At 41.3% G+C, this 72,089-nt stretch overlaps 1 protein-coding gene across 1 annotated transcript; it reads right to left on the bottom strand.

Annotated features, from left to right (window-relative positions):
- Window positions 1-43,710: 43,710 nt before the first annotated feature.
- Window positions 43,711-46,782, bottom strand: FAM110B (family with sequence similarity 110 member B; the record flags this gene model as incomplete). Its single annotated transcript, NM_001133233.1, is given in 1 exon segment — window positions 43,711-46,782. A coding segment is annotated over 1 exon segment (1,113 nt). The 3' UTR covers window positions 43,711-45,150.
- Window positions 46,783-72,089: the final 25,307 nt, after the last annotated feature.

Genomic DNA, 72,089 nt, shown 5'->3' with positions numbered 1-72,089 from the left:
CGGAGTATTCAGCTGAAAACTGTCTTCATCCTGGGTAGGTGGCCATAGGGTTTGGGGCATGGAACCAAAATTTTAAAATGGTGGGGAGGGGGCACCCATCTTTGCTTAGATACTTGTATTGTACGTTGAACATTCATTCAGTGGACATAGAAAGAAGAGGTTGACAAACCCTGTCTTCCTAGATCCCATAGGGAATGGGCAAAGAGTAAAGGAAGAGAAATGGTGTTAGTTATAAATCTTTAAAGAAACGTATCTGTATTAGTCCATTCTCCCACTACTAGAAAGAACTACCTGAGACTGGGTAATTTATACAGAAAAAAAGTTTAATTGACTGAAGTTCAACAGGTTGTACAGGAAGCATGACTGGGAGGCCTCAGGAAACTTACAATCATGGTGGAAGGTGAAGGAGAAGCAAACATGTCTTACCTGGAGGGAGCAGGAGGAAGAAGAGAGCAAAGGGGGAAGTGCTACACATTTTCAAACAACCAGATCTCTTGAGAACTCACTGACTATCATGAGAACAGCAATGGGGAAATCCGCCGCCATGATCCAATCATCTCCCACCAGGTTCTTCCCCCAACATTCAGGATAATGATTCAACATGAGATTTGAGTGGGGACACACAGCCAATCCATATCAGTGGTATCTATCTATCTATTTATCTATCTATCTATCTATCTATCTATCTATCTATCTATCTATCTAATATATCATCTATCTTTCTAGTTATCTATTAAAGTGATTATAAACTCACAGGATTCACATATTACTGAAATGAGTTTGGAGAATGCACTATCTAGAAAAAAAATTTCCGCTCGAGGCTTGCACTTCTTAAATTTATAACTATGCAATTAGTTAGATAATGGTTTTGTTGCTTAAAGTATAACACTTTTTAGGTTAAATAATTTTTTGGAAGAGCAGGTAAAGATTCAATTGTTCTCTATGTCTAAATTGTTATCCTATTTTTCCTGTGCTTTTGTACACCTTTGCTATGTCCTCTGACTCAAAACCCTGTCAAAAGTCTGTGGAGGGATAGGAGGAGCTTCAAAGTTTGCCCTATCTGCTGTGACTGCCGCAGCCAGAAGCCATAACAAGAGCTTCAGTTAAATGGTACATTAAGATCTAGAATCTTATATGTGGATCTCTTTACATGGATAGCCTCTTGAAAGTGCCCACATAATAATAAGATGGCTTGGAAGAGCCATTAGAGTTACATCTTCCTATTAGATTCCATTGATCTAGGGTAGGTATGGAGCCTGCCAACTCCAGTAATGGCTATATTTAATAACATATAAAATTGTATCTTTTTCTTAAATTATCCTAGATCAGAGATGAGTCATCACCTATAAATCATTTTCCTTTTGATGTTCTGAATATATTGAAACCAATTTTAGGGTTTATTGATTAAAATGCATTTGTTATGCATTCAAGTCTCCTGTATGCATCTTAATACAGGTGGAAAGAAGAGAAAATTAAATCAATTGTGTTCAAGTGTTGCTAGGTTTTCCAGTCTGATAAAGGGTCTAAATGAAATCTATACTAACACATAAAATTGACAGATATAAAGAGCTACTATAAACTTACAACCTAAATTAGTTAATTAGCATTTCTTTGGGATTCCTTGTGAAGGAATGCAGAAGATCTTGGCTTTGCTCTCCTGGGGCAATGATATTGGGGCTTCTGCTATTCAAATCTGGTCCACATTCATTGGTTAAAAAAATAATAAGTTCATTTAGCTCTGGCATATTAATATAGCCAGGCAAAACGACTGTGGTTTGAAATAAATTAATTTGGATTTCCTAAGTAAGTTTTCTCTTTTAGTATATTTTTATCAGGAAAAAGAATCACCAAAGTGATAAGATGGTAAACACAAGTGCAAAAATAATACTCAGAATGTTGAAAGAGCCAAGTAAGTCTGCTGAGCAGACAATTAATTTAGGAAAAGCCAGTTCTCAGAAAATTGAAATTTCATTGCCTGTGATCCAGGAATATAGAATAAAATACATTTTCTAATCCGAAACAGCATCCATTCTGGGTTTTGTTGTCTGAATACATAATTACTAAAGTGAAATTTTCCCAGAGAAATACTGGTTTAAAAAATGCTTTTATTTAAGGAAATGATCAGGCAATTCCTCAACAGTTGTTTATTGGACTGAATACTAATGTGGTGCTTTCACTCTTGAGAGTTTATTTTTAAAAGGAAGTCCTATAGAAGCATTTAACAATCTGTCTGTTATAATATTATTATATTATTGTAAAATATACAGATGAAATGATAGATACTATCTATCTAAGTAAATGTTTAATAGCCAGATTTGGGGTTTGGGGAGGGGCTGTCCTGATTTGTAGTGTTTGCCTGTATCTTTGGTATAAATATACCCACCATGGCTGATTTCAAACTACCAACCCGGCATCAGAGTGTAGAACTGGAAAGAAGTGCAAGTAACCACAATTTTATAATAATTCTACCATATGAATACTACTATAGCAGAGAGTACAATAAAATGTAATAAAGCTATTAGAAAATGTTGAGTTCTAAATGTTTATACCTTTTTACATAATATAATAATGTAATGTAACATTGCATAATATTATATTATGTAATTTTTTTTTTTTGAGACAGAGTTTCACTCTTTTCATCCAGGCTGGAGTGCAATGGTGCGATCTTGGCTCACTGCAACCTCCACCTCCCAGGTTCAAGCGATTCTCCTGCCTCAGCCTCCAGAGTAGCTGGGATTACAGGCGCCCACCACCACACCCAGCTAATTTTTTTGTATTTTCCGTAGAGACAGGGTTTCACCATGTTGGCCATGCTAGTCTCGAACTCCTGACTTCAGGTGATTCGCCCCCTTTGGCCTCCCAAAATGCTGGGATTACAGGCGTGAGCCACTGTGCTTGGCCATAATATGTAATTTTTAATAATGGCTATGTTTAGCAACAAGCTTGAAAATTCTAAAAATTTAACAATCGATTCTTGCAAACTGTTAAGATCCAGCTCAAGCATATTATGGTAAGATTTTATGACTAATTAGCATTATTCCTGAGGGAAAAAAATTCATTTTTAATGGATGAAAATTTAAAGGGCCTTCAGTTAGTGTCCACGGTTGTATCTAAATTAGGCTTTCTAGACATATATTCATTCAGCACTTCCTTCACAGTTATTAACATACTTTCTAACACATATCTTTGGCAAATAGAATACTATGAGTAAATGAATGGCTCCTGTGAATAAGAACATCATTACTGACCCTTAATGGTTCATTATTACATCCCCTCCTCTGCAGGCCTTATCTTTGTATGGAAAGCATACCTAGTCACCGTGCTTTTCCATCTGGCCCGTCACATCCATCCTACACCCACAGTGTTGCTTCAAGGGCCCAGGCCAGGGCTGCACCTACCTCCAGCCTAGTACTTGATATAAAAAAGAAAAATTTAACAATTTAAAGAGTTACTATACTTACCTATATATCTCTTCTTCTCCTCTATTTTTTTTTGTGGCAAAATAATAACTACAAAATAGATTGCTAAAGAGTAAATGGGACATTTAACCCTAGATTTCTCAAAGCTTCTTATCCATCTGTGGTAAGCTTCACAGAATACAGCCCAATGCAAGGTGTCCCAAGTCACAATCTAATGAGTTATTTCATAAGGTGGCTGTGATCATTCATCCTCTGTTCCTCTCCTTCCACATCCTCCCTTAACAATGTTATGTTATCGCAACAAAGTCAGTTACCATATGATGTGGGTGATTATAACCTCCTTCCTTCCACCATCAATAGTGGGTTTCCTGAGAGTGCTCCCATTTATGTTGTTGTCCTGGTGTAGTTATTAATAGTGCTCTGTTTCATCTCCAAGGGGTCCTAGTTTGGATGATGAATTATATGGTCACCCTTCTCCGGCACTTCCTGCTTCAACTCCAGACTGTCTTAGATATCTCATAAGACCTCTGAACTCAGTTCATATCAGTCTTAATCCACATTGTTCTTCAAAAGCCTCTATTTGCTGGACAGCTGTTTGTGTTATGGTATCTCTAATTTACCAAATTATTGAGGTCTTTCTTTTTAAACTTCCCTTAACTCTTTCATGTAAAATGATTTGTCAATTTCTGTCCATTTTCCATGGGTTTTTATCTCCAGCCAGGCCCAGCTGCTCTATTCCCATTCCCATTCCCACTGCCACGAACTCAGCATAGATTTTTCTCTTCTGTAATGCAGAAAATATCTCTTAGCTACCCTGATTATCTTGCTTTTCCAATTAATTCTATATGGTCTCACTAGACTTAGAGAAAGAACGATACAAAGGCCTCACTGTGTGACCAGCATTTAGACTGCATCTGGTACATTGTACAAGCTCAACAAATATTTATTGAATAACAGAATAAACATGTATTAGAGTAATCTTCCTAGAGCAGTCGCTCTTTATGCTAAAGACCTATTTAAATATATGTTCTTTCAATAGACCCCCAAAGCAAAGTCCCTCTTACTCTGCATCCAAGAACCTCTGTGCTCTGGCACCCTCCTCCATCCATCACATCACATCTGCCCACCTGGGTGCCTGTGCCACCAGGTCCTGCCATGCCAAAATGCAGATCCTTCCTGATGTATGTCCAGTGTTTCTTGCCTTCATGCTCTTGGTCCTGCCATTATCTTGACACAAACCATCTTTTTCCTCCTTAACTTTTTCCACCCGATCTTCTAAGGGTATGATAAACAAATAAAGAGAGTGACTACTGCTGCAAGGAAAAAATCCTTTATAGCATTTAATGCCGATGCAAATCACAGTGTTCACTCCTAAGGTTCGCTGAAAGCATGTTTTCTGTTGTTTCCATAGGTGATCAACTATGCCTCTGGGGGGAAAACAGTAGTTTTACAAATAATAAACTTCATCTTTCTAAAATAAAACTAGATTAAAAACATGATACCCATAGCAAGACCAAATCTCTACAAAAAAATAAAAAACTAGCCGGGCATAGTGGCACATGCCTGTAGTCCCAGCTACTTGGGAGGCTGAGGCAAGAGGATCACTTTACCCCAGGAGGTCGGGGCTGCAGTGAGCTGTGTTCGCACCACTGCACTACAGCCTGGGTGACAGAGCAAGACTCTGTCTCAAAAAAACAAAACAAAACAAAACAAAACAAAAAAACAAAAAATGATACCCAAAGAGATGATTTGTTGCTTCAGAATACCCACTTGGGAGTAATTTTTAGTCTTAAGATTAATATAAACTACTCCACATGATGTATTTTATGTATCTTTATATGGTTCCATCACTATATTTTCTTCTCTCGTAGCATTATAATAGACACTATAAAAGAAAAAGTCATCACCAAAACATAAAGCTAAATATTCAAAGATAAGCCTCATAATATTAGAAGATAAAACAAAATTCAAGAAACCCTTTCTGCCTGACTTCTGTTGAATCAGGAGCCTGGATAATAAAGAAATTGCACCAAATATGAATTATTTTTTAAACAAATGAAATACTAGCAAATATGGAATTGCTTTACTTGTATATTTAACTCACATCTTTCTACAGTTATTTAAGAAAAATTAAATCAATTATTTTAGTTCCACTTATAATTACTTAGTAGGACAGATTTTATTCCCAATGATTTTTTTTCTATGACTTCCTTTATAAAAACAGGAATTTTAATAATTCCAAGAGTAAACATAAATCTGAACTTTGAAGGGGTCAATTGTAGTTCAGGATTTGGAAGATAAAATGTTTAAATGAGCTTGGAGCTTAGTGTAACACATGTGCTTCTTCTATCCTTCTTTGCAATAATACCTCAGAGCAAATAAAACCAGCTGTGTAAATGAAAAATTCAAATGAGATACCAAGGAATCCAGTCACAAATCCATTATATTCCTTCTGTTCGTGAACACAAACAAACTGTCACTAAAACTTCATGAGTACCTAAAGTCAGTACCTAAAGGACAAAAATTTGTATGACCCGAAAGTTAATTATTCCCTAAAAGAGCATAACTATACCAGAAAACAAATGAGATGATTGATATTTAATACGTAGATAGATAGGTAGATAGTTAGATAGGTACATAGATAGATAGATGATAGATGCATATGAATAGTGGGTTATGCATCTAATAACAGGCATATAAATTTTTAACCTGAGAAATATAGTAAACTACCAAGAATAAAACACCCACACATACACACACACAGATGCTCCATATATACCAATATGTGTATGCATAGTATATTAACAGTTCATTAAAAACTGGCCTGAGAATTCTAGTGATTGTTTACTAGCTAAGTTACAAGTTTCTTTTCATTAATTCAAGCTAAATAATCTGGCTATAACAAAGACATAGTAATTTAAAATTAGTACTGCATTATAGAATGCTATTTTCCTCTGAAGCATACAGTTTTTGAGAGATTAGTCTGTATACCTGTCATTGAGTAAGTTTATATACAAACTCACTCCCTATAAGTGGATGGCCTGTCTTGATAGAGGTAGGTTACATGGAAGTTGTCATTTGTCAAAATTGGCTCAAGTGTGGCCACAGTCCACTTTCAGCTCACACAAATACGTTGAGCTATCCAGGAGGAGCCCCAGGTTTCTCCTCCCCTCCCCATATCCCTGAGGCCACAGATAGAGCTAGGGAAGGAACCCACTTATTTGCCTTCCTTGTGCTCTCTGGCCCCACTCTGGCAAGATCCTCCGGCACCATTTCCACAGCACAAGGAATTGCTCTTGGCCTGCTCTGGCTTGTGACAAGTCTCAGCCCATGCTGGGCAGACTGGGCCACTGTCACTTGATGTCCCATTGCCAAATGCTCAATCTCTCCTAGGGCCCAGGAGCACACAAAAGCTGCTCTTCAAACCGTTCTCTGCTGTAGCAGGCAGGGCCTCTAGGCTCTGGGCTGAACTCTTGAATTGGGAACTGCCACACGATGCATCCTCTAGCACTATTGGGTGGCCTGGGCCATTCAGCCTGAGTGGCAGGCCATAGACCAGAGCAGAGGTCTCCCGCTCAAAACAGGCAGATTTCTAAGTCATCTGCAGAATGGATTGGAGCAGTAGTCCCAAGCGTGGTGCAATTTGTCTCCACATTCACGTGGCAGGTATTAAGATATACCCCAACAGACAGACAAAATGAACTCCCTGCACCCAAAATGAGACACACCAAAAATAAACCCGAATCTCATGGCTAGCAGGATGAAGGATTAGTCATGTATCCTTCATTGCTGTAAGTTTTCTTTCCTATAATTACACGGAAGCCAGGTCCTGAAAAGCATTGCCAAAACAACTACAGCTGGAAAATTTCCTGCCTGACCCTGATAAACCACCAGATGCCAGCAAGCCGACACAACCCCCTTTCCCCACCTTGCCATTCCTGCCACAACTCGGACTGGACAAAGGGCTGGCCTTAGAGACATTCTTTATTAATGAATAGCTGCAGATCTCAAGCCAGTTTCAGCCAGCTTATGGAGGCTGCACACAAACTGTCTTTGTGTTCTACAGTTCACCTTTTGTTGTAAAGAGTTGAATTCCACCTAATTTTAATGCTAAAACTCCCAAAGTGAACATAAAATGTGTTACATATATGATTACCCACTGTGCCCATGACTGATTTCCCTCACCAATATTCATGGATTTTCCCTCATCCTGCTCCATATGTATGTGAGGCTGACTCTCCTCACTCTCTTCTGTGGAACATACACTTTTGATTTTCTCCAGAAGCTATGTTCCCTATCTATAGGTTGCTTCTCCTTCTGAAAATAAAGCCTTCTCCTTTCCTTCCTCTGTGGATCTCACAGTCCTTTGTTAACACCAGGGTACAAGATGCGATATCTTGACCTTTATCATAGGAGGGATAATCTGGCTTGTCCAGACCATTAAACCCCTTAAAACTTTACAATGCAGCAGGCCACTCCTGCTTTGCAAGGTTTATCTGCTACTCTCTGACTCCCTGTGTGTCACTAGGGCACCCAGATTACTTGCCACTTCTTGTTTACCAGGTTCAATCAACACAGTGTTATCAATATATGGAACAGTGAAGAAAATCAAGGTCCCTGGAAGCTCCATTTGAAAAGCATTACATGGGTCAAACAAAAAACAACTTTTGACATTTGCTTCTTATAATTGTATGTCTTTCTTTTTCGCCGGCATTATTTCGTAAGTATTTTCTCCTATCATTAAACATTCCTTTAAAAATATTTTTAAATGGTTCTATAATATTCCATCATATTATTATATTTATTAAATTATTCTCTGCTTATTTGGATATTTGGATTTTTAAATGTTTGCTATTATAAATAATTTTGTGATAAGTGTGCATACAACTGTTTTCATCTTTGTTTCCTGAAAATACATTCCTGGACATGAAATTATATAACTAGAGTATAAAGATGTTTAAGGTTTTGGATTCATACTGACAAATTGTTCTTAAGAAATGGAGTACTGATTTATATCCAACCAACTGTGTTTTAGAGAGCTCATTCCCCACACTCTGGCCAGCACTGATATTGGTATATTTTTAACTTTTGCCAATTTTAATGTTAAAATTTCTCCTTATTATTATTCTAATATCTGTTTATTCTCTCTCTCTCTTTTTTTTTTTTTTTTTTTAAGATGGAGTCTCACTCTGTCAGCCAGGCTGGAGTGCAGTGGTGCGATCTCAGCTCACTGCAACATCCGCCTCCCGGGTTCAAGCAATTCTCCTGCCTCAGCCTCCTGAGTAGCTGGGCTTACAGGCACATGCCACCACTCCCTGTTAATTTTTTGTATTTTTAGTAGAGTCGGGGTTTCACGAAGTTGGCCAGGCTGGCCTTGAACTCCTGACCTCAAGTGATCTGCCTGACTTGGCCTCCCAAAGTGCTGGGTTTACAGGCATGAGCCACCATGCCCAGCCTGTTTATTGTTATATAAAGTTAAACATTTTCATGTGCTTTTAAGACATACCTATTTCCTATTTTTTCCAAAGTCTGCAGAGAAGTAGCTAGCATAATCCCTTTTTATATGATTCCATAATTCTGTAGGTATTAAATCCTTCTCATCCTTATCTTGGCACCATCCCCTAAACAATTTAAGACTCTAAGCTGTTACCATATTTTCAGTGGAAATGAGAATTGGTCCCTTGACAAAAGTCAAGATACTCATTCAAGAATTAGTCTGAAAAATCTTCCATCGTCCTTATCCTGTAAGACGAGTCCCTGAACCATTAGCCTTTTTTACTTATTGCTATATGTCCAGTTTGACAGGTCTTGTCTGACTTGAGGTCCCTAGGAAGATCATGACATAAGCATTCTGGAGATGTGAAATTTGGGAACAGATAGGAGATAACACCAATGGTTTTCATTTGGGGATCCAGAACTTGAATGTATATGCAGACTGAATGCTCAAAGAACCAAATGTTAACTTTTTTTTTTTTTTTTTGAGACAGTTTCTCACTCTGTTGCCAGGCTAGACTGCAGTGGCGCGATCTTGGCTCACTGCAACCTCCGCCTCCCGGGTTTAAGCCACTGCCTCAGCCTCCCAAGTAGCTGGGACTACAGGCGCGTGCCTCCATGCCCAGCTAATTTTTGTATTTTTAGTGGAGATGGGGTTTCACCATGTTGGCCAGGATGGTCATGATTTCTTGACCTTATGATCCGCCCACCTTGGCCTCCCAAAGTGCTGGGATTACAGGGGTGAGCCACCGTGCCCGGCCTTAACGATTTCCTTATTCTTCTCTAAACTGTCTCCAAGTTTATACTATTTCTTTTCAATTACAAAAATGAAAATGGAATGGTGCCACATGCAACAACATGGATGAATCTCACATAGTGTTGAATGAAAGATGCTAGTCAAAAAAACATATATACTACATTTATAGTCATGTGTTGCTTAGCCATGGGGTAAGTTCTGAGAAATGTGACGAGGTGATTTCATCATTATGTGAATATCAGAATGTGTCTTTACACAAATCTAGATGGTGTAGCCTACTACACACCTAGGCTATATGGTACAGCCTACTCTTCCTCAGCTACACTTCCGTATAGCATGCTACTATACTGAATACTGTAGGCAATTGTAGCACCATAGTAAATATTTGTGTATCTAAATATATCTAAACATAGAAAAAGAACAGTAAAAATATCATATCACTTTCTTATAAGACCAACATCAATTTTTTTGGTCCCTCATTGACCAAAATGTTGTTATGCAGTGCATGACAGTACATGATGTTCCATTGACATGTGGTTAAAGAGCAGGCAAAACTAATCTATAGTAATAGAAATAAAAATAGCGGTTATCTGATTGGGGGAATATTGGCTAGAAGGAGTATGAGGAAGCCTTCTGGGATACTGGAAATGTCATTTGAGCTGGCAGAGGGGCAGAGTTCATTCATGCTACACATATATTAAGGCTCATCAAGTAAGATTGGTGCACTTTACTGTATATATGAAGCGCCTCAATAGAAACTTAATTAAAAAGAAAGGCTGTGCTCTGAGTCTTCTGTTAAGTGAATATCAAATAATTTTATATTTTGATTTTTTTACTAGAGTCTTTAGGAGTCACAGGGATAAAGGCCTACATAGTAAACTATTTTGTAAATTCTTTTGAATAAAACCAAATATATTACAGTAAATCTAATATATATTAGATCAAATATATATTAAATCAAATATATATTCACTTTATATATATATATATTTGTCAATTTCTTAGATTAACATCAGTAGTTCTTAATGTGGACATGCCAGAGAAATGCAATTTAATATTAATTATTCTAGAGGCTACTATAATTAACAACATCTATAAGTTCACTAAATAATTTATTAAGTAAGCTGCCTCAAGAGAGAAAGCAAAACTGAGAATCTTCATATCTCTGTAATTATAACTACCTAATTTATGTTTTTTTAAGAACTCTATATATTTTTTTTTTTTAGTGAGTGACATTCTTTTTTTATTATTATTATACTTTAAGTTTTGGGGTACATGTGCACAGCGTGCAGGTTTGTTACATATGTATACATGTGCCATGTTGGTGTGCTGCATCCATTAACTAATCATTTAGCATTAGGTATATCTCCTAATGCTATCCCTCCCCGCTCCCCCCACCCCACGACAGTCCCCAGTGTGTGATGTTCCCCTTCCTGTGTCCATGTGTTCTCACTGTTCAATTCCCACCTATGAGTGAGAACATGCAGTGTTTGGTTTTTTTGTCCTTGTGATAGTTTGCTGAGAATTATAGTTTCCAGCTTCATCCATGTCCCTACAAAGGACATGAACTCATCATTTTATATGGCTGGATAGTATTCCATGGTGTATATGTGCCACATTTTCTTAATCCAGTCTATCATTGTTGGACATTTGGGTTGGTTCCAAGTTTTTGCTATTGTGAATAGTGCCTCAATAAACATACGTGTGCATGTGTCTTTATAGCAGCATGATTTATAATCCTTTGGGTATCTACCCAGTAATGGGATGGCTAGGTCAAATGTTATTTCTAGTTCTAGATCCCTGAGGAATCACCACACTGACTTCCACAGTGGTTGAACTAGTTTACAGTCCCACCAACAGTGTAAAAGTGTTCCTATTTCTCCACATCCTCTCCAGCACCTGTTGTTTCCTGATTTTTTAATGACTGCCATTCTAACTGGTGTGAGATGGTATCTCATTGTGGTTTTGATTTGCATTTCTCTGATGACCAGTGATGATGAGCATTTTTTCATGTGTTTTTTGGCTGCATAAATGTCTTCTTTTGAGAAGTGTCTGTTCATATCCTTTGCCCACTTTCTGATGGGGTTGTTTGTTTTTTTCTTGTAAATTTGTTGGAGTTCATTGTAGATTCTGGATATTAGCCCTTTGTCAGATGAGTAGGTTGTGAAAATTTTCTCCCATTCTGTAGGCTGCCTGTTCACTCTGATGGTGGTTTCTTTTGCTTTGCAGAAGCTCTTTAGTTTAATTAGATCCCATTTGTCAATTTTGGCTTTTGTTGCCATTGCTTTTGGTACTTTAGACATGAAGTCCTTGCCCATGCCTATGTCCTGAATGGTATTGCCTAGGTTTTCTTCTAGGGTTTTTATGGTTTTAGGTCTAACATGTAAGTCTTTAATCCATCTTGAATTAATTTTTGTATGAGGTGTAAGGAAGGGATCCAGTTTCAGCTTTCTACATATGGCTAGCCAGTTTTCTCAGCACCATTTATTAAATAGGGAATCCTTTCCCCGTTGCTTGTTTTTGTCAGGTTTGTCAAAGATCAGATAGTTGTAGATATGTGGCATTATTTCTGAGGGCTCTGTTCTGTTCCATTGGTCTATATCTCTGTTTTGGTACCAGTACCATGCTGTTTTGGTTACTGTAGCCTTGTAGTATAGTTTGAAGTCAGGTAGCATGATGCCTCCAGCTTTACTCTTTTGGCTTAGGATTGACTTGGCAATGTGGGCTCTTTTTTGGTTCCATATGAACTTTAAAGTAGTTTTTTCCAGTTCTGTGAAGAAAGTCATTGGTAGCTTAATAGGGATGGAATTGAATCTATAAATTACCTTGAGCAGTATGGCCATTTTCACAATATGGATTCTTCCTACCCACGAGCATGGAATGTTCTTCCATTTGTTTGTATCCTCTTTTATTTCATTGAGCAGTGGTTTGTAGTTCTCCTTGAAGAGGTCCTTCCCATCCCTTGTAAGTTGGATTCCTAGGTATTTTATTCTCTTTGAAGCAATTGTGAATGGGAGTTCACTCATGATTTGGCTCTCTGTTTGTCTGTTATTGGTGTATAAGAATGCTTGTGATTTTTGCACATAGATTTTGTATCCTGAGACTTTGCTGAAGTTGCTTATCAGCTTAAGGAGATTTTGGGCTGACACAATGGGGTTTTCTACATATACAATCATGTCATCTGCAAACAGGGACAATTTGACTTCCTCTTTTCCTAATTGAATACCCTTCATTTCCTTCTCCTGCCTGATTGCCCTGGCCAGAACTTCCAACACTATGTTGAATAGGAGTGGTGAGAGAGGGCATCCCTGTCTTGTGCCAGTTTTCAAAGGGAATGCTTCCAGTTTTTGTCCATTCAGTATGATATTGGCTGTGGGTTTGTCATAGATAGCTCTTACTATTTTGAGATACGTCCCATCAATACCCAATTTATTGAGAGTTTTTAGCATGAAGTATTGTTGAATTTTGTCAAAGGCCTTTTCTGCATCTATTGAGATAATCATGTTTTTGTCTTTGGTTCTGTTTATATGCTGGATTACGTTTATTGATTTTCATATGTTGAACCAGCCTTGCATCCCAGGGATGAAGCCCACTTGATCATGGTGGATAAGCTTTTTGATGTGTTGCTGGATTCTGTTTGCCAGTATTTTATTGAGGATTTTTGCATCAATGTTCATCAAGGATATTGGTCTAAAATTCTCTTTTTTTGTTGTGTCTCTGCCAGGCTTTGGTATCAGGATGATGGTGGCCTCATAAAATGAGTCAGGGAGGATTCCCTCTTTTTCTACTGATTGGAATAGTTTCAGAAAGAATGGTACCAGTTCCTCCTTGTACCTCTGGTAGAATTCGGCTGTGAATCCATCTGGTCCTGGACTTTTTTTGGTTGGTAAGCTATTAACTGTTGTCTCAATTTGAGAGCCTGTTATTGGTCTATTCAGAGATTCAACTTCTTCCTGTTTTAGTCTTGGGAGAGTGTATATCTTGAGGAATTTATCCATTTCTTCTAGATTTTCTAGTTTATTTGCGTAGAGGTGTTTGTAGTATTCTCTGATGGTAGTTTGTATTTCTGTGGGATGGGTGGTGATATCCCCTTTGTCATTTTTTATTGCGTCTATTTGATTCTTCTCTCTTTTCTTCTTTATTAGTCTTGCTAGCGGTCTATCAGTTTTGTTGATCTTTTCAAAAAATCAGCTCCTGGATTCATTGATTTTTTGAAGGGTTTTTTGTGTCTCTATTTCCTTCAGTTCTGCTCTGATCTTTGTTATTTTTTGCCTTCTGCTAGCTTTTGAATGTTTGCTTTTGCTTTTCTAGTTCTTTTAATTGTGATGTTAAGGTGCCAATTTTGGATCTTTCCTGCTTTCTCTTGTGGGCATTTAGTGCTATAAATTTCCCTCTACACACTGCTTTGAATGTGTCCCAGAGATTCTGGTATGTTGTGTCTTTGTTCTCGTTGGTTTCAAAGAACATCTTTATTTCTGACTTCATTTCGTTATGTACCAAGTAGTCATTCAGGAGCAGGTTTTTCACTTTCCATGTAGGTGAGCAGTTTTGAGTGAACTTCTTAATCCTGAGTTCTAGTTTGATTGCACTGTGGTCTGAGAGACAGTTTGTTATAATTTCTGTTCTTTTACATTTGCTGAGGAGTGCTTTACTTCCAACTATTTGGTCAATTTTGGAATAGGTGTGGTGTGGTGCTGAAAAGAATGTATATTCTGTTGATTTGGGGTGGAGAGTTCTGTAGATGTCTATTAGGTCTGCTTGGTGCAGAGCTGAGTTCAATTCCTGGATATCCTTGTTAACTTTCTGTCTCGTTGATCTGTCTAATGTTGACAGTGGAGTGTTAAAGTCTCCCATTATTATTGCGTGGGAGTCTAAGTCTCTTTGTAGGTCAGTAAGGACTTGCTTTATGAATCTGGGTGATCCTGTATTGGGTGCATATATATTTAGGATAGTTAGCTCTTCTTGTTGAATTGATCCCTTTACCATTATGTAATGGCCTTCTTTGTCTCTTTTGATCTTTGTTGGTTTAAAGTCTGTTTTATCTGAGACTAGGATTGCAACCCCTGCCTTTTTTTGTTTTCCATTTGCTTGGTAGATCTTCTTCCATCCTTTTATTTTGAGCCTGTGTGTGTCTCTGCACGTGAGATGGGTTTCCTGAATATAGCACACTGATGGGTCTTGACTCTTTATCCCATTTGCCAGTCTGTGCCTTTTAATTGGCACATTTAGCCCATTTACATTTAAGGTTAGTATTGTTATGTGTGAATTTGATCCTGTCATTATGATGTTAGCTGGTTATTTTGCTCCGTTAGTTGATGCAGTTTCTTCCTAGTCTTGATGGTCTTTATAATTTGGTATGTTTTTGCAGTGGCTGGTACCGGCTGTTCCTTTTCATGTTTAGTGCTTCCTTCAGGAGCTCTTTTAGGGCAGGCCTGGTGGTGACAAAATCTCTCAGCATTTTCTTGTCTGTAAAGGATTTTATTTCTCCTTCACTTATGAAGCTTTGTTTGGCTGGATATGAAATTCTGGGTTGAAAATTCTTTTCTTTAAGAATGTTGAATATTGGCCCCCACTCTTCTGGCTTGTAGAGTTTCTGCCGAGAGATCTGCTGTTAGTCTGATGGGCTTCCCTTTGTGGGTAACCCGACCTTTCTCTCTGGCTGCCCTTAACATTTTTTCCTTCATTTCAACTTTGCTGAATCTGACAATTATGTGTCTTGGAGTTGCTCTTCTCGAGGAGTATCTTTGTGGTGTTCTCTGTATTTCCTGAATCTGAATGTTGGCCTGCCTTGCTAGATTGGCAAAGTTCTCCTGGATAATATCCTGCAGAGTGTTTTCCAACTTGTTTCCATTCTCCCTGTCACTTTCAGGTACACCAATAAGACGTAGATTTGGTCTTTTCACATAGTCCCATATTTCTTGGAGGCTTTGTTCACTTCTTTTTATTCTTTTTTCTCTAAACTTCTCTTCATGCTTCATTTCATTCATTTTGTCTTCCATCGCTGATACCCTTTCTTCCAGTTGATTGCATTGGTTACTGAGGCTTGTGCATTCATCATGTAGTTCTTGTGCCGTGGTTTTCAGCTCCATCAGATCCTTTAAGGACTTCTCTGCATTGGTTGTTCTAGTTATCCATTCATCTAATTTTTTTTCAAAGTTTTTAACTTCTTTGCCATTGGTTCAAACTTCCTCCTTTAGTTTGGAGTATTTCGATCTTCTGAAGCCTTCTTCTCTCAACTCGTCAAAGTCATTCTCCGTCCAGCTTTGTTCCATTGCTGGTGAGGAGCTGTGTTCCTCTGGAGGAGGAGAAGCACTCTGATTTTTAGTTTCCGGTTTTTCTGCTCTGTTTTTTCCCTATCTTTGTGGTTTTATCTACCTTTGGTCTTTCGTGATGGTGACATACAGATGGGTTTTTGGTGTGAATGTCCTTTCTGTTTGTGAGTTTTCCTTCTAACAGTCAGGACCCTCAGCTGCAGGTCTGTTGGAGTTTACTGGAGGTCCACTCCAGACCCTGTTTGCCTGGGTATCAGCAGCGGTGGCTGCAGAACAGTGGATATTGGTGAACCACAAATGCTGCTGCCTGATCGTTCCTCTGGAAGTTTTTTCTCAGAGGAGTACCTGGCCGTGTGAGGTGTCAGTCCGCCTCTACTGGGGGGTGCGTCCCAGTTAGGCTACTCGGGGGTTAGGGACTCACTTGAGGAGGCAGTTTGCCCGTTTTCAGATCTCAAGCTGCATGCTGAGAGAACCACTACTCTCTTAAAGCTGTCAGACAGGGACGTTTAAGTCTGCAGAGGTTATTGCTATCTTTTGTTTGTCTGTGCCCTGCCCCTAGAGGTGGAGCCTACAGAGGCAGGCAGATCTCCTTGAGCTGTGGTGGGCTCCACCCAGTTTGAGCTTCCAGGCCACTTTGTTTACCTGCTCAAGCCTAGGCAATGGTGAGCGCCCCTCCCCCAGCCTCGCTGCTGCCTTGCAGTTTCATCTCAGACTGCTGTGCTAGCAGTGAGTGAGGCTCCGTGGGCATAGGACCCTCCGAGCCAGGTGCGGGGTATAATCTCCTGGTGTGCCGTTTGTTAAGCCCATTGGAAGAGTGCAGTATTAGGGTGGGAATGACCTGATTTTCCTGGTGTCATCTGTCACCCCTTTCTTTGACTAGGAAAGGGAATTCCCTGACCCCTTTTGCTTCCTGGGTGAGGCGATGCCTCGCCCTGCTTTGGCTCATGCATGGTGCACTGCACCCACTGTCCTGCACCCACTGTCTGGCACTCCCCAGTGAGATGAACCCAGTACCTCAGTTGGAAATGCAGAAATCACCCGTCTTCTGCGTCGCTCACGCTGGGAGCTGTAGACTGGAGCTGTTCCTATTCGGCCATCTTGGCTCCACCCCGAAGAACTCTGTATTTTTAAAACATTCTCATCTACCACATATGTAGTTTCCTCCTACTTTTCAAAAAACATAATGAAAGTATTTTGTTTACATCTTATTTATTTTTCCAAACAAGAAAATTTGTGAATTCTTTTGTTAGAAAAGGAATTCCAGCCAATGTTAATACAGCTGCCACACCAGAAAAGCAACTCACTTAAAATATAAGAAATATTTTAAAGGAATCATTTTGAAACTGATTTGTTTTTCACACAAAGCTCCACGGACCAGATTTCTGATTATAGTTTCCAGGCTTAGATGTAACCAACACATCAAAATATCTCATACTTTTTATGGAAATGTAGACTATTATTACATATTCTTCTTGGAATTCTTCCTATGAGAAAATCTCACAAGCCATTTGGGAAGACTTGCTTTTTTTCCCACTGAATATTTGAAAATTGTGAATTTTAAAATGCTTACAAGGGGATCTATTAGGAGGTATTTAAGTATGTCGAGTATTAAGTAAGCCAGTGGGAAATTGTTCCAAGATTACCTTTATCCCTTTTGCATGTCCAAATACAGATCTTTTCCTCTACTGCCCTTATTAAATTCCAAACTGATTTATAAATGTAAAGGAATTGTGGATAACCTTTTCAGAGATTTTTGGAAAATGGAAAAGAATTCTAAAGTTCACCTAAAATAATACATGCTCAAGAAGTGAAGAACATTTGGATAAAAGAAGTGTAAGGCAGAAGCTTGCCCTATGAAATTACAATTACCAGCCACCATTAATTGAGGACTTACTATGCTCAACTGGCTGCTGAACTGTCAGCAGCAGTGGCCACTGTGAGTCCCAATTAAGTATCACATTTTGGGTTGACAGCCAGTCACAGGCTGGTGTGTCTCTCGTGGAGGAGAAGCAATTTGAGTCCTGTGGAGTATACACAGTTATTCTGTATTTAACGCAGATTTTCATGCCCTGATTCATGGTATGTGTCAGGCACTGTTCTGGGCATTGGCAATAGAGTAATGGATGAGGTGGGTAAGATCGCTGCTCCGCTGAAGCTTAAATTCTGTTGGGAGAGAGAAACAATAATTGAGTGAATCAATGAGTAATATAATCTTTGTAGTGAGAAATGCTATGAACAATGCAATACAAAATGGTGTGCAGATATGAAGGTTAGGGAAGATTCCTACTGGAGTTAACATTTCAGCTGAAAGCTAAACGATAAGAAAGTGTCAGATATGGGAGAATCTGGCAAAGAGGATTTCAGAAATAATAAACAGTCAATGTGAGCACACAAGTAGGCGTGAGTTTGGTGTAGTCAAAGAATGAAGATGTCCATAAGAAGGAATGTGGGAAGGATGGACGATATGCTATGAGATCAAAGATGTAGAAATGTGCCAGAACACCTAGAATATAATGTAAAGAAGAAATTAGAAAGGATAAATTGTAAGCCATTGGAAATTTTTCTTTTTTTTCTTTTTTTGAGACAGGGTCTCACTCTGTCGCCCAGGATGGAGTGCAGTGATGTGATCTCAGCTCTCTGCAGCCTCCGCCTCCCAGGCTCAAGCAGTTCTCCTGCCTCAGCCCTCCGAGGAGCTGGGACTACAGGTGTGTGCCATCACACCCAGCTAGTTTTTGTTTTTTGTTTTTAGTAGAGACAGGGTTTTCCATGCTGGCCAGATTGGTCTCAAACTCTTGGCTTCAAGTGATCCACCTGCGTCAGCCTCCCGAATTGCTGGGATTACAGGCCTGAGCCACTGCTCCCGGCCCATTGGAAAGTTTTCATTTGCAAGATAGTGTGATCTGAGACAAAAATGAAGCAGAAGACATGTTAGTCTTCAGGAATGCATCAGAATCACAGGAGGGCTTGTTAAAACACAAATTGCTGGCCTCTACCTTTCAGAGTTTCTGATTCAATATTTCAGAATTTGTATTTCTTTTTATTTCCCAGGTGCTGCAGATGCTGCGTGTCCAGGGACCACACTTTGAGAACCACTAGTCTGGTGCAAGATTCTTGGTGACAGACAATATCTTATATGAGGGTGGTAAGCTGTGCAGGTGAACGGAAGTAAACAGGTTTGTTATACATTTTGAGGGTAAAGCTAATAGAATTTACTTAGCAATTTGATGTGAGAATAGTAAAAAAAAAAAAAAAAAAAAGAAATGGATAGCTCCCTAAATTGGACTTGATTGAAAGGGGAATGGCAGTGCCCATCACTGATATAGGGAAGATGGCAGGGGGATGGTATACGTTGGGAAGTTAAATCAAGAATTTGGTGTTTGTTGTTGTTGCTTGTTTATTTAATATTGGTTTTAAGTTAGATGAGTAGAGATAACAAGCAGAGGGTGGGTTTTATATGTCTGCAACTCAGGTGAGACGCTGGAGCCAAAGATACAAATGTGTAAGTCATCAGCATACAAATGAGACTGAATGAGAACATAGGAAAAATAAAGCAGAGCAGAAAAATGCACTCCAATGCAAGCTCTCCAGCTCTCCACTGTTTTTAGAGTTTGACAAAAGAGTGCAAAGGAAGCTGAGAAACAGCAACCAGCATAGCAGGAGGGACACAAGATTGTGGTGTCAGACAATGCAGGCAGGGAGGAAAGTGAGCCCAGGGAGGAAGTGCGCGATGCCAGATGCTGCTGCAAATCGAGGAAGTCGAGAGCTGAGAAATGTCCATGGTATATGGCAATACGAAGGGCACTGGTCACCCTGACAAGGGTAGTTTCAGTGACAAGATGTGTCAGAAGCATGACCAGAAGTGTCAGAAGCTTGATTGTAGCAAATTGAGAAGTGAAAGGAACAGGAGAAAGCAGCCGCAGGGAACGTAGGCCATTGTCAGAAAAGTGTGGCTTTGGACAGACAGAAAAACAAGGCTGTGTAGCTAGAGGAGATATGGGCCCTTCTAGGGGAGGGGCTTGTTTGGTGGTGCTTTGAACTTCAGGGAATCCATATCTGGATTACACAATGCTAGGCATGACCACGTCTCTGCTGCATGGGAGGCTAGGGGTCATGGAAACCACCAAGGCCTCAGGCAGTGGGAGAAGTTACCCGGGGGAGGAGCAGAAGTAGGAGCTGCAGCAGGAGCAGGAGCCAGCCAAGTGTGGCAGCACAGCCTTTCCTGCTTCCCTCAGGGATATAGGCTTGTTCCTCCTGCCCTACATGAAGTCACTGAATATAATAGAATATTGGCTAATTGCCATTGCCATCGTCAAACTGCAAAGTCAAAGGAATAAATGGATTGGTCAGGAGGTAGAAGAAAAGAGACAATAGACTAGAGAGGAGATAAAGCCAATTAAACTTGTACACATTGATTTTTGAAACTAGTAGGTAAACTTGTTTTAATATAAAATAAAGTAAGAACATTTGTAGTGTCATAGAGGAAAACAAGAGTTCCCTTGTAATGTGTGTTATAAAAACAATCAAGTGGAGGGGTGGCATAACATTTTTTTACTTCCATCTTGAGAAGTAAATTATTTTTTAAAAGGCCCTATCACGCCTTATTTCTCAACTCTTCCATGATTTGTGATTTCATTAGTTAATCTGCGTACAGAATTTAAGACTCTCATCAAGTAAGAATTATGCACTTTAATTTAAAACATTCCAATACTCTATTTGGTATTCAAGATAAACCAAATGGCCTGGGATTCAGGTGTTTTAATAAGTTCCATGTTTTTATACTATTAGCCTTCTGCTTATGCAGCAGACAAATTGAAAATCCATGAATATGTGTATATCAAGTATTCATGGAAATTTAATAGAAATATATTCCTTAGAAAAGAGGAAAAACATTTAGACCTCTAGATATGCTACAATACACAAATCTATTGCATTTTGGTGTTAGATTTGGGTCTGTTAAGGGAATATGAATGCTATTTACTTTTAGGTATAACCTATGTATGCTGATGTCTTTCACTCATCTGTTCAAAATACTGTCTATTCTCCTTCTGTGGGAAGCCACTAGGACAAGGCAGGGCGGGGCGGGGGGGCATTTACAGTGAAATGTAATCTTTATTCATGAGATTTCTCATTCTCTTGCCTTAGATCTTTTTGTCTGTGACTGGTTCAGAGGTTCAGTCTTGATAAGCATGCAGAGGTTTGGATGTTTATTTAAACCCTTTGTATCTGCAAAAATCCAGCTAGAACCTTTTGCAAGCAGCCTTTCTTGGAAGTATGCTGGCAACTCTGGCTTTCTTTCATATTGGCAGTTTAGGCAAATTGTCTTTCTCAGGCATTTTTTCACCTCTGCTTTGAGCCCTGGCAGCAAAGGAGAAATGTAGGTACTGAGTAAACATTTATATTTTAAGAGAGAAAAGAAGGACTGTAATTTAAGCACCAGCTTTATGTGAGAATCAGTGGGTGTCCAGGGATGGAGGAATGGCTACATGCATTTCAGATGAAGACACTGATTAATTAAAAAGTATGAGGGATACTAATGCATTTAAGTTGTTAATTTCAGTACTAATAGCTTTAACCCTTTAGATTAAACAGTATTATCTAGCTCATATATATCACTTTATATTAATCTAATATTTTTGGTATTCAACCATGCAGTTGATATTAGTCCACTACCAGGTATTAGGCACTGGGATGACCATCAGGAACTGATTTATGAAAAATCTGGATAACTGTCTTACTCAAGGAGTTCCTCTGCAAAGACTCCTTTCTTTACCCTCGCACTGGTACCTTTTTATATGTTCCCATGGCACCAGATTCATTATTCAACAAATATTTATTGAGCATTTTGCTACTAGGTATTGCTTCAAAAAAACCCCAATTACAAGCAGAAACACATGATGCTCTTAGTGTCAGAGCCGGTGAATCAGCTCTGCTGCCTTCATTCCAACAAGTAACATTAATCCAACAAGTCACATAGCCAAATTCACCATTAATATTATGGGCACACATTCTCCTCCCTTGTAGTCTGGTTGAGGTGGAGGGAGTCAATATCAGCTGCAGTATCCTCTGCTTCATCACAAGCACCTACTGTGTGCCAACCATTTGTAAGCCGCTAAAGAGGCATTGAATTCAGTCTTTCTCCCCCTACTGAACAAGCAAGTACAACAAGCCAGATTAAACGCAACATAGGTAGGGGTTAAGAATTTAGACTATGAAGTCAGGTGATCTGTGAATTCTGGCTTTTCCATGAATTAAACCTATGATCTTGGACAAGTTCTTTTATCCTCTCTGAGCCCTAATTTATACAAGTATAAATTGAAAGTGACAATAAGGTACTTAGCCAGAGAGATCTTATGAGGGATTAAACAGATAGTGCATGTAAATTGGTTAATTCAGAGTCTGATATGATGTAAATGCTTGATAAATGGATGGTATCATCATTATCACCAGGCATCCCAAATGGCCAAGGAAGAGCAGCCTTGCTTTGGATGTTGTGGGGAGCACCTAGAGTAAGCTCTATCCTAGCCTCTATCCGACTGGGTTACATGAATTGGTTGGCCTGTCTGTCTTCCCAGGTGAACTGTGAACTCCTTAAGAATGATACTCAGCCCTCCCTCCCCAGCTGCAGGAAAATGGTTGGCACTCAAAGCATGCTGAGACTAAACCATCAAAATCCAATTCTACCTCATGCTGTCTACAGTACTGCTGTTGCAACTAGCTGTGGTTGAAGGATCAGTTTGCTGTTTTGTTTGTCGTTGTTTTCATTTCCAAGCTGTTGTAGACCAGTATTTTTCATCTCTACCATGTTCAGCGAGACAAATCCACTAATCCTATGCTTGAATGTTGTAGTCATGTCAAATAGCCATAAAAGTTTCTAAATGTTTACTCATTATCTCCATACTTATCTCTTTATGAACTGGTAACAGTCAATTTGTAGACTAGCACCTGTTCACAGTCCTGCCTTTGAAGAGCTCTGCTGTAGATTTTGTGGATTTAACCTCATCATATGTCTGAGTAAAAACTCTTGCCAAGGGAAGCATGCTGATAAGCAGGCATGACCTGCTTATCCTCCATGAGAACCTCCCAGATACCCACAGCCCAGGGGGAACCATCATTTATTTTGTTGATGGTTTTCTCTCAGACCATTTGTCTCTTGCTCTTTTTCCACAGCCTGTGCTTCCAGTAGGAGCACAACAGAAGCTGCTGTGGACGAAAGTGTGGGAGTCTTGGGTTGCACCAAGTCCAAGAGAGTCTCTGACCTGTGGTTCAGGAGACTTCTGAGAATGAATCAAACCTTGGCATCTTTCCAACACAGCACCATGAACCACCAAGGAAGGAACCTGATCTTCACCAGATATGTTATGGGATGGGTACCTTCTCAGAGGCTCCCAGGACTCTCCATAAATTTCTTGATAATCCAGACAAGCGCTACTGCTCAAGTATCAAGTATTTATGGTTCTAAAGTAGCTCACTGCATGACCTAAGTGCATCTTCCCAGCAGTGATGTTAGCATCAGCTCTTCTTAATTAACATGGGTAAGGGGTGTGTTAGTCCATTTTGTGTTGCTATAAATAAATACCTGAGGCCGAGAATTGTGTAAAGAAAAGTTTACTTGGCTCATGGTTCTGCAGGCTGTACAAGAAGCACGGGGCCAGCATCCGCTTCTGGTGAGGGCTTCAGGAAGCTTCTACTCATGGCAGAAGGCAAAGCGGAGCCAGCATCACATGGCAAGAGAGGGAGCAAGAGAGAGGGAGAAGGCACCAGGCTCTTTTTAACAATCAGATCAAATGAGAACTGACAGAGTAAGAACCCACTCACCCCTGAGGGAGGGCACTAATCTATTCATGAGGAATCCAACCCCATGACCTAAACACCTTCCACTAGGTCCCATCTTCAACATTGAGGATCAAATTTTGACATGAGATTTGAAGGGAACAAATATCCAAACCATATCGGAGTGTGATCCAAAGGCCTTCAAGGAACAGGAGGTTCAAGTCTGAAACAGGGTATCCAAGGCCCAGCAGAAGGAGAATGTGCTGAGGTTCTTCGAGCTCACTGTGCTTCAAGTATCCACCTCAATGAGAGGTTTACATTTCTGGTGCCATGGCCAGGGCTCTAGTGCTGTCCTAGATGCCTGTATTACTCTTGATAGGAAACATCCCCAATATCCCAAACCTTCTCCAGCCAGTGTCCTTTAAACAAACAAACAGACAACCAAAACAGCCCTTAAAGCATGAAGCTTCTGCTAAAAAATTTCATCATCATTAAGACAAGAGCTTGAACAAGAAAGACAAGGATTTCTAAGCTTAGGCTATCCTCCTCATATATGCCCTCCACTGGGATCCACCCTCCCTGACAGGCAATGAGACTGAATGAGTAGAGGTTCTTTGTATAATCTGCATATGTCACACCCCTTGTGTTTGCTTGTGGGGCCCTCTACCTTCTATCCTACCTTCTACCAATGCTTTATCCTCCCTGGTTCATGTCCTACATAAAACCTTATGATAATGTGTTGCACGTAGTGGGTCTTCATTAAATGTTTATAGAATGAAGAGAATTAAACAATACCTCTCTTTTCTCTTCAGGTTCACTGCAGTGTCATTTTGTTGTTTAGTTCAGCCAATTAAGACTTAGGTTTCTAACTCCTAGATGATTTTTATACAATGAGGGTTTTTTGGGAGATTGAGAGGTGGCTTTGGAAATTATGGTTCAAAGAAATGATTAAATACAAGAATGAATAAGTGATAGCTTTTGGCCTGTTGTGTATGTGATTGGGTGGGGGTGGGGAGCTGGGAGTTTTCCTTCACTTGCTATTACACTAGAAAGGTGTTTTCCTAATGAGATATGATTTCTCCTTTCTTTCTACCTGTCTCAAATCTAAGATATTACAGTCATTTCACCAAAGCATCTGATTCTGAAAGAAATTGCTTCTCTTAAAATATTCATAGCAAGTTTCCAGATCATACTGAAACTGAATGGTTGCCAAGTCTGTGATAAAAGTCTAGACAGATTTACTTTCTAGAATCAGAAGCAGTGGGAAGCTTAGAGAGGTGTATTCCAACTTTCATCATTTACAGATACAGAGCCAGGGGTGCCGAGGATCCCTCCCCACTGTTCCATGGCTGGCTGGTTGATAGTGGAGGCAGGCCCGGAACTTGAGTCTGCAGACTCTCTCCCTGTGCTCACCACTGGGCCCGCCTCTCATTGGTGGAGTTATTCCACTCACATTTCTTGTATGTTTGAGGCCTTGGGAGAGGCAGCAGGAAGTTGAGGGTACACTTAGGCTGGAGCTGGAGGTCCTTGTTAGAAGTCCATTTCTGACACTCTCGCATTGATTGTTGGCTCAGTCACCTGATTTCGCTAAATCTGCTTCTTCATTTATAATATGGAAATGAGCCCTTCCTATATCTCAGGGTTTCTCTGTCACTGGGGTTGTCATGAGAACCAAGTGAAAGTCTCTCTGCTCTTTCAACATCCCAATTCCCATTCCATGTAGACCCTACATAGGTGATGCACTCTCCTTTTTCATGTCTCACTCCAGCAGTCACATAATGTTGATTTGTACCAACACTGGTGATGTTAACTTTGGTCCATTGGTTATTGTGGTACCCACCTGGTTTCTCCACCATCTTGCACAGCCAAGTCCTTCCTGGGTTTCCTTGCCACATGGAAGGGTCAGTTTCTCCCACTATTTCTCTCTCAAGGTTGCTGCGAGGGTTAAGTGTGTACTTTTGTCTAACCCATAAGATCTGGGCACTAAAGGTGGGTTCCCATTATTATTTTATGGTTTTTTTTCTAATATAGTAACCATAAAGTTACTGTTTGTCCCTTTCTAATGAACAAGTATTTTGTGGGGGTGTTCTTTGAGGCCATGTGAATATCCTTGTACCTCATCAAACATGCATCCATAAGTTATAGCATCCCAAGTCAATTATTGCTGTGTAGTGGCAAAATGGTGAAATTCTAACCTCATCATTCCTTGCACATCCATTAGTTCCCTAAATCAAACTCTGATGATATGAGGGAATAAGACAAATACTTTGCCTCAAGGAATTCAAATGGTTCATTTACTCCTTCAACAAATATTTATGATGAACTCTCAGCTATGTCTCAGGAACTGTGCTAAAGCACTGAGGGTGCAATGGACAGCAAGACCTCACAGTCTTGCTCCTCTCTCCATGGAACTTACTGTCTAATGCCAAAAATAAGACAATCAACACAAGCAAATCATCAAGAGTGTGCCATATCTGCCCAAAGTGCGATGGGAGCATGTGACTGGGATGTCAGGAAAGCCTGTTTAATCACCATAAAGGGTGTTTAATCTGAGGTTCGGAGAAGGAACAGGCATTTGACAGTGAGGGGGCTGGGAATGGAAAGCACATTCCAGGCAAACGGACCAGCATAGGCAGAAGTTGGGAATGAAGCCTTCGATGGCGGACGCCGGGTGGCCCTTTTCTTACTCAGTGTGCCTGATCACAGAGGGCTTCCCTGTAGCAGTCCTCCTGCCACCCACCTCCACCACTCTTATGCAGAACTGAAGGCCATTGTGGCAGAATTTCTATCACTGGGGAGAAAACACTGTTGGTTAGCTTGGCCCTTCTGAAGGGAAACACTTCTTGATCCCTGGCCTCTCATCCCAGATAGGCCCCATCAGAGAAATCTGCTTGTGTCTTGGAAGAAGAAAAAAGAAAAATTTCCCTAGAGACATCTTTCTTAGACCTCAGCATCTCATGGATTTTACTCAGGGAACTCAGGCTCTGAGGTAACACACTAGATTGCGGATGCACAGCCAAGTCCTTCCTGGGTTTCCTTGCCGCACGGAAGGGTCAGTTTCTCCCACTGTTTCTCTCTCAAGGTTGCTACAAGGGTTAAGTGAGTACCTTTGCCTAACTCATAAGATCTGGGCACTAAAGGTGGGTTCCCATTATTATTTTATGTATTTTTTTCTCAGTTAGAGACAGGGCATATTTTTGTGATTGTTATTATTATGGCAACATACCAGCTATTGAGATAATATAGTATGGCCCGATATAGAATGTTACTAGTATACATAACACAGAATCACATAATATATTTTATTTTAAGGTAGTATTCATTAAAATGGCTTTTTGATGTAGTTTTACATCACATAGGAAGAAAAGGAATATGTTTTTGAACGCTGCTTTTCTTTCAAAAAAGAATTTTAAGGCAGGCATGGTGCCTGTAATCCCAGAAATTTGGGAGGCCGAGGCAGGTGGACCATCTGAGCTCAGGAGTTGAAGACCAGCCTGACCAACCTGGCAAAACCCCGTCTCTACTAAAAATATAAAAAATTAATCTGGCATGGTGGAGGGTGCCTGCAATCCCAGCTACTCCGGAGGCTGAGGCAGGAGAATTGCTTGAACCCGGGAGGCGGAGGTTGCAGTGAGCCGACGTCACACCTCTGCACGCCAGCCAGGGTGATGAAGTGAGACTCTGTCTCAAATTAAAAAAAAAGAATTTTAAGAGCCACAACTCAAACATAGGCTCAGATAATGATTTCTAAAGGCCAGCAAATACAAAAATTAAAGAATAAGCTTATTTCTAATTGCTGCTAATTGTTGTTGGGTTTTCATAAAAGTAGATACCTGAAAATTGTTCCTCATAGTTCCATCAACACTTGAGACTGTGTAGGTCAGGGGCAAGGTGAACCACAAATGGATTAATTATGTACTATTGATGTTCTTTTAGACAATAAATCAATGTGGCAGTCCGAGGGGCACACCCAAATACAAATAATACTTTATATATTCCCACACTAAGATGACCGGGGTTTCTAAAGCGATTGCAGTTGTACAGTATTGCTATAAAGACATATGCTTTTCAATAAACTTGCTGAAACTCATATATCTAAATGAGGCTTCCCCTCAGAGTAGTTACTATGGGAGATGATATACTCATTCTCACAGAGGTGTTATTTCTTAAAATATTCTGGCTCTGTTTTCAGAATGGTTCCCAAGATACATTTTTGAAAAAACTGCTTGAGAATGATCAATGTATCATTTATTCTATAATTATATCTTATTCTAAAATAAAAATAAAATTTGATCACTCATTTTTTGTTGCATCCAATTTCTAAACCAGGTTTCAAAAATGGATCCAATTTCTAAATATGAGGATGCTCCATTGAGAGGGATATGTATCCCACTTCAGGTCTGTGGGCTTACCAGGCTCAAGTTCACACACCAAGGACACTCCACGGTCCCAGGACAAGGGCTAGGGAAAGTCACCATGCAGCTGAGCTTTGATGCCTTAGGTTCAAATTCATTCATTTATTCACTCACTATATATGTTTATTATTATGCTTATTATGAGGCAGGGAGAGTGCTAGGTCTTGAAATTAGCATAGTGATGAAGACATAGCCCTGCCCGTGATTTTATAGTGCAATAAGAGGATAGACAAGAATTAGCAACATCTTTACTTACATGTATAGTGAAAATTATAGAGAAATTATATATTTTCTTTTATCTTACCAGTTTTTTTAATGCTACTATGGGTTACTTGCATAATAAAAATATTATAAATACATTTATATTTTAAAGTGTTCATAGTTTATAGAGGGCAATTCCTCTCTGGCTGATGTAGTCCCCTGACTTGGGGTGTCTCATTGGAGTCTTTGGCCTGAGGCCAGGACTACTAGCCCAGATCTTTCCCACCAGTTCTGCTGATCCGTTTCCCCGGCCCTGCTGTGGTGCTCTCCGGAAGTCTTCATTTGAACACAGTTTCCAAGGAGCACATGAATCTAAGAAACTGGCTCAAGTCCTATGTAAATGATTCACTGTCTTTAAACCAGCAAATTCTCTAAAAGACATCATACGTAGTGCTTTAGTTCAAACACTTTTGTTGGAAACAACAGAAAACCCAATTCAAACTGACTAATTAAAGAGGAGGATCCTTCCTTCCTTCCTTCTTTCCTTCCTTCCCTTCCCTTTCCTTCCCTTCCCTTCCTTTCCTTCCTTCCCTTCCTTCCCTTCCCTTTCCTTCCCTTCCCTTCTCCTTTCTTCCTTTCCCTTCCCCTTCCTTCCTTCTCTTTTTTTCTTTCTTTCTTTTCTTTTTCTTTCTTTCTTTCCTTCTCTTTCTTTCTTTCTTCCTTTCTTCTCTTTCTCTTTCTTTCTTTCTTTTCTTCTTTTTCTTTCCTTTCTCTTTCTTTCTTTCAGAAGTGTAAGCCAGATGGAATGACTGAACAGTCCCAGCTCGGCCTTACTGCACCTGATGGCCCTAGTAGCTCCAGGACTATCTCCCCTCGCTTGTTCAGCCCAGAGCCTCTCCCCTACTTCTCCTCAGGGGACCACAGATGGGGCGGGTGGCCTGGGAGATGGCACACTCTCTAACTGGCCCTCTCTGAGTCCCTGTCACACCCTCAGCCAGTGGTGAGGGGAACTGGTAACAGGGAGCCTCAGCACCTCAAGGAAATTAGGGGTGTTGTGTACAGAAGAGGGTGGTGGGTCCTGCACAGGCAAAACCAACATGCCTCATTTCTGAGGACACGGAGGAATATGTGAAATTAGTGCAGTTGACAATAGGTAGCTTGTAGTTTCCTCATACGAAGTGGAACAAAAACAGTTCATGAGAAGAGGACGTTAGCATGCAGGCCTCCTGTCTGTGCCTCCCTTTTACCGGCTTTGTGGGCAGAGCTGTGGTGGGAAACCTGGTGTTCTCTGCAGGCGGACACTTCCCTTCTGTGGAGTCTCCACTCAGCATGGTCACACTTAGAGCAATCAGGCCTAACCAACGACTCTGCTTGATAAAATATTTAGGTATTCATTTTGTTAGAGGTTAACATACTTCTGAGTACTTGTGAATCAAAATGCAAAACCAAAAACAAAAATCTAGGCTAGGATCGTTATTAGTTACTTGAACTTGTTAGATTTTTTTTTTTAAGTTCTGGAATTGTCCTTAGTTTGCGCCTTCCCCCTATTTCTGCCTGTAAATTTCCTGGGTGGACGTCCCGGCTCACTCCTTTAGCCATCTTACCTTAAGAACACAGACTTTGGCCTTTGTTCTGTGGAAAGCACCCGGGATTGTCACCTTGTTAGCTATGCATCTCAGGGAATATACTCTCCTCTACCAAATTGAAAAACTGTTGTCATTTACAAGAAATGCCACCTCATGTGGAGGTCACTGTCAGTAGAGTTTTAACAAGCTGTGCTGTACATGGTGTGCTCTTTGGAGAGACAGGCCCATTGTTTCTGCTGACCTGTGACTGGTGTGCAGGAAGCAGTCAAGTGAGGGTGTTTGCAGCTGCCATAGGCTTCTGTGTGGATTGGATCCAACCTTATGTTTTATCTATAGGGATATCTATTTTATCTGCAAGGTCTCAGGATGGAAATGAAATCAGGGTGCTTAAAATACCAGCTTTGGTGAAGTTAGAAGCAGCAAACGAGACCCACATGGCAAGTTCATGTCCGCTCTATTCATTCTTTCGAATCCCTAAATTCTAGAGTAAAATTTCTCTTATAGAAGTATGAAAACACGCGCGCACATGCACACACAGGCACACACACATGCACATCTGGTTAGAAACATTTCCACAGAAAACTTTCAAACTCTTTTGGTTTTAACATTTAAAATCTTCTAAAGTGTTCACTTTCCAATAGCATCTACAGCATCATTTAATCCTGTTTGACACGGAATGATCTTGCAGCTCCTCAGCCTTTCTGGGCCTGAGGTGGGAGATATACATGTAAATGACTTCAGACATGCCCTGCAAATAGGATTGCTTTCACTTAGTCTCCACTCTTGGCCTGTTTTCCAGCAAACTTACTGCTATCAACTGAACATTTGCATCCTCCCAAAGTTCATGTACTGAATACCCGCAATGTGATTTTGTATTTGAAGATGGAGCCTTGGGAGGTAATTAGGGTTAGATGACGTCATGAGGCAGGTCAGTAATGATGAGATTAGTGTCCTTATAAGAAGAGGAAAAGAGGCTGCGCACAGTGGCTCATGCCTGTAATCCCAGCACTTTGGGAGTCCAAGGCGGGCAGATCACGAGGTCATGAGTTTGAGACCAGCCTGGCCAACATGACGAAATCCCGTCTCTACTAAAAATACAAAAATTTGCTGGGATGTGGTGGTGCATACCTGTAGTCCCAGATACTCGGGAGGCTGAGGCAGGAGAATTGCTTGAACCCAGGAGGCGGATGTTGCAGTGAGCCGAGACTGTGCCATTGCACTTCAGCTGGGTGATAGAATGAGACTCCATCCCAAAAGAGATAAAAAAAAAAAAAAAAAAAGAGGAAAAGATACAAGAGAACACATGAGGGCACAGCAAGAAGGTGGCCATCTGCAAGCTAGGAAGAAGGCCCTCACCTGGACTTGACCATGCTGGCACCTTGATCTTGGACTTCTAGCCTCCGGAGCTGTGAGAAAGGTGTCTGTTGTGTAAGCCACCAGCCTGTGATATTCTGTTATGACAGCCCAAGCTAAGACACAACTGAGTACTGAATTACTGCGAATAGATATACTTATCTAGTGGATACAGTGTGTAGATAGTTTCTAGCCCATGGAAAGTTGAAATAAATAATGAGTTTTGCAAAAAGCTTTATTTCAATAAGTCAGGCTCAACGCAGTATACAACCATTTAGGGAAACTTCTCTTCTCTTGGGTTCCCTGTCCCTCTCACCCCCTCCCTTCATGAAGCTCCCTAATGTTCCCAATCCTGTAAGCATGTTGCACAATGAAAAGTGTAGTTGCTCTAAAGGGTGTTGGACTGCAGACTTCCACAGTGAAAGGGATAGGAATGTGCAATGCAGAGCACGGATGGTCTATCTAGGTCTTTAATTAACTGCACATGTTTGTATATCTCTATGCCCCATTTGAAACAAAGTGATTTTTACAACTGTAGTTAATGTTTGTAGATTAAAAAATAGAAAGTCTTAAAGTAAATTCATGCTAAAGTGAATGCTGGGCAGTATGTATGCAAAATGGGTTTTCCCAGATGAAGTCACAGTGTGAATATTTAGATGGGTGGGTTTTCTCACTGCTTTCTCAGTGGGAAAGTTAAATAGAATAATGTAAAATGCAAACAATTTTTGACAACAATTAAAAAATAATTTTTTTAATGTGAAGGACATGCCACCATGCTGTATGTGATTTATTACCAAGTGTTCTCTACTATGAATAATTGTCATAAGCATCTGCAGGAAGGAGGTTGCTTCATGTGAGGTACGGCAGGAACAGGAAGGCTTGGAGAGGAGGTAGTTTGATTTGGTTTTCCTAGGATTTGAACTGAAACTAGGGGAGAGGAAGGAGCAAGGAGCTCGAGGCGGTGGGAGTTGAATCCTCTCCCTTCTACTCACTTGGTTGACTTCTCTTTGTGCTCCACAAAACCCAGGACACACCAGGCCCACAAAAATAAAAATTTTTATTTACAAAAATAAATAAAAGAAGTTTTCCTGTGGTAAATAATTTTCTCTTTCTTTTTCTTTTCTTTTCTTTTTTTTTTTCTTTAGATGGAGTCTCGTTCTGTTGCCCAGGCTGGAGTGCAATGGTGCAATCTCAGCTCACTGTTACCTCTGCCTTACAGGTTGCAGCGATTCTCCTCCTACAGCCTCCTGAGTAGCTGGGATCACATGTGTGTGCCACCACGCTTGGCTAATTTTTTGTATTTTTTAGTAGAGACGGGGTTTCACCCTGTTGGCCAGGCTGGTCTCAAACTCCTGACCTCAAGTGGTCTGGCTGACTCGGCCTCCCAAAGTGCTGGGATTACAGGCGTGAGCCACCGTGCCCAGCTGGCAAATAATTTTCTAAAGCTCAGGCCTCCTTTATGGTGACAGTTCATTCTGCTGAGCATCTGAAATGACCCTTATAAAAGCAAAGAGTATAGTGAGGAGTGGGGGATATATAAGGCCTCACAGTGTGCCACTGTATACGCACATGAAATCCTCACAAAATAATTGACCCACACCACTCAGGAGAAGGCAATAGCGTCTCCATTTCATAGTTGACAAAACCGAGGCTCAGGGAATTTCGGTGAGTTGCTGAAGGTTCATCACAGGAAAAGGAAATGAGAGTCAAATTCTCAAATCCCCAAGCCAGTTCTCACCCTCTCGCTGGCTGCCTTCTGGGAGGTGGAAGGCGGGGAGCGGTGGGGAAGGGGTCCCCAGTGCTCCCCTGGAGCAGACAGCAGATGTGAGTTCTTGTTACTGGGCTGCAGAGACTAGAGTTTTAAGTTCTCAGACATTCCTCAGCCTCTGTGGTTGGCTCCAGTCTAGGTTCCTGATTTGTTTGGCTCTGGGAGACTCCACCTGGGGAGTGTTTGCTGGTCTCCACTGTTTTATTTGGTTCTGTTGTCTTTGTTCTCCAGGTACGTTGGTGGCTGATGCGTTCTCCAAGTTCCCATGAAAACTGAACTCTGAACTTGGGTAGGGGGACCAGCTTTTCAGAGAGACCACCCAGGACACAGCCGCAGCAGCAGGACAACCTTATATAGATAGTGTACACATGCATGTCATATTCATATATAGAGAGAGTATGTCCATACTACATATGTATATATTTGTTTATATGATAGACATGTGTGTTATTACCTTAAGATATGAAAACTATGTGCTTATTTGAAGTCATATACGATTCCATATTATTTACTTTTCTGTTACATAAATGTTACTAATTAAACAAAAATAAGACTATTGAATGGTAGCAATTGGTAGTAATTAATAGTTGGATTAGCTAAACAAATAATGTATCTCAGGAAAGCATAATATGTATATATAATGTTTCTGTCATCTGACACAGCAGCTTATTTGACTTTTCTCTTTCCTGGATATTTTTGTGTTGTAAGCTCACGTAGGATGCATTTGGGACACAGTCAGTGAAAAGGGTGGGCCCCAGAGTTGGCCTCTGCTGCCATCCCCTCCCTAGCCCCTCAGCTTACTTCTGGGATCTTCAGAGCATCGAGTTCTTGAGTTCCCTGCAAAAGTGCCTCCTGACTCAAATACCTAGGAAACACTTTTCACTGAAATTGTCTCTCGGAGATTAAAGGCTCTGATGAAAATCCCACAGAACATGTTTACGTCCATTTAACCTGAAGTTTCCACTAAATTTGATTATAGCACATTCTTTTTTTTCCCCCATTGACACTTATTGGTAAATAGCCAACAGGTCCTACCTGACCAGCCCATCGCTTACCAGTCCTGCTGGCCTCCCTGCAGTTTATTTGATCTGTCTCTAGCCCAGATTGCTTCTCCAAGGTATCTGCAGGGCACCTCCCTCACTTCCTTTAGTCTTTCTCAAATGATTCCCTGAGCAGCCACTCCCTCTCTCTCCTCCCTGTTTTATTTTTCCTTCCCTAAGTGCACGCCATCATCTAACATTTTATAAATCTGACCTGTTTAGCCTATTGGATCTACTATCTGTCAAGAAGCCAGGCTCCTTATGGCTGCGAGCATCTATTCTGTGGGGGCTCATTGCTGTATCCCTTGGGCCTAGAGATGCTTGGTTCATCATAGCAACTCAGGGAAGAGAGGTGAGATGGACAAGGTAAAGAGGGAGAACCACAACACACGTGTGGGAAGCCCATGAAGGGACAGGACATAACTGATGGGAAGCCACCCCACTAAGCCTGTTTGGTCTCTCCCCACAGATTAAGAACCCCAAAGTGCTCCTAGTTCTCTCTACTCCACATCCATTCAGCAAACATTAAGCACCTACACCCAATACTTGCCACACAGTTAACTAGGGCCTGGCGATACAGAGGTGAGACGAGTGCCCATCTTCAGGGAAGTGATTGCTAGTGGGCACCTGCAAGTGGGCAGAAAGACGGACGTTGAGCAGAACCAGCCTCGACAGCAGCTGTGTCACCTTCTCACCTGCAAGACACTTGCTATTCTTTTCTTTCCTTTTCTTTTTTCTTTCCCTCTAAACCTGAATGTGTGAAAAAGCAATCCAATCAAAAGGAAAATAGTGTTAAGAGCAAATACACGCTCAAGGAAAGAAGATCCTTTACATTTCCCTTTGATCTGGAAATCAGCCTTACAATCTGCTTGTCTGCATAGCATTTCATATCTCCCTGAACAGACCGAAAAAATCACCAGGATTTAAGTTTTGGAAATAACTGTAGTGTAATTTGACCCTCAGCACATTTGTCTGGAATACATTCCTTAAGAAATCCAACATGTGCCTATATACACGGCAGAATGCACAAAACTCCATCTCAACCATTAAACTGCTGTTAAAAGGTATCAGCTGGGGAATTAAACCTGCAAACATTTGGGAACCCAAAACGCTATCCAGATCTCCATTCATAGATTTTTTTTTAATCAAAAGAATTCTCAGCAGATGGTAGTGAGTCCATAAACTCAGAGCAAGGGGTCTTCAGGGAAGTGAGTTCGTTTTAGATCAGATGCTTCAACACCGAGATGCTCTGAGAAATCTGAAACATGGATAGAACACACCAAGCCTTTGTCCAAACCAAGTGGAGTGATTTTCCTGCAGCCACAGGCCTTAGCCACACATTCCTAAACCATGTGCAGCTGTCAGCTCACTGGGGGGACACAGGGAAAGCTGTTAGTGAAAAACCACATGGCCATGAAGTTAATAAATGAATGTCTCAATGTTTTCCACCAAAATAAAATGCTCAGTAGCTCAAGTCCTTAAAATGGCCTGGAACTCAATAGAGGAAAGTGATGTGACTGAAACATTCAGAGAACCTGTCTGGGAGCTGGGTTTGTGAGGCACATAAATACCTCACCTGGATGCTGTTCTCCATCTATTATAAAAAGGTGGAAAGGACTGGAAAAGATTATGTATGCCTAGAAATCCTCGAAAGCGTCAAACTTATTTACACTTTAAGAAGGCAAAACATGCTAAGCCAAGCATTCTAGGAAGTGGTGTAATGAGAATTCTCCCTCCCATTTTCCCTTTTTCCCAGTTGAACTTCCACATGTTATCAATTAGAGCCACCACAGTTTTATTCAGTTGAGGGAGCAATTGCATTCACGCATGGCTTGTTTCCCTCTGCCCCAGTGAGCAGAATTTCCAGAGAACAGGATGGTGAACCTGTGGTGGAGAGGTCAGTGTGCACACATTGAAAGGCTAAAATGGGAAGTGTTTCTGAGGCTGATTTGCCTGGAAAACTGTCTGCTGGGAGGGCTTCAATGGTTAATACCCAGTAGCACTACCCCAAGGATATATTTTCGCATAAAGGGTAAGTTTTTGTATTTTGGCTGAGAAAAGGAGTATGCTACTCATTGTCTTTCGGGACAAATATGAGGGTGTCAAGATTCAGCTCATGTCAACAGTCTTAGATGATTATTTCCCATGCTCCACACCCCCAGCAGAGCTTCCCTGGCTCTGGGCTATGGTGCAAAGTGAGCAGGCCTTCCCCTTCCTTTGAAGGCAACTGCACAAGGAGTGAAAAATACTTGCTTGTAAAATCTCTTTCTAAAAAGAATTTCATATTCTGGACTCCCATTACCTCAAACATGCTGTCTGGTCTATTTTCCAAGAACAAGTAGGAAGAAAACTCTTCAATGTCAAGCCCAGTTGCCTCTTGTAGAACGACGGTATCAGCAACAGAGACGGGAGGCAGAAGGGCATGAGCTGGTGGGGGCTCCACAGCCATGAGGTGGGATTTAGTTGAGGAGTCATGTTTGGATTCTTCCATTCATTCCAAAGGTACCTACTCTTCACAACCCTGTGCCAGGCACTGAACTGGGTAAAGGAGGTAAAAGGTGACCAAGAGAGTCACTTAATGAATATGGTAACTTCAGATTTCAAAGAACCAGGAAGGAAATACGAAGGGATGGAGATTAACACAGCATCTGCTTTACATAGGGTGGCAGGAAGGGCCCTCTGAGATGTCAGCTGAAGCAAAATCTAAGACGACAAGTCAGTAACAGGAAGATCAAATATCAAGGGAAAAATAATCTACTAAGGCCAAACGGCAAGATCTTGGCCCCTGGGGACTGGGGTGAGAAGAGCTGATATGTTCCACAAGCATAGAGAGAGAAGGAGCCCAGAGCAGGGTGAGAGTGGAGAGAATGGGGGCTGAGGGCAAGGGGCCTGGTCGGGAGGGACTACTGAAGGGCCTTACAGGCTGAAGTTTGGCATTTTAAAAGAATCGTGTCATAACTGCAATGGAAATCACAGAATGACACCATGTGATTTCTGCTTTTTAAAGATCACTTTTGGTAGCTTTCTGGGAATACACTGAGGGAAGCAAGAGCAGGGTGGACACCCAGTCAGAGGCTATGGTGGTGGTCCTCATGACAGATCACTGTGGCCAGAATGCATTGGGACATTGGAAATCAACAGAGGTTGCAACTTGATTCCAATCTGCCAAGTTTTGTCACAGTGGGCAGGCACAACTGAATGCGTTTTTTAAATTTCTGAAAATAAGCCTCCAAAAAGCTAGAGCTTGTAATTGTGGTTCTAAAATGTATCAAAGTATTTTTAAGTGTCTGGCAACTACAGTATTCTCACCTGATTTCCAGTTAGCAACATTGAAAATCATCTGTGAAAGTAAAGAATGTAATTTTGAAGTGCACATGAATCATCTGGGGGATACTTGTGAAAAGGTGGATTCCTGGTCTCTGTTTCCTACCACCACTTCCTGATGGGACAGCATGGCAGTCTCTCCTGTGTGGCAGATTGGGTGCACTTCAACAGAGGCTATAGCCAGAACAGGATAGACTGTACCACAGTAAAAAAAGAGCCCCACACTATCAGTGGCTTAGAAGGATAAAGTTTATCCCCTAGGTTGACATAGTCCTTCTGGGTTAGGATGGAGGCCTTTGTTCCACACTGTCCTCATTCAGGATCCTAACGGAAGCTCCGCCCTCTGGGACCCTGCTGGTTGCCATGTCAGGAGGAAGAGAAGATAGACAATCGTGGGCTGGCTCTTTATGCCGCCTCCCATCTGTAACATGTCGCTTTTGTTGGTGGCTCACTGGCCACACCTAAGGCTATGGGGTGTAGAAATGCCATTATCCTAGGATGCTGGAAGGAGAGAGAAGGGGATACCAGAACAAGTGGCAATGTCCACCTCAGCAGACAAGGAGGCAGAGGAACCAGGCCTGGAAAGACGGTTCTTGAGATATTGAGGATAACTGGGCATCTATGGATGGTGAAGTTAATAAAAGAATATTAAGACAGTGGTAGTCATTTCCAAAATTGACAAAAACTTCCTTAGAGAAATTTCTTCATCTTTATTAAGTATTTTATGTTTGCTAGGATCAATTTAAAAAGTTAATGTATATTAACAGAAAAACTCTAAATCAAAGTTTCTTTAAATATCTGATACATAGTTTTTGAGTCAAAGGAAACTGCATAAAAATAACAGAGTTGGCTGGGTGCAGTGGCTCACGCCTGTAATCCCAGTACTTTGGGAGGCCAAGGTGGGCAGATCACAAGGTCAGGAGATTGAGACCATCCTGGCTAACACAGTGAAACCCCGTCTCTACTAAAAATACAAAAAAATTAGCTGGGCATGGTGGCGGGTGCCTGTAGTCCCAGCTACTCGGGAGGCTGAGGCAGGAGAATGGCATGAACTGGGGAGGCAGAGCTTGCAGTGAGCCTAGATCGCACCACTGCACTCCAGCCTGGGTGACAGAGTGAGATGCTGTCACAAAAGAAAATAAAACAAAAAAACAGAGTTTATGTTATCCAGGTTGCTCCTACTTGGCACGATGGAATTGTTAGCCTTGCGAGGCTCCACTGTTCCCTGATCCAGGCTCCTTCATGGGCTCTGAGCAGCTGTCTCCCTGTTCCAGCCCCTCTGCCAGTTCCCTTGCTCTACAGCCCTGGCTGTGTCCACCACCTCATTCATCTGGATCTCCGCTTTCTCCTTCGTACAGTAACATGGAGAGGGACAGTTTATTACTAATGTCCCTCAGAAGAACCCAGAAACTTGGGTCCTGATGTGAACACATACGCTCAACAGTTTTTAGTCACTCACTCTATGAAACAATCACAAACCAGTATGTTCAACAGTGTTTTAAGTTCTGAGAAATGTTATGCGATGCAACTTACTGCAAAGAAGCAAAAGTGGTTCCTGCCATCCTAGATATTAAAAATTCATTTTCATATGCATAGAATGAGTCTTAGGATATGTTTTATGAACCTGGGTTTGTGTTTTGCTTTTTCCATTTACTGGATGTGTACCTTGGAGAGGAAACTTAATCTTCAGCTTCCTCATCAGTAAGATGGATTTTAATTTACTTCTAAAGTTCTTGTGAGAATAAAGTGAGATAATGTGACAAAGTGCTTAGCATAGTGTCCATCTAAGACATGCTAATAGTTGTTTCATGAATGTCACATGAAAAGAACGTTCAACTAGTAAAAGACTATCATAATCTTTATCCTCGCAACTTTGGATGGTATGTTGGTGTGAACATGGCCACATTCAATTCTGTCAGCCTCTGTCATTCTGAAAGTTTAGTGAGGCTTTTTCTGGAGATTCCTTCCATTTAGAAAAGAACCCTTCATTTCCTTCTCCAATTAACACTCTCTAAGGTACACAGAGCATAAAATGCTGTTCTGTTAAGTGTTTGGCCCCCATTGGGCCTCACTTGCTGTCCTACTTGCCCACGATATGAACTCAGTCTTCTCTGAATTCTCATCTTCTTCACACATCATCCTAATGCTTCAAAAACAGTTATCCATGCTGTCCCAGAGCCCTGAGGCCAAGGGCTCACATCCATTTGATGGCCTCCCCCCATTTTCCAGGTGAGGGAATGGTGGCGCACTTTGAGGCAGGTGAGTCCCAGGTATTGGAGGAAGGGGTTCTAAAAGGTGGCCGAGGCCCATCTCCTTCTGGCTTTTCCTTTCTCCGAGTTTCTGCCAAAGCAAGGGGACAGGACCTGAACACACAGGAGAAACCCTCATGCAGGTGACCTGTGCAAAGCCACACATGCAGCCACCCAGCCTGGGGTCCTTCTAGCTCAGCTCTTGTTCAGCACTGTAGAAAGTGACAGAACCCGAGTTATTTTACAGGGCTAAGTGGACAAGTCAGGTTTGGCATTTTCAAAATGCTGATGAGACTAGCCATCTCTTCTGACTGAGTTAGAAATCTACTCGGTTTATCTGGAGCATCCTTACCCTCTTTACTGCTTCCAGTCAGAACATGCCAGCTGCACCTGTAACAATGGGAGAACGCAGTGATGCTGACTCACCAAATAGTCAAAATGTGTTTCCTGATTGTTGAATTGTGGCCATTTTTCTCCACCCTTCTAAAAGTCCTTGATCAAAACAGACAGGATGTGATTTTAAAATATGGCATACTCAAAACTGAAAGCACACAATTCGAATGTCCTTGTCTCTTTGAACTCAGTGGGCTGTGTGTTACTCACAGTGGAAGAGCTGAAGTCTTTTTCTAACTTTATGGGCTCCCATTTAGGTACAAATGAAATCGCTGAAATTTTGACTGCTTGAGGACTGTTTTTTCACACAGGCATCAGTTAAAAATATCAAAATGAATGTAAGGGCCCTTCTGTGTTTAAGCATAACACACTTAGTTTGCCTCTTCTTGTCTTCAACTGGGCTGTAAGGAGGGCATGCCTTCCTCAAAATATTTCGTATCAGAGTTGAGTTTCAAGTTCCACTCTGCAAGTTCCTTTCTCTGGGATCTTGGTTAAGGCACATAATCTCCATGGAACTAAGTTTCTTCACCTCTAAAATGGGAACAATAACTATCACTTTGGGTTCATTGTGGCAACATTTATAGTTTAGCATAGGACATGAACGTGGAAAAAAAAAGTCAGTACATACTAATTAAGCACCTATTATACACCCTGGGCTGCTGTGTTTGTTGCTTGCTGCCCAACTCTGGGACCACAGTTTGCATCACAGTCATTAGAGATTTGTATGTTTATTAGATGTTTTCTTTTTTTTTTTGGCAGGGAATAAAATGTTTTGAGGAAGGCACACCTTTTTAAAATTCACACAAAGGCACCATTTAGGCTAGAAAAGGCTGGGTCATAGCCATGACAAAAAATATAATCTAATGGGGAAAGGCAACATAGAAACTCAAAAAAAAAAAAAAAATTGCACTGATTGATGACCGTGTTGAGTATTGAAACAGCAAGTGTCTGTGTGGTCAAGGACGGAGGGGAAAGCATTCCTTCCAGTGAAGAGCTACTGAAACTCAGCAGCAATGGTAGTTTTAAGATATGTCCACAAGTTCCTTGATATTCCTCCCTTTAAAATATGGGCCTCACTCCTCTCCCTGGGAGGTGGAGCTATATTTAGTGACCCATTTTGAGTGAACTGAATGTGATGGACAGCCATCACACACATTGAATGTGTGTGACCCAGGACACTGAACTGTATGAAGAATTGTGGCATCCTCCTTGCTCCCTCTCCTTGGTCACTCCCTCTAGGGGAAACCAGATCCTATGTTATAAGGACTCTCAGGCAGCCCCTGGGAGAGGCCCACGCTGTAGAGAATTGAAGCCTCCTATGTTATAAGGACTCTCAGGCAGCCCCTGGGAGAGGCCCATGCTGTAGAGAATTGAAGCCTCCTATGTTATAAGGACTCTCAGGCAGCCCCTGGGAGAGGCCCATGCTGTAGAGAATTGAAGCCTCCTATGTTATAAGGACTCTCAGGCAGCCCCTGGGAGAGGCCCATGCTGTAGAGAATTGAAGCCTCTTGCTAATACCTTGTGAGCCATCTTGGAAGTGGTCAAGCCCCAGCCGCCATCTTGTCTGCAGCCTCGTGAAATACCCTGAGCCAACACCACTTGGCTAAGCCACTCTAGCATTCCTGATCCACAGGAACTACAATAATAATTGTTTACTGTTTTAAGTTGCTGAGTTTTGGGACAATTTGTTACACAACAGATCACAAATGCAGTGGTGAAAAGTTTCCAGAGGAAACTTCCCTTTGGTTGGAGCCTGGGGGCCTGGGCTTGGTGACCGAGATCTGAGAGTCATATGCCCAACTTTCTCTGTTATAGGAAGTTAGGATTTAGCCTATCAGCAACCACTTCAAGCCAGAGGATGTCTTTACACAGGGGAGTGACATGATCAGGGTTGATGATGATATTTCTGGCATGAAACGGAATGGGGAAGAGGCCGGTTGGGGAGTGAGGGAGACTTCCAGTTAGGAACTTCTAGAATCAACAGTTCAGGTAAGAGATGATGAGAATATGAACTAAGGCAATGGCAGAGGGGTTGCATATGGGAAGACTGTCTTAAGATTTGGTGGTTTTCAGAAAGAAACAGGTAGTTTCTAAGGCCATCTAGTGCAATCATGTTTCAGTCTGCATTTGTAGGAAAAAAAAATGTTAACTATATAACACCATATTTATACCAATAATATCATCACGCACACACACACACATGATACTTCCACGAGCTTAGAAGAACGAGCCCGTCACGACGAGTACTTCACAAGAAATGCCACACTCTAAGGATTTAATATTGAGCATTTGAAATGCTCTTTATAGAAACGCTAGTTCAAGAACAAAAAGAAAATAAAGAGCACCCATCTTCCATTGGAACCACAAGCCTCACATCTGTCCGTTGTACAGGTAAGGCCACAGAGGATTAGACTGAATTATAGTGGGGTGATTTATAGGCCTGTCTGAATACAGATTGCACACAGTATTGAAATACCGGAAGATTCAAACACTGTCTATGACTCAAATAGCACAAGCAGTGATAGTAAATTAGCTAAGTGCTCATCTCCCCAGACAAGAGTTTCCTTAGGAAAATAATATCTATTTTTGGTATTTCAGTAGCTCTAGAAAGAGATGAATACTACTGAAAGAGATGAATATGTTAATGCTAAGTCATGTATGTTTTAAAAAGCCACATTTCTACACAAATGGTAGGAAGGAAAATTTTGCTGCTTTTTTTTTTTTTTAAGAAAACTTATTTTTATTCTATTATATTGAACACATTGTATCACCCCCACTCATAGCTGCATTCCAAAATAGTTCTTCTGGGAAGCAGGGTTTTAGTTTTACTGAACATGAATAAAAAAACCAGGCAGAATTCAAAACCAGGAGAAAGAGTCAAGGGAGCAAATTTGCTTTTCAGAAGCAAAATATTTATAAACAGTAATAGCTGAGACTCATATAATTTGTTTCTGAAAATTACCTTTTAAATAGGGCTTCATTTTACATTTGCATAGTATATGGAATTTTGTAAGAAGCATTAATTTTCAAATAACTTGATGCAATAAATAATCATGGAATACTCATTGTCCAAATATAACAGACAGAGCATGTCCACTAAGAGTAATGTTATTTCTCTTAAAATAAAGGCGAAAATCTAAGTTCCTTGAGGCAGAGACTGTGTTGTTGACTATGGCAGTCCCGTGCCTACCATGATACCTGAAATGAGTCACTCAAAAAGTGACATTTTGAAGAGGAATGAAGGAAGGAGTGGAAGAGCGAGTGTGTGAACACATGCCATGGTAGGGATGTTGGGCTGGTACAAATAAAAACAAAGCCATACATTTCAAAGGTGTGCCTCCAAGGTGAGAACTCATAAATATTTACAACTGAAGAGTTGTGTGGAAGATGTAAAAAATCCTGATGTTTAAGAAAAGACAAAAATAACACAAGTGTGAACTGAGATGCTGCAGCACATTTTAGGAACCTTGACGTAATCAGTTTAGCAAAAGCACATTCCTAGAGCCACAATTAAGAACACTGGTGTTTAGAGTAATTGGAATATGGTGAAAATAACTTAATGAAATAATGTTTCTTCAAGCCTACCAAAAATCTGCTTCTGATTCATAGTCCAAAGTTAAACTTTTGTGGAAGAAGAATACAGGACAAAGAGAAACCACCACCATTAGTGCCTGCACCACAGCAATTTATTAGCGTAACTTTTTCTTTTTTTTCTTTAAAGATTTCGTAACAACTGAAGTATGTACAAAGTCTTACAGCATTTACACCATAAAAAGTTTCCTATTAGCTGATGAAGTCTAAGGTAGTGCTGCTGAGAACTTCAGATGTGGCAAAGGCAATGAGGCAAACCACTTGTAGGTTTCCCTCTCTGCTGCCACATCATGGTGTCAGCTGAGTGACAGCTAATTGTACCACCTGGAAGATAGGTTATTGGGAAAAAAGGGGACAAGTTGATAGGCAGCACTAGAGACCATGGGGTGGAAAAGCTACATAGCATTGTATTTCTACAGTTTCCTAGAGCTGTAACAAAGACCCACAGCCTGAGAGAATAACATATGCAAGACAACAGAATCACGCTGCTCAGATATGGTTCAGCTACCAAGTGTGTTCACTTTTGAATGGGAGGCTCTACTGATATGGCTGGTATTTTCACTTCTGTTCATGTCTTCAGATAGCTCAAATCTGCACAAGCCTCACTCCCTTTCCCCAAATCAAATAACAACAAAGGGAGAGAGAAAGAAACAGCATGAAATTAGTAGTTCTCAACCAAAAAAAAAAAAAAAAAAACCACAACTTTTTTTTTTTTTTTTTTTAAAGGCATTCAGTATTTGTTTTAGGGTGGCCATTCTGTCGAAAGATAATATTAGAAATTTCTGAATTATCCCAAATCAGAACAACATCAACAAAACCCCCAAACACCCAACCTCCTAGATTTAACCATCCTTCTTTGTATCTGATCATCTTTCCTTGGGGTCAGTATTACATAGAACCACCAACATTTACACACTGAATCGGACACAAAACGTAGCATTGTTACCCCAATGACTGCTTCACTAAGTGGCAAGAGAATTTCAACATGTAAACGATTAACGTCAGGCTCACCACTTTATTCCACAGAAAACCCAGCCTGGTTCTATGTTCGGTCAGTCATTATCTGTTTGGTAGCAGATCCCATTTACTGTCCCATTGGAATAGTCTCACATGTAGGCAAAGTGGCTTTTTATTTCAAAAAGATTCTGCTCTCAACTTAAAAGCCAGTTGATAAAACTTTTAATTAAGACACAATAGCGCGGGATATAAAAACACAAGAACCACATAAATATCGAAGAAGTTGTATACCATTTTCATGTAAACAGTTTTGCTTAAGAGCAAAGCCCTAATTAGATTCTGGCCTGAAACTTTTGGCAGATGACACTTGTTCAGCCAGGCTGTGTAGCGATGGTGACGTGGAAGCCAGGTCAGTCCCCATGTTGACAAGCATGCAACTTGAAAACATTGCACAACAAGCAACACAAAGAGTGGAGAAGCTCACAACACTTCAAGGAGACCTCACAACCTTCACAACTGCGTAAGCACAGAGACCCACGCTCCCTCCTTTCCACGCACTGTCTTACACGTGGGAGACCTTCTGTGACTCTCTAGCTTGTTTGATGCTATATAACCACTTGATGATTCTAGCATTTCTTTCGATGGCAGAAATGCCATACGGCACGCGGTCATTGGCACTGTCATCATTTCTAAGGTCACTGTTACTGTCCTGAGACTGTTCACAGTCTGAGCTGATCATGCTTGCGCTGCGGAAGTTGAGGGATATTATGTCAGAATTAGCCCTTGCAAAGTTTTCCATTCCCAGGTTTTCCAGCTCTTCCGGATCCAGTCCACAGTAGTTGAAGAACCTCTCCACGTCTGCGTCCACTCGGAAATATCTGTCACTCAAGTCTGACTTAGACCGCTGGAGGGAGGGTCTTCGGCTGACTCCACAAGCTGGTTCCACAGGGTCGGCCTCAGGGGACTTCATGGAGGCGATGGCTGCGATTTTGGGCTTGGGAGGCAGGGGAGGGGCAGAGCTACTGCAGGGGATGGCCTTGAGGGGCTTCACGCTGGTCACCTTGCGGATGTCCGAAGAGCTGTGGGACACGTGGAGGAAGGACTCGGCTGACTGCTCCAGCAGTCTCCTGCCCACGTGGGAGCCGCCCTCCTGCGGGCTGCTGCGGCCCTGCGTGGGGTAGACCTTCAGGGACTCCGCGAAGGAGTGACGGTGCAGGTCAGTGGCTTCCGACCGGTGGGGCGGCCAGTTGCGGGAGCTGTGCTTGTGCCCCGAGCCCGAGCTGGAGCCCTCGGAGCTATTGATGATGTTCTTCAGGATCTCCAGCTTCAGGTTCTCCCTCTGCACGCCGCTCTCGGTCTTGGCGTGGTTGCCGAACACTTTGAGCGTGGGGCTGCCCAGTGCGCGCTTGGCAGCCGGGCACACTGGGGGCTTGGCCAGCACGGCGGGCTTCACGGGCTCCTGCTTGGCGTTGATCACCTCCTGGCTCTTGACGTACTTGGCCTTGTCGGCCTCCAGCCTCTCCACGGCGCTGAGCCTCTTGGGGTTGGGCTCGGCCTGCCTGCGGAAGTAGTCTGGCCCCTTGTTCAGGATGCGCAGGGGCACAGCAGAGGTGAAGGTGCCCGCGGGGCTGACCGGCTTCACCATGCTACCTGTCTGTAGGGTCTCCGTGGGCATGGTGGGCGGTCTTTCCCCGGCAGCCGTGTTGGATGCTCTTCTGGGCGCCTCCGCACGGCCTGAATAGACACATGTACATGAAGCGCCAAGGGCGGCGGGTGCAGCCTGGGAGCGAGTGTCAGCAGCAGCGGCCGCAGCAGCGCCTCATCTCACAGCTCATTAACCGCCACGGTGGCTTTCATGCACTTTTCTCCCCTTCCAGGCAGCCCTTGCACAAAAAGGCCACAAGCCACAAGTTCCTTTAATCTGCTTCGCTGCCTCCTTTCTTCTCCCTGAAGGAGGTGGGAGTCTCCTCCAGGTCTTTGTGTTCAACTGTAGGCAGAGCTGAAATACAAAACAACCAACCGCGGGTTAGGAGGGGCGGGTGACATCACGGCTCTAGCAACAGAGAAACCCCGCAGCGCCCCCGCCCCGCCCCTACGCGGCCGAGGGTCGTGGGCCGCAGCTCAGTAGCTGTTTTCCCAACCGCGCGACGGGGACGACCTGGGCCTTGCGCCCCCGCCTGCGCCGACGCGCGGCAGCACGACGCTGTGCTGGGAAGAAAGAAAGGGCTGAGGTTTCCCACGCGCGAACTCTTCCAGCTGCCTCCGGATTGGTGAGATCCGCCTTCTGAACACGCCCGGTTGGCATTTCTTAGCTCAAAACCCAGCAAATACTAGATGAACGCAGGAATGAGGGCTTAGCCAAGCCCTGTTCCCCCAGCTCATTACATGCCACTGAGTTCCTACGAATCCCTTCCATGCAACGTCGTGAATTATCTCTTTTGCAATGAAGCAAAACTTCTCCCTCTGTTCTACCAATTTCTCAGGAATACTTGCAACAGTCACTTTTTTAACTTCATAAACTGAAAAGGGCAAGAAATGGGATTGGCAGCAAAGCTACAAAGTTTAAAAAAAAAAAAACTCAACATGTTTCAGTTATCTTACTTTGGCCAACCAATATATTTAAAAACACTTTCTCCTGAAAACCACAAATGTGTATGGAGTTCCACCCATTAAACACAAGCTTACTTTTTTTTAACATTAGAAGATACCTAGAAATACTTCCAGATTTACCATATGAGTAGATAATTTGATTGTCCCTAAGTTATCCATAATTTTTCACACTTAATGAGCAGAAATCAAAAGTTTCTTTATGGTATGTATATTCCCAAATCCCCTACAGTACTAGGAACAAAGTCTTAAAAGTGTCAATCATACCTAAAAATATGTTACTTTAATACTATAGAAAACTTGGGTAATAGGTAAGCTTTCATGGGACAACTTGACTACCAAGCCAACAACAACAACAAAACCCACTTGTCAATAGTTGAACGTTTATCAATATTCCTACTGTAATTCTGTAAGGAGTCTTTTTATTTCATATGCCATATAATGTAACACTTACCCTGCAGCCCCTGGAAACAATTCCTCCCATAGCCTGTTACTGCAGGTAGAGAACATTTACAAATGCATCAGCACTCCAAAGCAAGGGGCTAATGACCTTAACAGCATCTTTGGTTATAATGAGGAATGTTAAGAGAGTAACCTATTCAACTAACATGCCAAATAACTAATGTACAAAATAAATAAAGTCATATTACAACCACATCTGCTGATATTTCTCCTTATAATTTCCTGAAATTCTTAAATCTCTAAATGCAACCCATCGCCATGTTTTGTTAGAGATAATTTTAGTAATCTGTGAAGGGATTTGTTCTAATAAAAATATTTTCCTATGCAAGATTTGAGAAACCCCAAGGCAATACCTACATTAACAATTTCCTTTAATTGTGCGGTTCTATTTTGATACCTCAATTTAGTTTTAAAAAAAACACCTCCTCCCATTAAGATGAAATGAGACTGTTTCTTTGAACACATTTTGAATGAAATGCCAGAAGGGAGCCCCGATTCCTCTGGAGGCACAATCTCATCCTCTTTACAGAAGACACTCAGCCAGAACAGGCAGCAGAGCCTGGGCCAGGATGCAACTCCAAGGGCATCATACCCGGGACTCTTGGGAGAGGGCTGACCCCAGGACAATACCAGAAGGTTTGGGGGCACAGTGAGGGGCAGGACCAAGATCTGCACCCTTCAGCCTTGTGCCTGAGGACTAGAGTGGGAATACCACCTAGTGGGCAGTGGGAGACAAAGTTCATCTCCCTTCTCCTGGGGCACGAGTTAGTTGGACGAGATTCCTTCAATCCCTTCGTGCTGTAAAATCATGAGGTTCTAAGGATCTAAGAATGAAGGAGTTACTTCCAGTTTCAAAATGGCGTGTTGGAATATTGGTGAATGACTGAACTTTTCTATGGTCCTGCACTGACTGTTCTTAGGCCAATGCTCTCTGAAGATGAGTTGTAGTTCTCATGTAACATTCCTCATCATGCAGGCCTGTGCTTCTCTTCTAACCATCTTCTCTTCTAGTTCTATCATATTAGGACCAGAAGCCTAAAACACTTACACCACTGGCGTGGCCTTCCATGCACACCTGCGCATCTGCTAAGGTAGGCTTTGGTACTGTTGGCAACACTGAATAAAAAGCCTGACTGTCGATTCACAAGAGTGAGGAATACCAGTCTATCTTCTAAGAAAGATTTTCCAGAAAGCTGCTTGTCTTCCTTGCACACTGCTTTCTCTATTCATGTGGCAGACACCCTCAAGACGGCTCCTCCAGCACTCAGAATTGTTCCACACCCCTCAACAATTACTAATCTTAAAATCTGTGTGAAAGAATTATGTCACACATAGCAATTATCTGCAAGTATTTCATACTTCATTTCCTTTTGGCTTCTACCCCTTCCCACTCCTCCTCTGCTATTCCCAATTTCCTTAATAATTTTCAACACAGTGATGATGTTTTGACATGACCATAGTTAGAGTTTATAGTTTTGATGTGAACTCTGGGAAGGAAAAAAAACAACTTCATCTTATTGGAAGACCCAAAAGCAACAGAACAAACTAAAGATACTGTTTGGGGTGTTGTGGGATACTAAGGCATACTCCAAGTTTTCTACCTGGTTTAGCCAACAAAGTAAACCTACTTCAAAAATAAGCAGGTGACTTAGGTTGCTGCCTCTTGTAATATTTACTTAATCCTTAACTCTAGTTCTTTTATTTTTTACTGTGAAACAGTGTGGGCTGGGACAGAGCTATATAGTGCTGGAGAAATACTCTGACTTTTGTAGTGTAGACTTTGTACGAGATAACCATGACGTCTGTTCAGAGAGCACTGTGGCACATGACACTCTAGGGGCTGTGGCCTTGCTGTCAGCCCTCTGATGTCCTGAACAGGCCCCCTGAGGTGCAGTCAGGCACTGATGGGATAGGTCAACCGCCAGGCTGAGAGGGGCTTCGTGTTGTTTTGAGGAAGGAAAATTAGATCTTGGCCCCGTAGGATTTCATCAACAAAAATAATTATATAGCCTTGCCTGATCCTTGACTTATGACTCAGGATGGAGAACACAGCCTGAGGGTGGGAGAAACTTCGATTCATAAACCATCTTGGCTATATTCTACCCTGTTTAATATCCATTTGAAAATTTCATGAAGGGATAAAAAGGATTGGGGAAAAGAAACTTGGCAGAGCCAAGGTGCTAAATGGTTCGCTGAATCAGAGCAGATATGAACTCAAATGTGAACTCAAAAGCAATCTGGCCTGGGGGTGATGGTGGTGGGGGTTGGGGTGGGGGAGCACATCATCTGTGGGGGAGTCCTAGTCTGTGCAGGGAGAACAGGTGGCACATAGAGCCAGCTGGGGGACAAAGGACCCAAGGACAAGGAAGAGCAATGTTATCTCCCACTACTCACTCTAGTGGTGCTTCTCAAACTTTAATGGGCCTCCAGACCCCTCAAGGGGTCTCCTTAAAGCACAGTCTGATTTGGTAGATTTCGGGTGAGACCCAGATTACGCATTTCTCACCAGATCCCAGGTGATGCTGTTTGTTGCCTTTGAGTAGCAACAGGAAAGGGGGGAAGCCCATTTCTGTGCTAGCCAGCATCCCATTAGAACCCAAATGCCTCCAGCATAGAGGAAACAGGCCAAAGTTACTTGTCTCTGAATGAGCAAAAGTCTGAGCTTTTTAGGCATAGAAACAGCAATCCCAGAGAATTCCAAGTTTTTAAAACCAAAATGGCCTGAACCTTTCTAACTTCCAATCTGCCAGCTCCTCACAGGTGCAGTCAGGTGAACAGGACCCTCAGCTGAACTATAACCTTGGGGAGACCTCAAGAACATTTGCAATCCTGGAGGTGGTTAGATATAGAGAATGAACCTCATACACAGTTTATTTGAAAAAAATGATAAAGCCAAAGTTCCTGTAATCCGGGCAATTTGTGCCTCGAAGCCTCTGAGGCCAGGCAGATAATGGGAGAGTGTGTGGCCTGCGGAAAGGAGCCCCCAGCTACGGGCTGCCATGGGGAATGTGGCTCATTGTTGACACAACAGCAAATCCAGAGCTCTGCACAAACTCTCCCGATTTAAAAATTCAATATTAAAAACACTGTTGGCCAAATTTGGGCTGCTGTTTTGTTACTTCCTCTTTAAAGAGTGCTTCTGGTAACGAAAAAGAAAAGGATAGTTAATGCCTAATTAGTCTTTAAATTTTAAGTGGGAAAGAAAGCACTGGAGTTAGAGCAAGGGCCCTGGGAACTGAACCCAACCTGGATTCACCCACAGAAGTTTCTATGTGAGAATGAGTAATTCCCCTGTGTCTCACAGCAGGAAAAGGGGGGTATTGAAAGAGCAAGGCTGAGTAATTCAGCTCTAAGTCACCTAACATCTAAGTGTCTTGATTTTCTTATCTATAAAAACAAATGTGTTGAATCTGGTGAGCCGAAAAATGTCTTCAGCTCTAACATTCTTGGGAGCAAATAAAAGAAGCAATTTACCTTTGAAGTTATTAAGAATTCTAGAACTGATTCTTCTAGTTTCCTAACATGCCAGATAACAAAACGTTTACAATATGTGTAAAACTGTTCTCTGGAACACTGCTTTTTGATTTTTCTGGTAATAGCATTTGTGCTTACTGACTTTAAGCATCAGGTTCCAACTTGACTCTGATCACTCTCATATCTATACTCTTGGCTTCCCTTTTAAGAACAGTCACATCCTTGTCTTTGAAGTAAAAATGCAGTTTCCCACGGCAATGTTAACTTTTGGATTCTTTACAAATGGGAGAGAGATTCATTTACAATACAAGAGTACTGACTGAATTATGGCTGTGTTGAATTAATTAGTACCTATTGGTGGAGCAATTATGTGTAAGACTAGAAAAATCCTGGACTTAAAAAAAAGATTCAAAATGCATTTGGTAAATGTGAATTGAATGAATGAGGTAGAAAATAAATTTGGCAGGACTGTGGCAAAGGACTTGAAGGTAAAGGAAGGGTAAGGAGGAGACGAACTCCAATAAAGACCCAGGATGCGAGGGCATCTCTCATCAGGGCAGCTTTTGAGTTCATGGTACATTCAAGACACTCCGATGGCTGGTATGGAGTGCTAGGGGACAGCGGTCAGAGGCCAACTAGGTGTAGGGGAAAGGCAGATGACTTTGGATTTTATTGGGTAATTGAGCATTGGTGACATGGTCATACTTGCATTTTTTTAAACTCCCCTGGCTGCAGTATGGGGACAGGATGAGTGGGGATTAAGTGTGGCTGCACAGAGGTGGGTCAGAGCTTCCCAGGGAAGGGGTCATGGCAGCTGGGCTCTGAGCACCACCCAATATGGCACTGCCTGTTGTTCTGCCCTGTAATGGTTGAGTAGCCTTGGGCAGTTCACTTTATCTTCTCGTGCCTCAGATTTCCCATTTGGAAAATGGGGACAGCAATAGTACCTACCTCTTGAGGGCTTTTTGAGTGGGTTAAGTAAGAGCACACAGGCATTTTCATTCACTTCACTCTTACCAGGAGGGTGGCTTTAGGGTGGAGAAAAGAGTGGACAGTTTCAAGAGATGTTTAAGAGGTGCACTGGGCTGAACTGGGAGACAGACAGGATGTGGAGGGTGAGGAGGTGCATGTTGAGGATGAGTCATTCCCGGCTTCCCACTTGACTACGGAGAAGTGGTTGGCAGGAAGTATACACTCTCCCCTCCAATCCTTGCTCCCTTCTTCCTCTGCACCCTGGGCTTAAGCCAAACAGAACTACAACTACAGTGGTCCCTCCACACCCAGTGTGTCCATTCCTGCTGCTACCTCTGCCTGAGCCATTTTTAACCAACAGTAATGCCATTCCATTGCTTCCTTTATTTATCCATTTTATTTAGACATTTTTTATTATTATTATTATTATTATTATTATTATTATTATTATTTGAAACAGAGTCTTGCTCTGTTGCCCAGGCTGGAGTGCAGTGGCACAATCCTGGTTCATTGCAAGCTCCGCCTCCTGGGTTCACCCCATTCTCCTGCCTCAGCCTTCCGAGTAGCTGGGACTACAGGCACCCGCCACCATGCCCAGCTAATTTTTTTTGTAATTTTAGTAGAGACGGGGTTTCACCGTGTTAGCCAGGATGGTCTCAATCTCCTGACCTCGTGATCCACCCGCCTCGGCCTCCCAAAGTATTTATTCATTTTAATTAATAAGATATGCTATCCTTTTCAACATCTTCCCTTTTCCTTCTCTTCCAAGCACAACATCACTTTCATTAACCCCTTTTATACTGTGAGCATAACTTGTAAAGAATGCAAAAGTAAGGGAGAAAAGTGAAAGAGTGAATGGAGGAGTAAAAGGCTGACCAAAAAAGACTGACTTTGCACACTATAAATTGGACAGAAGGTATGAAATCAGAGGGCCAACCATCTGGAAACATTAAGTCAAAACCACCACCCTTTCAGGACCCGCACTTTTGCAATTACTGAATGCTGTGTCTTTTTCTTTCTTATCTCCATGGTGAAATCCCTCACCATCTATAATTCTGATGGCTGAATCTTCTCTTTCTGACCTTAGTATTGCCATCAGCAATCAGCTCCAGATTGCAAGTAAAATAATCTTCTTGACAACAACATTATCACGTTATAAATTCTTTAAAACCACAGACTTTTCCTAATAATATTTAAACTTCTGATTCCAGTATTCTAGTCATATTTTAGCGTATTCTTTCAGCTGACTACAGTAGGTCTTCCAATGTTATTTAATAAAGTATCCTCTTGCTCTGGGTTTCCATTATTTTGTTTTAATTAGGCCCTTTAATTTTTTTGACAAGATGAGTAAATCATTTCTCCACTTTTTCAGCAACCTTTTAAAGTCTTGTTTCTTTTGACATATCTACTCTATATGACCAGAGGATGGGAAGCAAATGTTGAACCAGGTGTAGAGATGCAGGGAAGGCCAACTTTTACCTTCTAACGTTTTTACAGATACAGGTCAAGGAATGTCCACCCCAGTGGTGCTCCTGAGGTGTGCTGAGGAATACTAGTGCAAGAGCACAAAACTCACACAAGCATGTTGATCAAACGGAAAAGTTATTTTGACTTAGGTGAATATGCACTACGTTGTGACAGGATCCTCCAAGTGGCAAGTCAGGAACGAGTGGACTGGGTACAGTTTGTTACCCACAAAGGTTTCACAGGATTTCAGGTGGGCGAAGCAAGCTAGCAAGTCTACTGGAATGGGAATAGTTTTGCCTAAAGCCCTTCACTCGGTGCTTAGTTACACAATGGTGGCTATAGCATCCTCTCATCTCACACTGGCTGGGGCTGAATTCAAGGCCACCCAAAAAAGCCCAACACAGGCCCCTTGGAGCTGAGGAGCCTGGGAACTGGCTTATACCTCCAGTCTGAGAAGTCTAAGGGCAGAGTCTGTAATGGACTCTCTAACCAGATCACACAGGCAGGATGAAGCTGCCTTTCCACAGGCACAAAAATGAGGGTTTGCTCAGCCCACATATGTGCCGGGGAAAGGTGGTCTAGGAGTATTCTCAAAGAAGTCCCCTCAAAGGAGGCCAACAGAAAACAATGTCCACCCAAAGCCCTCCTCTGAGAAGGCTGGGGGCATCCACTAGCTGAGCAGAGGCGTGGCTGCCTCCACGGAACCCAAAAGCTCCCAGAGAGAATCAGCTCTGAAATGTGCCATGCCCAGGGGACATCGATTCCCGTTGCCAGAGCCAGGGAGAGAAACCTTGTCACCTCTGCTGAATGCTCTGTCCGTCCCTTGCTCATTACACAATGCAGGGTCTGCCCAGTAGAGGCTGGTAGAGCCGTCTGATAAGGAGCAGGAGAGGAGCTGGAGCAAGTAAAGGGGAAAATGATGCTTGTTAAATATGCTTCTTCACAGGGTCTCCAAGCCAATGCGGCCCTAAGCAGGGAGAAGAGAAACCAGTTAAACTGGACCAGAGGTGGAGTTTTGATCTTGATGTGAGGCAGCACTCTTCCGTGTCTGAAACTGATCTGGGGACTCTAAATTATTGAAGATGAACTGAAAAGGCTACAGGTCCTGTCTGAGATTTCATCCAGGCATAGAAATGAGAATTCAGTGGGGCAAATGCTTAGGGCACGGAAAAAGAACACAGGACACTTGACCCTGAGCAAGTTTCTCCAGCTAGTGTACCTGAGTTTCCTCATTTATGGAACATTGATAACCATGATTCCTACACTTCACTGGCTGGGGTGAGAATTCCTTGAGGTGACACATGAAAGTGCTCAGTCAGGAGCTTAGCCCAGAAATTGCTCAGTAAATGTAAGCTTTTTTTTTTTTTTTTTTTTTAAGATGGTGTCTCACTGTGTTGCCCAGGCTGGAGTGCAATGGCGCAATCTCAGCTCACTGCAACCTCTGCCTCCTGTTTCAAACGATTCTCCTGTCTCAGCCTTCTGAGTAGCTGGGATTACAGGTGGCTGCCACTAAGCCTGGCTAATTTTTGGTATTTTTAGTAGAGACGGGGTTTTACCATGTTGGCCAGGCTGGTCTCAAACTCCTGACCTAAGGTGATCCGCCTGGCTTGGCCTCCCAAAGTGCTGGGATTACAGGCATGAGCCACCGTGCCTGGCCAATGTAAACTATTATTAAATGCTGTCCCCAGTGTCTGCAACTTGGCACTGATAATCACCATCATTAGATTTCAAGCTTTATGGTAAATGAATGATCTTTTGTCTTAAAATGATTCCATTACTCTCAAGTGATAGAGCCTGTGCTATTTCTGTCAAAGAGGATTGACCGCGCAGTTTCTGGCTAAAAGGTCACTTGTATGACCCCATTTTTATTTGAGTTACAGAGAAAATATGTAGTTTCAAATTTCAAAGCAAACAGTTATGTGAGTGAAACAGGCTAGAGTAAACAATAAAGCCATTATTACAAATGAAATCTGGTGGTAGGAGAAAAATAGCCAGTCAAATCTCAATCCATGATGGATTCTTTACGTTAATGTCATTCTCCAAGGTCATTTAGAGAAGTCATCCACATACTTCATTTTCATTTGTAAGTAAAGCCATTAACAAAAATGTTAGAAGTTTCTTTTAAAATGTTTTCTTCCTATTTAAGACAACTATAATGAAATAGAGAGTCAGAAAAAAATTTCACATTTCTAGTTCAACATTCTTCCTTGGCCTAAGGTAAGGAATGTGTTATTATAAGAGGGCCCCTAACTTGCATCAGTGAGGGGGAGCCTTGCCTTTTACCTGGGATTACAGAAATCAGTGCTGTGCATAACCAGTGCCAAGAATCATTTGGAAATATAATGACTTGCTTGATGGAAATTACTATAAGTAATTAAAAAGCAGGGCTACTAGGATTCCTTTAAGGAAATACAATAAGAATGCCTGCCCTATCCAAACAAACATAAAATGATCCCCCTTTCTGCCAGTGTTTCCTCTCCTGTGGAGAGCTTTATGTGGCTTCATGTTCAGTTGTGACAATGTGTGAGGCCATGACCAAATATTAAATGAATGTGGAGTTCAAGGGACCACTGTCATTTTTTACAGACTAGTCTACTCCAGTCACAGAGTTTATAAGACTTGCTGGGCCGTGGCACCATGGCTCACGCTTGTAATCCCAGCACTTTGGGAGGCCGGTGGGCAGATCACGAGGTCAGGAGATTGAGACCATCCTGGCCAACAAGGTGAAACCCTGTCTCCACTAAAAATACAAAAATTAGCTGGGCATGGCGGCATATGCCTGTAATCCCAACCACTCGGGAGGCTGAGGCAGGAAAATCGCTTGAGCCTGGGAGGCAGAGGTTGCATTGAGCCGAGATCGCGTCACTGAACTTCAGCCTGGAGACAGAGCTAAACTCTGTCTCAAAAAAAAAAAGACTTGCTGGCTACTGTGAGTCTGAGAGTTAGTGGGTTCCCCATTTTGGGTGAACCAGGCACACCTTCCAGCAGCAGTAATAACAACTCAACGAACTCGGTGATTATAAACTCTGGTAGTAACTCCTGCAGTTCATAAGGCTTTGTGCTGTGAGTTCCCACACCTCATGTCAGCGAGCCTCCTTAAGGGGCGGTCTGATCCCCTTGTATAGAGGAGAGGGTGAGTACTGGTGAGTGGCAGAGAGAGCCCAGACCAGAACTCAGGGTGGTGTGGATTTGGGGAGCCGTGCCCAGTGCTTCTACCAAGGTCGATTTTAATGGTCTGCACTTTGCATGTTACTGCTTTCTCCTTTAGCTGTGTAAACTTGTACTCTAGGGCAAATCTAGCACAAATGATAAGAAAGTTTACTGTGCCAATATATATAGAACATTTATTTTTGAAAAATATTTTAATTTCTAGTAAACAGCCTTAGGGCAGAAGATGATATTTACTCTGAAATAAAATGTGTGTTATAATAAAATTATGAAACATTTAAATTTGAAGGGAGAAAAAGCAGTATTTTGGGTGAATTCTTCTGAGTGTATTAGATAAATTGCTACAAAAATTACGTTAAAAAATTACCTGTTAGTAATGACCACTTCTTATTAACCACATACAATGTCCCCAGAACTGTAATAATGCCCCATTAGTAATGACCATTTCTTATTAGGCACATATGTTGTCCCCAGAACTGTAATAATGCCTTTCACACATTTTTGAGTTCCATCCTGCAAATATCCCTAAACCAAGTGTTGTTATCCCCATTTTACAGATGTGGAAACTGATGTCCAGAGACATTTAAAGAGGTTGTCTAAGATGTTCAGCTATGGAGGGGCGCGGGCTTCATACCAAAGTGGGTACAAGGATGGCTTGGCCCACCCTACCTTATCACAGTGTTGTTTCAGCTGTTACAGAGATACGTATGAAGCACCAAATGTATTTTTAAATGCTTTATATTAAAGTAATATGGCTCAGGCACCCACACTAATTATATTTTACTTCTGAAAATCTACTCTTTTGACCATTCACTGTTTAGTATTAATACCAGCTTCCTCCAGAGGGTGAAGGACAAAAAAAAGCCTTAATTTTTTGTTAAATCAAATAACCATGCTGCTTGTTAATAGCTTAAATGCACAAAAAAGAAGGTAAAATGTTTATAAACTGAGTTCTGTTCATTTTAAATTTTCCTTCTTTACGCCACTGACTGTGGATCTATCAAAGTTGGCTAAACTTTGATGAAAATAATGAAAGATTTGAAAAAGAACAGTAACATAAGACTGTGGTTTCATTCTGTCTTACTGCACAGAGCATATGAAGAGCAGAGGTCACCTAATTTTACTGCTATTTTTAGTAAAGCCCTCAGCTATGCACATAGTAGGCATTATGTCAAATGTTCAGGGAGTCGAACTAAAATGTTAAGCATTCAGTAGAATATCTAGCACACCCTTTCATATTGTAAAGGCCCAATGAAAATGTCAGATAAAATCTTGGGAAGTGAAGTTGGGAATGTGTATATATTTGAAACGATACTCCAAGTACCTCCTTTTGATTGGAGTAATCTCCAATATAAGGCAAATACACGGAGACTGCTTATTCACAACCTAAGAAACACATTAGCACTGAATTCTGCTTAGAGCACAAATAAGGGGCAAAAGGAAATGAATACAAGGTAGAATTTTACAGCAGAACCAGTAAGTTCACTTAAAAAAATAGTGAATATTGTTGATCTCATTTGTCAAAAAACACCTAGAATGATTTTCCATCTCTTGAAGAGTTCTTTGTATAGCAGTTGTTAGAACAACTAGTTATTTGCCTTAAGTATATTCTGAAAAGAACAGTTTATTTTTCACTTCTGTGAATTCAGACTGAACTGTGGGATAAATAATCTTCAAAATAAGACACGTAAGACGATAGACACCTATTTCTTGCAGCACATATTTTCATCTTTCCAGCACTTAACATGTCTTACATAAAATCATTTTCAAGCCTAGAATGTTAAAGGTAAGGCTTCATCACAATTTGCACTTGAAATATTATTTTTGGGTTCAAGTGACAGGAAGCTCAGCAATGACTAGTAAGTTCATCCACCTTGCCCAGGCCCAGTTCAGCTCTGTCGTTAAGCTCCTTGAAAGGAAAGCAGCAGGCCTGGGCTCCACTGGGCAGAGCTAGGTTGGGTCCAGCTGTGCCTAAGGTAGGCACTGCCTTAGGAGGGAGAGGAGAGACTGGTGTCAGGGGCCACAGGCTCTGTCGCCTCTATCCAGCCTCCCCTGACCAAGATGCCCTCCTCCTTCCCAGGCTCTCTGATGCCTGCTTCCACATTGTGCGCTCTCTCCTGGAATCCCCTCCCCTCCTTGAGTCTTCCAAGCTGAAAAAAGAGTCAACAAAACTACAGGGAAGTCTTTTCTCACCTCTCCTTCTGAGTCCCATCCTTCCTCCCGGGCTCTTGCCTTACAGTCCTCATTCCCTAATGGTGAGTGGTGGTAATGACCCTCCTTCCCCAAGGATGGGACACCTGAGGGCAGCTGCCTGGCTCCTGCCTGCCCAGCACAGCAGATACTGGCGGACAGCAGAGTCTGGAATCTCTTGTAGAGATTCTTGTGTGACATGTGTTTAGTTCAGGATGTGCCTTTGCCCCAAGATAAAAGAATACAAATCTAAAAACCTCACCTAATGTATTATGAAAGTGGCTTTGTTCACTTACAGGCCTCCCCACTCGCGCCTGCTATCAAAAAGAAAAAAAAACAAAATCAAGCTCACTTAAGAGGCTCTCTAAGGATTATAATAATCTAAAACCAACATTAAAAGTAATCTGATCAATACTTTAAAAAATTACAGACATTGCTGGGAGGGCAAAATACATCTTTCATTAGACATGAAAACTTTGCCTTCAATATACATTAAAATAAAATGCACTTTTTTTTTACATGATTCCATCATGCTTTTATGTTAAAATGATACCACCTGCTTCTATCTTGATTAACATTTAAGCTTCTCACTCCTGTTTGCTAAAGAAAAATAACTCCCCAAAGTGAAAAAGGGAGTTGGTGTTTAGAAAGTTATTTTATTCTCAGTCTCTAGCTTTCTTGTTGTTGAGTGAGAAATGAAGTTTTCTCCTATGTTTTAACAAGAAAGAGCATAATTTTGCTTGCAGTAAAAGGTAGTTGCTGATGTTTGGTGCCTCATGATCTCTTAAGCTTTTGATTTTGGGCACAGGCACCTTCAATTTAAGAAGAGGAACACAGCAGCAACCATTTGTTGGCCGCCTGTCACCAGCCAGACCTCATGCCAGGCAGGGTGGATGTCTCCTATTTACCTGCCCTGCCCAGCACCTGTCATTCTCTCACTTGACAGATGGGGAAGCAGAGACGTAGAGGGTTTCAATGACTTGCCTGCAGTCAGTGAGCTGAAGGAGCTGCTGTCCACCTCGGGGCCATCTGTATTCTAAGCATGTGCCCTAAGACTGCTCTGGATGGTCATGGAAACATCTGTGGCCACAAGGACTGAAAAGGGGCCAGACCTGAACATCAGCCAGGAAGGAAAAGAGGAAAAAACACTGGCCAGCGCCCCCCTCACCACCCCCTGCCTGTACGATGCCAAGCCCCAGGCTGCTTTCACAGCAAATCTCCTTCCTGCTACGGTGGAAGAGTGTGTACCTACTACAGGGAGAAGCCGTGGTTAGGAGTACTTGCTGTGCCAGAGGATACATCAGTGAGAGGCAGTGAGAGGCAGGAAGATGATGTGAAAACTTTTTGAGGAGAGGCATTTATAAAATATAAAAAATAGGCCCAATGAATCCAATATGAGGCAGTGACAATAAAACCTCTTTGTTTGGTGAGATTCTCCAAGGGGCTCTCAAAATGTGGTGACACCCTCCTTCGTGGAAAATAAGTATTCTAATATCTTTCTAAGGAAATTAGAATATATTCTGGGCAACAGAAAACCAACAGTCTAGTCATGACCTGATTAGATAAAAATCAGCTTATCCTGGTGAAGCCTGAGCCCATCTCTGGGGACAGATCCTTCAACCATGCAGACCCACACAATGCAACTTTCCCCCAAGCTCTGCCCTCAAGGGAACTACTTCAAAGGGAACCTGTTTAATCAAGTTTATATAGGCAGAAGAACTAGAAGGCAGGACACCCCGACTAGAGTATTTGTTCATTCAGCAACTGTTTACTGAGTATCTACAAATGTGCCAGGCAGTGAACAAAATAAACACTGTGGAGCTCACATATATGGCAATCAATCAATCGACCGATCAATATAGTATGTAGTATGACAAGCATGGGTGCTGAAAAGAAAAGCAGAGCAAGGATTTACTAAGGTGGAAATTACTGTTGACTTAGATATGAAGGGTTTTGGTAAAGTGATTGGCAGGGTTTCAGGAGAGATGGGAAGAATAAAACAGGAGACAGTGATATAGGTGGCTTGTTTCATGAGTTTGGAGAGGAGGTAATAGTTAGAGGTTGGTAAGCAGAACCAAGAGAGGATATTTATTTTTCAATGGTAAAAATAGTAGCATGGGCTGGGAGCAGTGGCTCATGCCTAGAATCCCAGCTAATGGGGTTGGGGGGGAGGTGAGGCAGGAGGAGGGGTTCGAGGCTACAGTAAGCTATGATTTTGCCACTACACTCCACCTGGGCAACAGAGAAAAAAAAGACAGCATGTTGGGAATGACATAACAGAAAGAAAAATGCATGTGATACAGGAAAGACTTTACACTAATGCTGAGAACAGGGGGATAAAAATGTGACCGAAAACTTTAACCCAGAGAATAATGACTTATAGGTGTCAGGAGGTTGTATGGGATTTTTCTTAACTGGTTGGTGGCGTTGGAGGAGAAGGCCTTTTTAATAATAAGGGCTCTAAAAGGAGTGGCAGTGGAAGAGAGCTTCTGTGGGTTGGGGCCTGTGCCTATATGGATTGCTATCGGAGGCTGAGGGTGGGCACAAGGCAGAGAGCATGAAAAGGAAGACAGTGATACTGTTGTGGGAATATTCTTAGACGCTGATGTGTAAACAATGGCCTCATGGTCACAGAGGCAAAACCTAATAGGGACAGGTCACTGCAACTCTCCATTTGCTAGACATCAGGCAGAAGCAAGTCATCTGATGAGTGATAATTTCATCATCTATAAGACAGAGGAAGAAAGTACTGCTTCTGTGAATTTAAAGTTTATCAACAGAGAATCAGAGATCCTAGGAGAAAACAGCTAAGAATTCATAGAGTAATATAATAGCTAAGGAAGGGATTCAATCATTCAATTTATACTCATGCTGGGCACTGTTACCAGCACTAGAGGTATTGACATGAATGGAAGAGACACAATTCCCTGTTTTTGTGGCATGCTCAGGCATTCACATACATTCCACAGAACAGATTGCACAATTCAGGGTAGAGATGGAGGAGATTTTATGGTTGGATTCTAAGGGAAAACATAAACTGTGACTATAAGGAGGAAAGGCTGGTGTGGCCACAGGTTCTAGGTTCTAGGGTCAGAACATGTGAGTCCCCTCCCCCATTTACCACTGCATGACCTTGAGGAATTGTCTCTCTAACTTTAGGTTCCTTAGCTGTGCCATGGGGCTGATACCAGGGCTCATGACAGTAGAGGGGGCAATACATGTTAGCTACTGTTCTTTTTAATGAACTGGAGAAAACATTATCAGATGAACATCATAGACTATAAAGGCAATTTGCAGATTAACAGAAGGAAGAATTTTTGAACAATTCAAACTCTCCAAAACTAGAATTCATTGGTTTTTAAAGAAGTGCTAGATTTTTATCCCAGGAATGCTTCATGCAGAGGTAGTCTTAACACCTGTTCAAGAAATTTTAGAGGGGATTCCTATAATGGGTGGAAGGAGGAGGCAGGTGAATGTCAAGTTCCTTTCTAATAGGTTCTATGTTTCTTTGAAACTTCTATTTTCAAAGCAAGAAGAAAGGAACATGAAGACAGAACACGAAGGCAGAATTTTAAAGATAAACTGTAATAAGAATTTAAGCATTAAAAAAATCATTGCAATATATTAAGAAAGTGACAAGAATGTTTTTGATAAGTAGATTAAATCTAAGGAAAAAAAGACAGTAAAGAAGAGGGAGGTTTAAGCAGACTGGATGAAAAAAGTAAGAGTGGAAGAAAGAAGGAGCAGGATGAGGGGCATCTCATCAGCCGTGGGCATCGGAGACCCTGCATGGGTGTGGCTCTGCCTTGATAAGCTGTCAGCCTTTTGTTCCTCCCTGTTCTAGTAGCTGCGATCTGTGCCAGGGTTGATCCCTCACATCCTTTATGGTCCTGAGCCTCAAGCCTCACATACTTCTCATACAGCATGCATGAGAGGGTACAGAATGTGTACAGAGCCTCCAGCAGCGCCTTCCTTTCCTCCAGGCCAAGGGAACCACTGGACAGGAGCCATTTATTGGGCTAAAATACTACCAACAGGGGCCCCGAAGGGGGTGGCTGACTGGAGAACAGAGGCAGCTTCTAATGTTATTGAGAGTTGGATGTTTCTGCAATAAACTGTGCTAAAAGGTCATGTTATATTTGCATGTAATGTGTCAGCTAATTTCTGAGATTATGATAGTCTTTGGAAGACATTTAGCCAGCAATTACAGTTTAGTAATCACCTTGTTAATCCTCCAGTTGGGACACAGTACCCCTAAGGCCACTGGCTCAGAGCTGAGATGCTATCAGAGACCACTGGGTGTAATGCTTGTCTCTCCAGACCAACTCTCTGACTCAGGTGGTTTCCCTTCCATTAGCCTAGAGGGGATCGAATTCTTTTGTGACATTCTTCTTTCTTATTGACTACTAGAGGGAAGATATTGAATGTTTCTCTTGTGTTTAATAGCTCTAAAGATAGACGGAGGCTTTTAAACCTTCATCTATTTTACTTACTAAGGCATTCTGGATCACTCCCAGTGTTGTTTCTAGAACTCAGGAGGTGAAGCTTTCCTGTGTTTACAAGGATACTTGAAAAGACATTTCAATAAATGCAGCCAATACATCTATGAAGAGCCAAAGACTCCTTTTAGCAGGCTAAAATTGACCACAAAAGAAAAGTTATCCTAGGGAGACGATGGAAAAAAATATATAAAACTTATTGTTTGTCTCAGAAAATATTTCTAGTCTTTGGACAAACAACTACTCAAAATGCAATTTCTCATTTTTCAATGCCAGCTTTTTCAAACATTATGATCAACAGCAAAATGTGACCTACTTCCTCTGATACCTCAGAAAAGTGATGTGTCATCCCCAAATCCATTTCCCTCACTTGCAGGGCAAAAGACAAATACTTACACAGCCATCCTTCTCTGACAGATGAGAAGGGCTCTTTTAATCAACATTCTCAAAACACAGTTAATTTTTTTTTCCTGAAAAGTATCTATCAAATGGACAATTTAAGTAATCCTTGGGTTCAGCTCTCTAACTGAAACTGAAATCCTATAGTAGACTGGGGAAACTCAAAACAGGGCCTCACAGGGTGCTGGTGAGGGAAGTGATGTAAGGATTACAGTGATTTTTCGAAAAGTAGAATTCTGAGAGAACTTGATGTGAGAATCCTGATGAAACCAAAAAAGGCCCTAAAACCCCTAGAAGGCCATGGAACACTGAACGCAGAGCAGACGCAGGACTCGTGTTGGTCTAGTCTGAATCCTGCTTCCCTGTCTTTTAGCTCTTGTGACTCTGGACAAGAGAATTCCATTTGTGTGATTCCCTTTTCCCATGCGTTAAATGGGATAATAACAGCACCTTCCTCACAGGGTGGGTGAAGTTGATATGGCACGAAGGCTGGAAGACACTGAGCACAGGGCCTGTCTGTCATACAGAAGGTGTGAACTATATTTTTATAGTAAAAGGGTTATTTTTAATTGGACATACTGACAGTACTTGTGCATTGTGAGAAAAATCACTTCCCTGGTCAATCCATCCAAACACATGCAAATTCTAGATGTTCTTATAAAAATGAAATGCATTAAAAGAGAATCTCCAAAATCCCTTATGGAATTTGAGAAGCACTGCGCTAAACCTGTTTACTTTGAAGAAATCTGACATCTTCACTAGGTTGAGCCTTCCTGTCCATAAATAGGGATCTGCCTCTCCATTTATTTAGACTTTTGATTTTTTTCATCAGTCTTTTGTAGGTTTCCGCATATAAGGTCTAGATGTGTTTTATTAGATTTATTTTTAAGCATTACATTTTTTTGAGCCAATGTAAATGGTATAGTATTTTTAACATGAGTTTCCACATACTCATCACTATTGAGAAATACAATTGACTTTTGTCTGTTGATCTTATATTCTGCGAACTTGCTGAACTCACCTTTTGGTTCTAGGGCTTTTCATTTACATTTTTGTGTAGATTATTTGAGATTTTCTATGTAGACAATCATATAAGACAAGATAGACAACAACGAAGAAGCAGGTGTAAGAAAAGTGGGCCAGATGAAAATGAGGGAGAAGGAAGAGTGAATATCAAGCAAAACCTCCCATCAGTTATTTGCAAGCTTATGCAAGATTATGCTAAAACTTATGTGGAAAGGCAAAGGAGTATAATAGCTAAAACAGTTCTGAGATAAAAGAATAAAGAATGAGGAATCAGTGTACTCAATTTCAAGACATTATCTAGTTACAGTAATCAAGATTGTGGTATGAGGGAGGGACAGACACACAGATCAGTGGAGCACAACAGATAACCCAGAAAGAGCCCCACACAAGGTAAGCCAACTGATTTTTGACAAAGGTGCAAAAGCAATTCAAAGAAAAAGGACTAGACTTTTCAACAAATGGTGCTGGAACAACTGGATATCCACAGGCAAAAATATAAACATTGACCTCATACCTTTTATCTCATACCTTATACAAAAATTAACTCAAAATCATAGTCAACTGTAAAATAAAAAAATGTTATTATTAGGAAACAACAAAGAAGAAAATCTTTAGGGCCTGTGGCTTGATGAAGGGTTCTTTGATATGACATCAAAAGAGTGATCCATGAAAGAAAACTGATAAATTTGACTGATTAGAATTACAAAACCTTTTTATCTGTGAAGGGCTCTGTTAAAAGGATGAAAAGATAGGCAACAGTCTGGGGAAAATATCTGCATGATATACATCTGACAAAGGGCTCATATCTAGAACATATACAAAGTTCTCAGAACTCAACTTTAAAAAACCAAACAATCCAATTGGAAAATGGGCAAAAGACATTTCAACAAAGAGGGCATACAAAAAGGGCAAATAGACATATGAAAAGATGTCAGCATTATAAGACATTAAAATCTATCACTATTCATGAATGAGCTATCACTACACACTTGTTAGAACAAGTAAGATTAAAAAAAAAAAGAGAGAGAGACAGAGACACCATCCAATAAATGCTGGCAAGAATGCGGAGAAACTCTATCACTATATGCCTTGATAGTGGGAATGTAATAGTGTAGAGACACCCTGGTAAATAGCTGGGCAGTTTCTTAAAAAACTAAACATACACTTACCATAGAACCCAGCAAGTGCACTCCTGGGCATTTATTCCAGAGAAATGAAAACTATATCCACGCAAAAACTATATACAGTTGTTCAGAGCAGCTTTACTTGTAATAGCTCCAAACCAGAAGCAACCAAAATGTCTCTGAATGGGCAAATGGTTAACTAAACTATGGTATATCCATACAATGGTTGATATTCAGCAATGAAAAGGAATGAACTATTGAGGCATGCAATGACTGGGATGTATCTGAAGAACAGCTGCATGAAAAAAAGCCAATGTCACACAGTCACATACTGTATGTATGTAACATTCTCAAAATTAGAGAGATGGAGAACAGATTTAGTGGTTTTCAGGAGATAAGGATGAGGAGTCGTGAGGGTGCTTGTAAAGCACAGGATCTCTGTCATACAGAATAGGATCTCAATTGTGGTGGTGGTTACACAAATCTATGCAAGTGATAAAACGAACTATACATACAAGCTCAACTTCCTGGTTTGATACTGTACTATAATTATATAAGACATAGCCATGGGAGGGTACTGGGTGACACATGAAACTTCTACCATCTTTGCAACTTCTTGTGAATCTGTAATTTCAAAGTAAAAAGTTTAAAGAAAACAGCTGGGGGAAGAGACAGAGATCCATAATCTGCTTCCCAAATAAAGGAACAATCATGATTTTAAAAAATAACAAGAGGTTAAAATTACAAGGTAAGTTGACATGTTTCTCAGGTCATAAGACATTTTATATGGAGAAATAGGCTCTCACATTTGTCATATTTTAATATTGAGAAAATAACCTAGGGTCAAACTTTGCCCTAAAAATCAGAAAAACGAGACTATCTCCTAAATTGTTCCAAAATTTTAAAATGAAGTCTCTTTTTGAACAAAAAGTCTTTTTCCATTGTTATGGTTCAGAATACACCATGGATTAAAATGTTTTTTAAATAGTACTGAAGGCAATAAAGCACAATCATATGAAATGATTCATGTCTATGAGGATACTAAATTGAAGCTACATTGAGAAGATGAGATAAGAAACAAAAGAAATTTAACACATTAATAGCGTTCTTTGAAAGAGTTTCTCAATAATTTTCTTTTTTTTTCTTTCTCTGTCACCTAGGCTGGAGTGCACTGGCGGGACCATGGCTCACTGCAGCCTCAACTTCCCAGGATCAAGTGATCCATCCACCTTAGCCCCTTGAGTAGCTGGGGTTACAGGCATGCGCCACCATGCCCAACTAATTTTTATATTTTTTGTGGAGAAGGGTCTTTCCATGTTGCTCAGGCTGGTCTTGAACTCCTGGGCTCAAGCTGATCCACCCACCCTGGCTACCGAAAGTGCTGGGATTACAGGCGTAAGCCACTGCACCTGGCCTCAATAATATTTTCATGTACAAATTATAATAATCTAAGCAGAACAATTCTAGATTTCAATGATTTCTTACTGTAAACTGAAGTGCTTTAAAAGTTATATTTTGATAAGAGATTTAAAAAAAAATCAGCACCAAAGAACAAGGATTTGGGACAGAGTTGATGTTTCGGTCTACCAAACATAAAAAGAATAATTTTTCTTTAAAAATTCCTCATTATCATGTAATCTATTTAGAAGAACTAGAGTCAGAGATACCATATTTGACATTTCCTAAGTCTCCTTCATGAATTCTACATTTCAACTGACCATTTTAATAGAGATGAGTGTAGAGTGATGGGAAAAGTTTTGAAAACAACATACACTTCCAAGTTTAAGTTCCACCTAAATACGCAAGTCAGTTCTAGTATCAGTGATGCAAACAGGGTGGCTTTCTCATCCTTTAGCATCTCCCCAAAATGCATCAGGCATATTTAGGATGTGCCTTCCTACCTTCCACCTCTCTTCACATACATCACTAGAGTATGGGTTATGACAGCATTTCTGAGATTTAAGGACTATAAACAAGGATAATGAAAAGCTCGAGTGAAAAAGGTTGCCTGTGCAGCGTAATATGAAATCCCAATCTCTATTTGTAAAGGCTGTTCCATCTGTTTGGCTTTGAGATGGAAGCATTTCTGGTAGACAGTGCAACCCAAGAATTGATCCACTAGAACTCCTCTTAGCAATGGTCTGCTGTGCTTTGTTATCAGAGAAGCTGAGGGTTTCACAATTTCGTCATCATTAGGGACATGAAGAGCTCCCTCTAGTACAAATCATTTTACTGTGGGCTGACTGAGTAACCCAACGAATCCAGTACTGAATATTCTGCCAGTATATGTGGCCTCTAGTCAGTAAAACAGAGCCCAATCCTAATTCAACCTATTAAACAGTAAGATGTTAATGGAGAACCTAGCCTTCCACTTTGTCTCCTTCACTAGGTTGACACTTTTATTAAATAATCAGAAACAGAAACAAATAAAAGGGAAACAGGGTAAAGTAGGCTAGCAGAGATATAAAAGATATAAAATTAAGAAGACCTTTGTCCTACATGGATATCTTATCCTCTGCATTTGTAAAGAATCTGAAAAACACATTTTCTATATAAATAGAACAAAATCAAATCCCTGTCACAAACATTCTTAATTAACTCAGAAATCTGCTTTTATTCTGTCTTCCAAAGGAAGTGTGTTCAGCAGGAAAGTGTACCTCAGAATCTAAATCACGACAGCTACGAAAACAAGTCTGGCATAGCTGACAGATTTTTTTCTCGATGAGTATTTATAAAGGAGAAGTCATGCTTAATCAAATAATTTATAATTACTATCTGTATAAAATCTTTACTGTATCATGTTCATGTACTACAGAATTTAGCATTTTCTGCATAATGGGTTCTAAAGATTATAGCATCATACACAGAATATTAGATAAATAGTCTGACTGCTATCATTTAAATAATGTGTAATTATACAAAATCAGTGATTAAAAAGTAACAATGTTACTTTTGGTTCAAAATGGTAGCAAGATTTGTTTAGTTTATCTCTTTTTATTCCCAAATCCCTGCTAAAAGGAAAATAATAAACACAGCAGAAAGAATAAGAGAGACACAAAGTGTACAGATGAATTGGAACTAATCTCACAGGACGGTGGCAATCATTCGAAGTATCTGGGGGTCTGGGGAAGATCCCAGAGAGAAGTGAGTGCATTTGCCTGGCACCACCCCCCCCAAGGAGCAGGAACTGAGGGCAGGAGAGGCCAAGAGTGTGGGCTCAGAAACAAAGTTGAAAAGACAGAACCTGTGAAGCACCAAATAGAGCAGTAGTGGGCTCCTGAAACCCCACCCTAATATGGCAGTGAGGCAAGCCCCCACACCACCTGCCATCTCTGCTAGCACCCAGGGGGTCCTTGGCAGGTGGGAGCAGTTTGATAGCAGGAGGACTAGGGTAAAGGGAGCCTTCAAAGGGTGGGACCTTTAGCTCCCCGCTCTGCTGAGCTCTCATAAGGCAAGGAACAGGACACAGGACGCTTTCCAGAAAGGAATTATTTTTCCCTCTGAAGAAACTGATCAGCCTTAGGAAGGTATGATCTGGGGGAGACGCCTGCTGAAGTTAGGGGTTCTAATTTGGAGAAAGTCAGCTCTGCATATGATTTCATACAGCACACTCCATCATCAGCAACTCCCACCTCTACACTGAGATTCCGCTCTGAGTTTTAGGAACTCCCTTTTAAATGGTAATAGGCAGCCGAACCTCTAACATGAAAGGCAGAGACTACTGAAATAAACAGAACAAAAGCGACCTGAAGGAAAACAAGATATGCAAAGGACATTTGCAGAGAACTTCAAAAGGCCTAGGAAATGAAATAGAGAAAAAAGTGAAGTTAGTGCAGCCCTAAAATAAAAAGCAAACACACTTAAAAAACCCAACAACAGAAAAAGGCAAAAATAAACTTTGGAAATTAAATATACAATTAAAATTTAAAGATTCAATAGGTGGGCTTGAAGAAATATCAAGGAAGTGTCCTAGAAAGTAAAATGACAAAAGTTAGAAAACAGGAAAGAAAATATATTAAAAATTAGAGGATCCATCCCAGCAGACGCAGTAAGCAAGTAATAACAATTATAAGCAAGGGTAATAGAAGATGTTGAAGGGGAGAAATTGTTTAATAAATAATATTAAAAGTTAATCAGATGAAGGGATACAAGTACTTCTAAGGCCGGAATATCTAGAGAATAAAGAAACAAAAAATCCACAGTAAGGCAAGTTTCTGTAAAATTCCAGAGCACCAGAGACAAAGAGAGGATCTTAAAAGCTTCTAGAGAAAAATCAGGGCACATTCAGGAATCAAAATGGTACTGTACTTGAAAAGAGCATTTAATGTCTTCAAAATTGAGGGAAATTATTTTTAAGAGATAATAATCATTAACCTACAGTTTTATACTTAGATAATCCTTCTTCAAGCAGAAGGATAGAATAAAGATACTTGTAGATATGCAGAGATTCAAAAATATACCTTCCAGGCCCCTTTACTTAGGAGGCTTACAGAGGGTGTGCTTCAGTAAGGTGAGAGAATAAACCTACAAAGAAAAGATATGAGATCCAAGAAAAGAGGGGATTCCATCCAGAAGGGCAGCCAAAGGCGGTTCCCACATTCTGTTGATGAGAAGTCACAGCACAGCAGCTGTTGGAACAGCTTAGAGGGCAACTGGCCCTGAAATGACCCTGGAATAGAGATCCAGGAAAGAGGTCTGTATGAGCACACGTGAAATATTATTCAAAGGCATATGGCAGGAATGCTGGAACATTTGGGAAAATAATCTGACTCCAGATATATTAGAAAATACAGCAAAAGACAAAAAGGAGGTCATTAACTCTATAAAAAGAGGACTTTGTCTATAAGCAAAGAGGCATGGTTAAAGGACACTATGCAGAATGTGTAGCTATATTACATTGTCATAATAAAATTAACTTAAAAAGTAAACTAATTATGAAGACTCCCAACTTTATATAATTTCTGCCATCTGGCATATTCCCTGGGCAATTCAAGGGGAAAGACAAACAAAAAATGAGTTTAAAACATTCCTACAGGTTTTCCATACAGTACAGAGTAAATTTCATAGATTCAAAACTTACTAAATGAAGCATTCTCATATGGATGCTTGGAATCTGGGAAACCAAGATTGACTGAAACCCAAATACTTTTCTTTACTTTGACGAGCTCTACTAGACTTCTGAGACCTACAGGATATTCAAAAGCATTATTATGTTGTTCTATCAGTGAGACCATTGAAGCTGCATCCACAGTGGTGCGTGTGGACAACAGAGATCAATGGGCCTCTGGCTTCCCTGTTTGCATGACACCTCCCCAGACCTATCAGCCACACAGCATCTGGAGGCTCATCGTGCCTCATTCTATTAGAGTGCTGATTTTTCTGCATGAACTTGCCACTGACTAAAATCTACATTTATTGTCTGTGTCCTGCACTGGAACTAAGCAAGCTCCAGAGGACATCACTGCATCTGTTATTCACCCTTACATCCCTTTATATTCAAATATTTAAATGACTGAAAGAACAAAGGGTGTAACTGAAGGGGAGTGGCATGTTTCTCCCACGTTTCTTATGGGGACACTCCACCTTGCTTGGATGTTGGCTGTGGAAGGGAATGGGCCTCAGGGGATTCTGATGTCAGCCCCAACCCCGCCAGGCTTTTCAATAACTATCACCTATTCTCCCAGTCTTCCATCTAGCCTAGTTACATCTATTCTTGTTTCTCCACCTTGGGAATTTCATGGATCCCAGAGGCATGTACTTTAAATGAGGGAATCTTTAGAACACAACTCTTGGGTAATAAATCAAAACCTCAACAATATGGGCTGACAGTCCCACCCTCAGAGCTCTTATTCTTATCTGCAGTGGAGGGGTAGCCACTTCTGGGATGGGATCCAGCAATCCATAAGCTTGTGTTCCAACACAAAAATAAATTACACAGAAAGATGTTCACCTGTTGAAATACCAGAGGTACTTCCTGAAATGCCCTGCCTGGAATTTCTCCAGGTAGATAATGGCTGTTGGTGGAGTTATTCTCTTATTCCTACATTCTCCATTATTCCTCAGTATGCCACAGTCTACAGGATAATTCAGATGAGAGGGGCTAGATCAGGAAG

The sequence above is a fragment of the Pongo abelii genome, chromosome 7 (assembly GCF_028885655.2).
Source record: "Pongo abelii isolate AG06213 chromosome 7, NHGRI_mPonAbe1-v2.0_pri, whole genome shotgun sequence".
Classification (NCBI taxonomy): domain Eukaryota; kingdom Metazoa; phylum Chordata; class Mammalia; order Primates; family Hominidae; genus Pongo; species Pongo abelii.
This window is presented reverse-complemented; position numbering and strand designations above follow the sequence as displayed.